Source organism: Gossypium raimondii, chromosome 2, assembly GCF_025698545.1.
Source record: "Gossypium raimondii isolate GPD5lz chromosome 2, ASM2569854v1, whole genome shotgun sequence".
NCBI lineage: Eukaryota > Viridiplantae > Streptophyta > Magnoliopsida > Malvales > Malvaceae > Gossypium > Gossypium raimondii.
In genome coordinates this window covers 23,662,859-23,734,947 of record NC_068566.1, presented here as the reverse complement: position 1 = coordinate 23,734,947, position 72,089 = coordinate 23,662,859, and the positions used below count along the sequence as shown (strand labels likewise).

The 72,089-nt window shown below is 33.5% G+C and overlaps 1 protein-coding gene and 2 non-coding genes across 3 annotated transcripts; 1 reads left to right on the top strand and 2 right to left on the bottom strand.

The window, feature by feature from the left end:
* Positions 1–19,448: 19,448 nt before the first annotated feature.
* LOC128039335 (small nucleolar RNA R71) lies at positions 19,449–19,552 on the bottom strand. Its single transcript, XR_008193839.1, has one exon. It is a non-coding gene; the product is annotated as a small nucleolar RNA R71 (small nucleolar RNA).
* Positions 19,553–32,389: 12,837 nt separating this feature from the next.
* On the bottom strand, positions 32,390–37,275 carry LOC105788327 (phosphatidylinositol 4-phosphate 5-kinase 4). Its single transcript, XM_012615174.2, has 8 exons — positions 36,095–37,275; positions 34,719–34,886; positions 34,308–34,473; positions 34,099–34,215; positions 33,719–33,912; positions 33,356–33,486; positions 33,182–33,242; positions 32,390–32,857 (listed from the first exon to the last, which is right to left on the bottom strand). Exons 1-8 carry the CDS (start codon positions 37,273–37,275, stop codon positions 32,569–32,571), a joined length of 2,307 nt encoding a protein of 768 aa, XP_012470628.1. The 3' UTR covers positions 32,390–32,568.
* Positions 37,276–68,496: 31,221 nt separating this feature from the next.
* Positions 68,497–68,603, top strand: LOC128039304 (small nucleolar RNA R71). Its single transcript, XR_008193808.1, has one exon. It is a non-coding gene; the product is annotated as a small nucleolar RNA R71 (small nucleolar RNA).
* Positions 68,604–72,089: the final 3,486 nt, after the last annotated feature.

Sequence of the window (72,089 nt, the reverse complement as noted above, 5' to 3'; positions counted from 1 at the left end):
TCAGCCCAATTCTACTTGTACCAGAAAAATCTGCCTAAAAAAAAAGGAGAAGATATAGTCGGCTATTAGAGCTATTCTAGGAAGAAAAAAACCTATAAAAAGCTGAAGGAGGAAGCCCTAGGGGAGAGGAGATCTAGAGGCAACAATTGAAGGTAGCGACTGAGTAGAGACGAAAAGGGGAGACCGAAGGTAGTCCCTCTTAGCCATCACAGGACACGTGCTGCTGGATTGAGGACTGATTTGGTGATAGCCATCTTCCTAAGTCCTTCCATTATTTCTTATTCTGTTCTCCATGAATTAATTCTATCAAAACGATGTTGGGTGTTATTTTAAACTTGAATCTTAATCATTGACCCAAGAGCTAAATCTCATAGGGTTGGGATTACATGATGAACACTTTTATTTTCTTTAATATTTAAAACATATATTTGATTTAATCTATCATTTCATTCAATTGTTTTATTTCCTAAGTGTATGCATACATTCTCTAGACATAGATGAACATGCAATATGCCCATAAAACTTAATCTAATTTTGAAAAGTTGAATTAGGTGGACCGTAATTAAGTGATATGAGTAAGTACTCAATAAATACTTGTAGCAGACTCTAAAAGTAGAGTAGCATTTGTATAGAATGAAGACAACACAAAGCAGGGTACCATGCTAAGGCCTATATACATAGGCCAGGTAACTTCTAAGCAATAGATTTAGTATGATTTTGTTGAGGCATTACTGAAAGTAAGGGTAGATTCTTAGTAATCCCAACCTTCCAATCAACATCGTAGACCTTCAATCCATTGTCGTAACATCTTTGTCACAACATTCTTTGTTATTTATTTATTCGTTCTAATTTTATTCACATAATTACTCTCATAATTGCCACTGCATTTTTACTCTTTCTTTGTGTTAGTATTTTCCAATATTAGTTAGTATATATTTCACACTCATCTTATTGTTTTAATTTATCAGTGTGTACTTAACTTAGCTTTGCCATAACATTAATCCTTATCATAACTTGACCATTTCTATACCTAATCTAATCCTTGTGGAGACGATCTCACTTATCACTTTATTACTTGATTCAACGTGTATACTTGCACAATTTGCATAACATATTCATACGTGACAGTTATGCATCTATGATGCCTCTAGTGTGGTGTAGTTACTTAGTTCATCGAGGTAAAATTTAATGGAATGTATGGTTGACCTATGAATTACTTGTTTAGATATGAGCATATCTATGTCAATGATACGTGGATTATGGAATTGGTAAGTTATTTGTGATAAGGGTTATTATGTTGTTTATTGATATGAGATCATGAGCTAATGTGAATGTGTATTTGGCTATTAGGAAATTGTATGTTATCTATTTATATTTTGATGTCAGATAAGGTTAGTTTAGTTTGATGTTTTAAACTATGAACTTACAAAGATTCTTAAGCTTACTTGTTTCATTTATGTTATTTTGTAGTTGTCTAAGTTGCAGACTAATTGGACGGATTAGAAGAAAGCTCACACTATCCAGCTATTTGGTAGCTTTTATATTTCGTTTTGGGATGTGGCATGTATATATATAGGTGTTTCGTTACAAATATGTAAATGTTATTCTATAAAAGTTATGAAGTGAAATGTTTCGTTCTTCTCAGTAACACTTCATGACTCTAATTTGGTAACGGAGACAGGTTAGGGGTGTTACAGGTTTTGGGTGAAGTTGTTCACGGATTGGCAATACTAATTTTTGGTTAATTCCGACCTTGATGACTTCCTGGGGTTGCCAGGCTTAGGGTTTTTTTCACGTTCTTCCTTTCTCAAACAATTGATCAGTTGAGTAACCCTACAAAATAGTTAATAGATCATACCTCCACTCACTAATCCCCTATAGGAGTATTAGTTCCTCATGGATTTCATAAACAATATGAAGCTGATGTAAAGAGAAAACATGATAAATGTAAAGTTTAAGAAAATGCCTGATTTGTATTAAAGATGGAAAACAAATCTACAGAGTTTAATGATCTCCACAAAATAGATTTCTTGACAAAAAAAATTGAAAATAAACTCTAAAAGCCTAAGAAAGAAAGAAAACTAAACTAAGTTTAAAAGAGAGAATCTAGGCTAAGTGAATGATGTCTATAATATATGCCAAATGAGCTTATTTAAAGAGTTCAGGTAGTCATCATCCTCAACCCTAGGAAGTTCTCGAGCTTTAAGTTTGATTGTGTAGACCAAAATGCCCCTATTTTGTACTTGATTTCCAACCAAGAGCCGATGTCGCAACACACCACAACATGTGTCATGACATAGCATTCAATGTACTTCTCTTAGGATATATTCAGGGCTATATCGCGGCATCCTTAGGCTATGTTACGACATTGAAGGAAGTCTTGAGGTTTCTCCATTCTACTCCCTATGTTGCATCATTAGTCCTCCCATGTTGCGATGTAGTGACCAGTGTCAGTTTAATATGCCTTTTAAAGGTAACCTGTACACTCACAAAGTATGTTTAGCTCACTTTCTGCCTCATTCGCCCTCTAAGTTAATAAAAGACTAAATTTTGCACGTTTTATTTAACTTATTAAAAATTGAGAAAACATAATTAAAATCTACTTAAAATGCTTGTTTTCAAGCTCATACTGTGCGATAATTAGTTTATTTTGCTGCACTGAATTACGGTAGATCAAACTCCCCTAGACTTAAGTTATTGCTTGTCCTTAAGTAACATAAACATAAGTGATAAATAAAAGTGACGAACCTTGAGCAAATAGGATACAAGTATTGACTTTGGAGCACATGTACATGAATTGATAGATTACAGTTTAGTACACCTCGTGTGTACTACCCGCGTATCCACGATATTCTAAATGGTTCAACGGGCATTGTTCTGTTACGAGATTACATGAGTTCGATACGAACTACCACAAGTATTTACATGAGATATATGAAAATGATTTGTACATGATATATAGATATATGATTTGAAAATTATATGTACATGGAAATTTGATTATTGTTGAGCTCATACATGCTTCTGGATTTTTATATGAATTATATGTCTAACATGGTTGATGATTATGTGTTAGGCTCTTGGCCAAATTGAGTTGAGATATTCTTTAGTTTACTTACCTTAAATGGGATTAAAATGGTAAGTTAAATTCTCTATTATATGAGCTTACTAAGCTTAAAAGCTTACTCTGTTTTATTTTCCATGTTTTATAGTCATTCGGAAGCTCGTTCGAGTTGAAAGCTTGTCGAAGCTATATCACACAATCCATCGGCTCTTTTGGTACTTTCGATTATTTAATTTTGGTTATAATGACATGTTTAGGTTAATTTGGCCAATGTTGGCATATAAGTGTTTTGTTGAGATTAGCAACTTATATGGCTTGTGTTTGGTATATTTTGATGTGTATATATATGTGGTCTTATCATATTCGATGTGTGTTTGATATGGTAGAATTATGGAAAGTAAAATGTGGTTTGAATATGTATATAAGATATGTTATATACCTTAGAGTGATTTTGTGCTTTGTTATGGAAAACTTTTAGGTATATTGATGTTACTTAGAATGGTATATTTGGTACCATTTGGAAATATTAGTATGTTTTGGTAAGTAAGTTAAATGACATGAAATGATGCAAAATTATTTACCTTGTGAATTGGTATTTTGGATACCAACTAGGTGAGCTTGATAAGTGACCTACATGATATGTTTTGGTACAATTATGCATATATGTATTTGGTCACTTAGCTAAATTTGGATACATGGTTGACATGAGCTAAATTTGGATACATGGTTGACATGTTTGCATATTGTCATTTGAGGTGCCTAAGGGCATATTAGTTGTATGTAATGATTTTACATGTAAAAGGTTTGATTTTTGCTTGTGTTGGATGCCTAATTATGACTTGTGTATATGCCTATTTTCATCCACACGGGCAGAGACACGGGCGTATGTCTCAATCGTGTGTGACACACGGCCGTGTGTCCACTGTATCTTTTAAAAAGTACAAGTTAGTATGCTCACACGACTTAGCACACAGGGGTATGGCTTAGTCTTGTCACACAAGTTAGTGATTTACATGGGCACAGACACTAGCTGGGACATGGCCGTGTGTCCCTATTTTGAATGCCCTCACGACCTAAGACACGGGCGTGTCTCTTGGCCATGCGAGTCACATGGCCTGGCGACACGGCCGTTTTGACCCTTGCAGTTATGAAAATTTTATAAGTTTTCGAAAAATTCTCTAAATTTTTTATTTAGTCTCAATTTGTTTCTAATGTGTATTTTGGGCCTCGAGGGCTTGTTTTAAGGGCAATATGTATGATTGTGATTGGTTTCTGACATGAATGTTATATGTTATGAAATGTTTGAATTTTTTATCTATTTAAACTGTAAACTTCAGTAATACTCCCTAACCCTATTCCAGCGACGGATTCGGGTTAGGGCTGTTACATTTATTAGTATCAGAGCTATGGTTTAGTAGAGAGTAACGCTCAAGCCTCTGTTCATGGAGTAGCTTCGAGTGGTACGGGGGCCATATCTAAGGGATGTGAGGAGAGGCTAAGGAAGCCTTCTTCCAGATAATGAATGAATGGTTCACCGAGTTTGTATGGATGAACCCGGCTGCTCGACAAACTCTACCTCTCTTGTTCCCCAATCGGTTCCCGTTATTCCTCAAGGTACAAAACCAATCCGAGTTACTAAGCCTCTTGTTCATAAGATTCGTAAGTACATGGCTGAAAGATTCCAAGCTATTGCTGAAGATGATCCTGAGAGAGATAAATTCTGGTTAGAGAATACCATCAAGGTCTTTGACAAGTTATCCTCCTCACCGATTGAATGTGTGAAGTGTGCAGTATCTCTACTAAAAGATTCAGCTTACCATTTGTGGAATACATTGATTTCTGTAGTGCCGAGAGAGAGGATCACTTGGGAATTCTTTCAAACTCAATTCTGCAAGAAATACATTAGTCGGAGGTTTCTCGATCAGAAACGTGAAGAATTTTTAGAGCTCAACCAGGGTCATATGTCAGAGTCTGAATATGAATGGCAATTTTTTCGATTGAGCAAATATGCTCGAGAGTGTATTCCGACTGTGACTGCAATGTGCAATCTGTTTGAAGATGGATTAAACTAGGATATGAAGCTTTTAGTTAGGATCCTTGAGTTGAAAGAGTTTGTTGTACTAGTTGATCAGGCACATAAAGCTGAAGAGCTGAGCAAAGAGAAAAGACACATTGAATTTGAAGCTAGAGATTCGAGAAAGAGATTGACAAGAAAGTCATATCAGTTAGCATCGAAGAAATCTAAAGAACATCACTACCATTCTACTGCTTCTGTGGGATACTTCAGTAGAGATAGAGGTACTCGATGCTCCAGTCCTAAATCGTAGGCTACATCTGCAGCGAGTGTGGGTAGTGATAGAAACACCAGACCGGAGTGCAACAACTGTAATAGGCCATATTATGGTGAGTGTTGACTTAAGAGAGGAGCGTGTTTCAAATGTGGTTCTTTTGATCACTATCTTAGAGATTGCCTAGAGAAATCCAAGAAAGAGAAAGCTCAGACCACGAGGTCAAGCAATACTACCGCGAGAGGTAGACCACCTCGTAATCTTGGAAATGTAAGTGGTAGTTGTGGTGTAACGAAAGACTATGTTGTGAGATCTGAGGCACAAGCACAAGCTAGGGCTTATGCTATTCGCACACGCGAAGATGCTTTTGCGCCAGATGTTATTATCGGTACTTTCTCTCTTTATGATACTAATGTAATTGCTTTAATTGATCCCGAATTGACCCATTCATATGTTGGCACGAATTTAGTGTCTAGTAAGAATTTACTTGTTGAGTCCATTGAATTCGTGGTTAAAGTATCAAACCCCCTAGGCTAGTATGTGCTGGTAGATAAGGTTTTCAAGAACTATTTGTTGATGACTCAGGGTTACAGTTTTCTGACTAATTTGATGCTATTACCGTTCGATGAATTCAATGTGATTTTGGGCATGGATTGGCTAACTCTACATGATGTTGTGGTAAATTGTAGACAAAAGCTTATCATATTTAAATGTCAGAATGGTGAGATGTTTCGTATTGAATCAGATAATTTAAACGGGTTGCCTATTGTGATATTAGCTACGTCAGCACAAAAATATGTGAGAAAATGTTGTAATGCTTACCTTTCTTATATATTGGATACTAAAGTGTCTGAGTTGAAGTTTGAATAAGTACCAGTGGTTTGCGAGCATCTCGATATATTTCTAGAGGAGTTACTTCGATTATCACAGAATAGACAGGTCGAGTTTGCTATAGACCTTGCACCGAGAACATCACTGACATCGATAACACCTTAGAGAATGGCTCCTATAGAGTTAAAAGAGTTGAAAGCACAGTTGCAAGAATTGACAGACATGGGTTTTCCTAGACCCAGTTTTTCACCTTGGGGTGCACTGGTTCTGTATATTAAGAAAACGGATGGATCGATGAGATTATGCATTGATTAACCTCAGCATCAAAAAGTTACAATCAAGAAAAAATATCCACTACCTCGAATTTATGATTTGTTTGACCAGCTGAAAGGTGCCACAGTGTTCTCGAAGATTGATCTTTATTCTGGCAAATATCAATTACGAGTGAAAGATTTGGATGTGCCGAAAACTACATTTAGAAACAGGTACGGACACTATGAATTTCTTGCGATCCTGTTTGGTTTAACTAATGCACATCCAGTATTTACGGATTTGCTGAACAGAATCTTCAGACCGTATTTAGACAGATTTGTTGTGGTATTTATTGATGATATTTTGATATATTCTTGAGATGAGACTGAACAATGCTCGATTTGGATGTGCTTAAAACTACATTTAGAACCAGGTACGGACACTATGAATTTCTAGTGATGCTGTTTGGTTTAACTAATGCACCTCCAGTATTTATGGATTTGATGAACAGAATCTTCAGACCGTATTTAGATAGATTTTTTGTGGTATTTATTGATGATATTTTTATATATTCTTGAGATTAGACTAAACATGCCGAGCATTTGAGAATTGTTCTACAAACCTTGCCGGATAAACAATTATTAGCAAAATTTAGCAAATTTGAGTATTGGCTTTGAGAAGTTGGTTTTCTAGGACACATAGTATCGGCTGAAGGCATCAGAGTTGATCTGAGTAAAATTTCAGTGGCTGTTGACTAGAAACCACCATGAAACATATCTGAAGTCAGAAGTTTTCTAGGATTAGCTACTTATTACCAGAGATTTGTAAAAAGTTCTTGATGATAGCTACACTTATGACGCAATTATTACAGAAAGATGTGAAGTTTGAATAGTCTGATAAATGTCAGCAAAGTTTTAACCAGTTGAAAGCTTTGTTGATTGAAGCACCAGTTCTGGTTTAGCCTGAATCAGGTAAAGAATTTTTGATTTTTAGGGATGCATCATTGAATGGGTTAGATTGTGTTTTAATAGAAGAAGGAAAAGCGATAGCTTATGCTTCCAGAAGTTTGAATAAGTACCAGTGGTTTGCGAGTATCTCGATAAATTTCTAGAGGAGTTACTTGGATTATCGTCGAATAGACAGGTCGAGTTTGCTATAGAACTTGTACCGAGAACATCACTGACATCGATAACACCTTAGAGAATGGTTCCTATAGAGTTAAAAGAGTTGAAAGCACAGTTGCAAGAATTGACAGACATGGGTTTTGCTCGACCCAGTCTTTCACCTTGGGGTGCACTGATTCTGTCTATTAAGAAGACGGACGGATCAATGAGATTATGCATTGATTACCCTCAGCTTCAAAAAGTTACAATCAAGAATAAATATCCACTACCTCGAATTTACAATTTGTTTGACCAGCTAAAAGGTGCCACAGTGTTCTCGAAGATTGATCTTTATTCTGACTATTATCAATTACGAGTGAAATATTTGGATCTTGTGAAAACTACATTTAGAACCAGGTACGGACACTATGAATTTCTTGTGATCCTGTTTGGTTTAACTAATGCACCTCCAGTATTTATGGATTTGATGAACAGAATCTTCAGACCGTATTTAGACAGATTTGTTGTGGTATTTATTGATAATATTTTCATATATTCTTGAGATGAGACTGAACAATGCTCGATTTGGATGTGCTTAAAACTACATTTAGAATCAGGTATGGACACTATGAATTTCTTGAGATGCTATTTGGTTTAACTAATGCACCTCCAGTATTTATGGATTTGATGAACAGAATCTTCAGACCGTATTTAGACAGATTTTTTGTGGTATTTATTGATGATATTTTTATATATTCTTGAGATGAGACTGAACATGCCGAGCATTTGAGAATTGTTCTGCAAACCTTGCCGGATAAACAATTATTAGATAATTTAGCAAATATGAGTATTGGCTTCGAGAAGTTGGTTTTATAGGACACATAGTATCGGCTGAAGGCATCAGAGTTGATCTTAGTAAAATTTCAGTGGCTGTTGACAAGAAACCACCGTGAAACATATCTGAAGTCGAAGTTTTCTAGGATTAATGGTTATTACCGAGATTTGTAAAAGGTTCTCGATGATAGCTACATCGATGACGCAATTATTACGTAAAGATGTGAAGTTTGAATGGTCCGATAAATGTCGGAAAGTTTTAACTAGTTGAAAGCATTGTTGATTGAAGCACCAATCTCGGTTTAGCTTTGAATCGTAAAGAATTTGTAATTTTTAGGGATGCATCATTAAATGGGTTAGACTGTGTTTTAATGCAAGAAGGAAAAGCGATAGCTTATGCTTCTAGAAGTTTGAACAAGTACTAGTGGTTTGTGAGTATCTCGATACATTTCTAGAGGAGTTACTTGGATTATCGCTGAATAGACAGGTAGAGTTTGCTATAGAACTTGTACCGAGAACATCACTGACATCGATAACACCTTAGAGAATGGCTCCTATAGAGTTAAAAGAGTTGAAAGCACAGTTGCAAGAATTGACAGACATGGGTTTTGCTCGACCTAGTGTTTCACATTGGGGTGCACTGGTTCTGTCTATTAAGAAAACAGACGGATCAATGAGATTATGCATTGATTACCCTCAGCTTCAAAAAGTTACAATCAACAACAAATATCCACAACCTCGAATTTACGATTTGTTTTACCAGCTGAAAGGTGCCACAGTGTTCTTGAAGATTGATCTTTATTCTGGCTATTATCAACTACGATTGAAAGATTTGGATGTGCCGAAAACTACATTTAGAACCAGGTACGGACACTATGAATTTCTTGTGATCTTGTTTGGTTTAACTAATGCACTTCCAGTATTTAAGGATTTGATGAACAGAGTCTTCAGACCGTATTTAGACAGATTTGTTGTGGTATTTATTGATGATATTTTGATATATTCTTGAGATGAGACTGAACATGCTCGATTTGGATGTGCTTAAAACTACATTTAGAACCGTGTACGGACACTATGAATTTCTTGTGATCTCTGTTTGGTTTAACTAATACACCACCAAGATTTATGGATTTAATGAATGAATCTTGAATCAGTATTTAGATGATTTTTGTGGTATTTATTGATGATATTTATATATATTCTTGATTTGAGAATTGTTCTGCAAACCTTGTCGGATAAACAATTATTAGATAATTTAGCAAATATGAGTATTGGCTTCGAGAAGTTGGTTTTCTAGGACACATAGTATCGGCTGAAGGCATCAGAGTTGATCTTAGTAAAATTTCAGTGGCTGTTGACTAGAAACCATCGTGAAACATATCTGAAGTTAGAAGTTTTCTAGGATTAGCTGGTTATTACCAGATATTTGTAAAAAGGTTCTCGATGATAGCTACACTGATGACGCAATTATTACAGAAAGATGTGAAGTTTGAATGGTCTGATAAATGTCAGGAAAGTTTTAACTAGTTGAAAGCATTGTTGATTGAAGCACCAGTTCTGGTTTAGCCTGAATCAGGTAAAGAATTTGTGATTTTTAGGGATGCATCATTGAATGGGTTAGACTGTGTTTTAATGCAAGAAGGAAAAGCGATAGCTTATGCTTCCAGAAGTTTGAATAAGTACTAGTGGTTTGTGAGTATCTCGATACATTTCTAGAGGAGTTAGTTGGATTATCGCCGAATAGACAGGTCGAGTTTGCTATAGAACTTGTACCGAGAACATCACTAACATCGATAACACCTTAGAGAATGGCTCTTATAGAGTTAAAAGAGTTGAAAGCACAGTTGCAAGAATTGACAGACATGGGTTTTGCTCGACCCAGTCTTTCACCTTGGGGTGCACTGATTCTGTCTATTAAGAAGACGGACGGATCAATGAGATTATGCATTGATTACCCTCAGCTTCAAAAAGTTACAATCAAGAACAAATATCCACTACCTCGAATTTACGATTTGTTTGACCAGCTAAAAGGTGCCACAGTGTTCTCGAAGATTGATCTTTATTCTGACTATTATCAATTACGAGTGAAATATTTGGATCTTGTGAAAACTACATTTAGAACCAGGTACGGACACTATGAATTTCTTGTGATCCTGTTTGGTTTAACTAATGCACCTCCAGTATTTATGGATTTGATGAACAGAATCTTCAGACCGTATTTAGACAGATTTGTTATGGTATTTATTGATAATATTTTCATATATTCTTGAGATGAGACTGAACAATGCTCGATTTGGATGTGCTTAAAACTACATTTAGAATCAGGTATGGACACTATGAATTTCTTGAGATGCTATTTGGTTTAACTAATGCACCACCAGTATTTATGGATTTGATGAACAGAATCTTCAGACCGTATTTAGACAGATTTTTTGTGGTATTTATTGATGATATTTTTATATATTCTTGAGATGAGACTGAACATGCCGAGCATTTGAGAATTGTTCTGCAAACCTTGCAGGATAAACAATTATTAGAAAATTTAGCAAATATGAGTATTGGCTTCGAGAAGTTGGTTTTCTAGGACACATAGTATCGGCTGAAGGCATCAGAGTTGATCTTAGTAAAATTTCAGTGGCTGTTGACTAGAAACCACCATGAAACATATCTGAAGTCAGAAGTTTTCTAGGATTAGCTGGTTATTACCAGAGATTTGTAAAAAGGTTCTCTATTATAGCTACACTGATAACGCAATTATTACAGAAAGATGTGAAGTTTGAATGGTCTGATAAATGTCAGGAAAGTTTTAACTAGTTGAAAGCATTGTTGATTGAAGCACCAATTCTGGTTTAGCCTGAATCAGGTAAAGAATTTGTGATTTTTAGGGATGCATCATTGAATGGGTTAGACTGTGTTTTAATGCAAGAAGGAAAAGTGATAGCTTATGCTTCTAGAAGTTTGAATAAGTACTATTGGTTTGTGAGTATCTCGATACATTTCTAGAGGAGTTACTTGGATTATCGCCGAATAGACAGGTCGAGGTTGCTATAGAACTTGTACCGAGAACATCACTGACATCGATAACACCTTAGAGAATGGCTCCTATAGAGTTAAAAGAGTTGAAAGCACAGTTGCAAGAATTAACAGACATGAGTTTTTCTCGACCCAGTTTTTCACCTTGGGGTGTACTAGTTCTGTCTATTAAGAAAACGGACGGATCGATGAGATTATGCATGGATTACCCTCAGCTTCAAAAAGTTACAATCAAGAACAAATATCCACAACCTCGAATTTACGATTTGTTTGACCAGCTGAAAGGTGCCACAGTGTTCTCGAAGATTGATCTTTATTCTGGCTATTATCAACTACGAGTGAAAGATTTGGATGTGCCGAAAACTACATTTAGAACCAGGTACGGACACTATGAATTTCTTGTGATGCTGTTTGGTTTAACTAATGCACCTCCAGTATTTATGGATTTGCTGATCAAAGTCTTCAGATCGTATTTAGACAGATTTGTTGTGGTATTTATTGATGATATTTTGATATATTCTTGAGATGAGACTGAAAATGCTCGATTTGGATGTGCTTAAAACTACATTTAGAACCAGGTACGGACACTATGAATTTCTTGTGATGCTGTTTGGTTTAACTAATACACCACCAGTATTTATGGATTTAATGAACAGAATCTTCAGACCGTATTTAGACAGATTTTTTGTGGTATTTATTGATGATATTTATATATATTCTTGATTTGAGAATTGTTCTGCAAACCTTGCCGGATAAACAATTATTAGATAATTTAGCAAATATGAGTATTGGCTTCGAGAAGTTGGTTTTATAGGACACATAGTATCGGCTGAAGGCATCAGAGTTGATCTTAGTAAAATTTCAGTGGCTGTTGACAAGAAACCACCGTGAAACATATCTGAAGTCAGAAGTTTTCTAGGATTAGCTGGTTATTACCAGAGATTTGTAAAAAGGTTCTCGATGATAGCTACACTGATGACGCAATTATTACAGAAAGATGTGAAGTTTGAATGGTCTGATAAATGTCAGGAAAGTTTTAACTAGTTGAAAGCATTGTTGATTGAAGCACCAATCCTGGTTTAGCCTAAATCAGGTAAAGAATTTGTAATTTTTAGGGATGCATCATTGAATGGGTTAGACTGTGTTTTAATGCAAGAAGGAAAAGCGATAGCTTATGCTTCTAGAAGTTTGAACAAGTACTAGTGGTTTGTGAGTATCTCGATACATTTCTAGAGGAGTTACTTGGATTATCGCCGAATAGACAGGTAGAGTTTGCTATAGAACTTGTACCGAGAACATCACTGACATCGATAACACCTTAGAGAATGGCTCCTATAGAGTTAAAAGAGTTGAAAGCACAGTTACAAGAATTGACAGACATGGGTTTTGCTCGACCCAGTGTTTCACATTGGGGTGCACTGGTTCTGTCTATTAAGAAAACGGACGGATCAATGAGATTATGCATTGATTACCCTCAGCTTCAAAAAGTTACAATCAACAACAAATATCCACAACCTCGAATTTACGATTTGTTTGACCAGCTGAAAGGTGCCACAGTGTTCTTGAAGATTGATCTTTATTCTGGCTATTATCAACTACGATTGAAAGATTTGGATGTGCCGAAAACTACATTTAGAACCAGGTACGGACACTATGAATTTCTTGTGATCTTGTTTGGTTTAACTAATGCACTTCCAGTATTTAAGGATTTGATGAACAGAGTCTTCAGACCGTATTTAGACAGATTTGTTGTGGTATTTATTGATGATATTTTGATATATTCTTGAGATGAGACTGAACATGCTCGATTTGGATGTGCTTAAAACTACATTTAGAACCAGGTACGGACACTATGAATTTCTTGTGATGCTGTTTGGTTTAACTAATACACCACCAATATTTATGGATTTAATGAACAGAATCTTCAGACCGTATTTAGACAGATTTTTTGTGGTATTTATTGATGATATTTATATATATTCTTGATTTGAGAATTGTTCTGTAAACCTTGCCGGATAAACAATTATTAGATAATTTAGCAAATATGAGTATTGGCTTCGAGAAGTTGGTTTTCTAGGACACATAGTATCGGCTGAAGGCATCAGAGTTGATCTTAGTAAAATTTTAGTGGCTGTTGACTAGAAACCATCGTGAAACATATCTGAAGTTAGAAGTTTTCTAGGATTAGCTGGTTATTACCAGATATTTGTAAAAAGGTTCTCGATGATAGCTACACTGATGACGCAATTATTACAGAAAGATGTGAAGTTTGAATGGTCTGATAAATGTCAGGAAAGTTTTAACTAGTTGAAAGCATTGTTGATTGAAGCACCAATTCTGGTTTAGCCTGAATCAGGTAAAGAATTTGTGATTTTTAGGGATGCATCATTGAATGGGTTAGACTGTGTTTTAATGCAAGAAGGAAAAGCGATAGCTTATGCTTCTAGAAGTTTGAATAAATACTAGTGGTTTGTGAGTATCTCGATACATTTCTAGAGGAGTTAGTTGGACTATCGCCGAATAGACAGGTCGAGTTTGCTATAGAACTTGTACCGAGAACATCACTAACATCGATAACACATTAGAGAATGGCTCTTATAGAGTTAAAAGAGTTGAAAGCACAGTTGCAAGAATTGACAGACATGGGTTTTGCTCGACCCAGTGTTTCACCTTGGGGTGCACTGGTTCTATCTATTAAGAAAACGGACGGATCAATGAGATTATGCATTGATTACCCTCAGCTTCAAAAAGTTACAATCAAGAACAAGTATCCACTACCTCGAATTTATGATTTGTTTGACCAGCTGAAAGGTGCCACAGTGTTCTCGAAGATTGATCTTTATTCTGGCTATTATCAATTACGAGTGAAAGATTTGGATCTGCCGAAAACTACATTTAGAAACCGGTACGGACACTATGAGTTTCTTGTGATCCAGTTTGGTTTAACTAATGCACCTCCAGTATTTATGGATTTGATGAGCAGAATCTTCAGACCGTATTTAGACAGATTTGTTGTGGTATTTATTGATGATATTTTCATATATTCTTGAGATGAGACTGAACAATGCTCGATTTGGATGTGCTGAAAACTACATTTAGAACCAAGTACGGACACTATGAATTTCTTGTGATGCTGTTTGGTTTAACTAATGCACCTCCAGGATTTATGGATTTGATGAACTGAATCTTCAGTCCGTACTTAGACAGATTTTTTGTGGTATTTATTGATAATATTTTTATATATTCTTGAGATGAGACTGAACATGCCGAGCATTTGAGAATTGTTCTGCAACCCTTGCAGGATAAACAATTATTAGCTAAATTTAGCAAATATGAGTATTGGCTTCGAAAAGTTGGTTTTCTAGGATACATAGTATCGGCTGAAGGAATCAGAGTTGATCTGAGTAAAATTTTAGTGGCTGTTGACTAGAAACCACCGAGAAACATATCTGAAGTCAGAAGTTTTCTAGGATTAGCTGGTTATTACCAGAGATTTGTAAAAAGGTTCTCGATGATAGCTACACTGATGACGCAGCTATTACAGAAAGATGTGAAGTTTGAATGGTCTGATAAATGTCAGGAAAGTTTTAACCAGTTGAAAGCATTGTTGATTGAAGCACCAGTTCTGGTTTAGCCTGAATCAGGTAAAGAATTTGTGATTTTTAGGGATGCATCATTGAATGTGTTAGATTGTGTTTTATTGCAAGAAGGAAAAGTGATAGCTTATGCTTTCAGACAGTTAAAGCTGCACGAGAAAAACTATCTGACACATGACTTAGAGTTGGCAGTTATTGTGTTTGTGTTGAAAATTTAGCGACACAATTCGTTCAGTGAAAAATGTCACATATTTACTGATCATAAGATTTTAAAGTATTTGCTCAAACTGAGTTATTGATTATCATCCGGGAAAAGAAAACGTAGTTGCAGATGCACTAAGTAAACAATCTTTTTATGCTTTGTGAGCGATGAATACCCGATTTTCATTGTCTGATGATGGCTTGATCTTAGCTGAGTTAAAAGCTAAACCGATGTTCTTACAACAAATTTGTAAAGATTAGAAATGTGATAGTAAATTGTTAGATAAGCGGGTACAGCGTGAGTCAACTTCTAATTCAGAATTTAAGATAAGACCCGATGATTGTTTGTTGTTCAGAGGTAGAGTTTGTGTGCTGAAGAATCCATAGATTATATACAAAATTTTGCAGGAAACTCATAGTGGTAGCTTGTCTATTCATCCGGGGAGCAATAAAATGTACAGTAATTTGAGACAGATGTACTGGTGGCCGGGAATGAAATGTGAGATTTCTGACTTTATATCCGGATGTTTGATATGTCAATTAATTAAAGCCATCATGTACCTTTAGGACTGTTACAGCTAGTGATGATAATGGAGTGGAAATGGGATAAAGTTACTATGGATTTCATATAGAGGTTACACCTATCTCCGAAAAAGAAAGATGCCATTTGGGTTATTGTTGATCGTTTGACGAACTCTGCACATTTTATTCTGGTACGTACAGATTTCTCACTTAACAGATTAGCTGAATTTTATGTTTCTAAGATTGTTAGATTACACGGAGTGCCAATCTCCATTATTTCGAATAGAGATTCGCAGTTTACATCGCAATTCTGGAGAAAGTAACATAAAGCTCTAGGTACGCAGTTGTATTTTAGCAATGCATTTCACTCTCAGACTGATTGTCAGTCCGAGAGAGTGATTTAGATTCTCGAAGATATGTTTTGTTGCTATCGAAGGCAACTGGGAGAAGTATTTACCGTTGGTCGAATTCGCGTATAATAATAGTTTCCAGTCGATAATAAAAATGGCACCGTATGAATCTCTGTATGGTCGTCGAACTCTGTTATACTGGACTGATCTCAGTGAGAAAAAGATACACGGGGTTGACTTGATTCACGAAACTGTGGAAAAAGTGAAAGTGATCCGAGATAGCTTAGGAAAAAGTGAAACTGAGGAAAAAGCAGCTTCAGATCGTTAGAAATCTTATGCGAATCTTAAACTTAAAGATATAGTGTTTCAAGTCGGTGATAGAGTATTTTTGAAAGTTTCACCTAGAAGAAAATTCTTCGATTAGGTTGTAAAGGAAAACTGAGTCCGCAATTTATCGGGCCGTATCAGATTATTGAGAGAATCGGACATGTTGCATACCAATTAGCTTTACCGTCAGAACTTGAAAAATTCCACAATGTCTTTTACGTGTCTATGTTACGAAGGTACCGATCTAACCCTTCACATGTTATCTCCCCAACGGATGTTGAGATTCAGCCTGATATGACACACAGTGAAGAACGGATCAGAATTCTAGCACGAGGTAAAAGAGTTGAGAAATAAAAACATAGCTTTAGTAAAAGTTCTCTGGCAATGACACAGAATAAAAGAAACTACTTGTGAACCCGAGGAAGCTATGAGAAACCAATCTTTGAACCTCTTTTTTGGTAAGACATTCGGGGACGAAAATCTCTTTAAGGGGGGAGAGTTGTAACTGTGGAAACACGAAAATATACACACTTTTTGATGCCTTTTTTAACTCAAATTGATGCAATTTCGGTAAAATTCTTGTCGAAAAATATATAATAATTAAATTGCACTCAAATTACGAAAATGTGGAATTTTAATTAATTTTATATCAAATTTTGATTAATTTTGATTATTTTCGACAAATTTTCACAAAGGGCAAAAAATGGCTCGACAGATACTACTAGAAACATAAAACCGAGAAGCAATTTTGAAGCATCAAGGCAAATTAATTTTTCAGATGAAGATAGTCCAAATTATGTGTATTAATTCATAATATAATTAATTTTAATTTTAAACCAATTTAATTTGGATTAAATAAATTATTATTAATTAATTATGAAAAGTAGCCTAGTTAAGTTGAACCGAGAAAACCAATCCAACTGAGCACTGGGCAGCCCACAACCGTACCACATGCTTACTGAATCAGCTTGTTTGGCTGATTATTTGGCTTGCAAAATGACCCTTGAAAACTCCTTCAATTTGCATTCAAACCCCTCCACTATTCATGCCTTTTAAGATTTGCCCATACCTAAAAATAGCATATTTGAAATCTTCAAACCTGCCACATGTGTGGCCGGCCATAGGGAGAGTCTTTGGCTGCTAATTTTGGCTATTTTTAGCAGTCTTCTCAACCTATAAATACCCCATTGGCTGCTCACTTCAAACACATCTCAAAACCATTCATTCTTCACTTCTCTCTCACTTTACTCTCTTCATTGTTCTTCACTTTCTTCCCCATTCTCTTGCTGATTTCACCTCTTGAAAAAGAGTCATTCAACAACCATTTGGAGCAGCATTCAAGTGTTTATGGAAGCCTTGGTTCCACAAGAACAAGCGGAGAAGGAGAAGCGGAGCAAACTAGTCAAGCCTCCGAGAAACACTGGATTTGATTCTTGTTCCTTATGCTTTTAATTTTATTGTTGTTGTTATGAACATGTTTATGAATATTTGTGATGTTGATATTTTTAATTTAATTAATATGACTTAAATTTAATTCGTATTAGGTTCATTGCATTTCGTCTACTTGAGTTATTAAAATTGTGTTTGTGTTGTTATAGGCCTCAGTAAGATGTTTGATTAAGTAAAACCATGACTAAGTTATTCTTGCATTACAATTGTAAGGTAACTAATGAATTAATTATTTAAATGGATTGAAATTGTAATTAATTGGCACGTTACTTTATCAGTGCATGTTTAATCATCTAAGGTAGCTAAGGGTTAACTTAGCAACGGTATCTAATGATACATTAACCTTGCATAACTTGCAATATTATTGTGATTAAACTGTTTCAATGTAGAAATACATTGTTACCTCGCGTAATCTTTTATGTGCTTATGAGATTGAATTAATTGTTTGAATTGGCATAGAGATATGTACAAGAGATTTTCTTAATTTCATAAGTATGTATGTGCATTAACACATTTGCTTATTAAAATTTGTTTAAGCGGTTGAATTGACATAGAGATATAGTCAAGAGATAAATGGATTTTGGTAGGTAAGTATGTTCATAAGTTAGCAAATTACCGAGTTGCCGCCGTGAATTTATTTGTAACAACATAAACATGAGTTTAATAATTCTAAGTTAAGAAATGTAATTAACCTAACACAATTATGTCATCTTGATTAAAATCATCTTTTGAAATCGTGCATTGAAGCTTTTATTTTATTTTTATTTATTTTACTTAGTTAAAGTTCTAGTTTTTAATCACCTTCTAAAATCAAAATATTTTTCTTCACCAAAGTGTTTTGAAATTGCATTCATAAATAATTCTTTTCACAGTCACTATGGGTACGATCACTTGACATTTACTTGTCACTTTATTACTTGTTGCGATTGTGTACACTTGCACATTTCCGTCGTTCCAAATTTTTGGCGTCATTGTCGGGGACTGTTTTAAAAGACATTATTTGTGAAATTGTTAATTTTTCATTTTCGTCTATTTTTTTCTGTTAAATTTTAATTCCATTTTTTTGTTTGTTTGTTTCAAGTGTTTATGAGTATTGATCAAATTATTGACTTACTCCCCGTAGACCCTGAAATTGAAAGAACTTTCTGACAAAAGAAAAGACAAGCGAACCAAAGAAGGACCAAAGATATGAATTTCGAAACTCTAAACCAAAATCTAGAAGGAACATTCACTTATAATACTCACAATCCGATCATTGTTGATAATGATAGATGTTGTGCCATTCAACAATATGTCATTCCTCTATTCAACATGCTCAATCTGAGTATTAAGATACCCAAAATCGAGACACAATAATTCAAGCTGAAGCCAATCATGTTTCAAATGTTGCAAAATATGGGTCAATTTAGTGGGATTCCTATTGAAGATCCACATCTTCATCTTTGACTATCATGGAAGTGATTGACTCATTTAAACTAGGCGGGGTGACTGAGGACGCCTTGAGGCTGAGATTATATCCATACTCCTTAAGAGATAGAGCACAAGCGTGGTTGAACTCCCTACCGTCTAGTTCCATAACTACATGGCAATAGTTGGTTGAACAAATTGAAATCACTTCATTTCGGCAACTTGATGAAGAATCTTTATATGAGGCATGAGAGCTATTCAAGGAGTTATTACAAAAATGCCCTCATCGTAGCATTTCTTGTTGCGTTCAAATAGAAACTTTCTATATTGGTCCCAATATTCATACTAGAATGACGGTGGATGATTCGATAAATGGAGCCAATCTTTCTAATTCTTATAATGATGCTTACGAGATTATTGAAAGAATTTTTCAGAATAACTATCAGTGGTCAACCAACAAAGTAACCTCAGAAAGACGAGCAACAAGAGTACATGAAGCGGACACACTTGCTTCTTTGGCAGCCCAGGTATCCTCTATGTCTTCTATGCTTAAGAACATAATTGTTAATGGTTTCAATGGTAATCTAACGGGTCAGTAATTGAACCAGTTCGAGGACATTTCTTGTGAATACTGTGGAGATGGCTATTTCTTTAAAAAATTTCCATCGAATCAATAGTCGAAATATTACATAGGAAATCAAAATTAGAATGGTCCACATTCAAATTCTTACAACTCTTCATGGCATAATCATCCAATTTCTCCATTGAGTAATCAACGGGCAGACCATAGCGACTCTTTTATGTCATTTCGACCAAATTATCTGCCAGAATATTCTCAACAAGTGCAACAACCCACACCAAATGAATCTTCAAGTAATCTTGAGAATTTGCTGAAGGAGTACATAGCGAAGAATGATGAACTAATCCAAACCCAAGCAGCAACATTGAAGAATTTAGGAAACCAAGTGAAACAGCTAGCCAATGTGCTTAAAAGCAGACCCTAAGGTATTTGGCCGAGTGATACAGAAAATCTGAGAAGCACAGGCAAAGAGTATTGCAAAACTGTCACTTTACAAATTGAGAAGACATGGGATCCCAAAGCTGTCGAGGTTGAAGATAAGCCTATTGTAGCTCAAGGAAAAGAGGAAGTTCAAATGAGTGTTGAAACTCTTGTTCCACAAAGGTCAGATACGGTAGTCCTTGATGAGGTAAACTCTAAACCAGTTAGTTCTGATTACCTAACACTCTTGTCGGATACAGAAAAATTTCCACAGAAGAGTTGTCCGGTTAAAGCTAAGATTCCACTACTGCCATATCCTCAACGATTCCAAAAGTAGAAAAATGATATTCAGTTGAAAGAAATCTTTGATGACGAGGTGACTTTTAATGACTTCGATGCTGCTAAATGCGCAGATATAGTTGAAGACTGCTCTGCTATTTCCAAGATGGAATCGCTGGCTTCTACAGGATTGAAGCTCAATTCTTTAGACGATCCGCTAGAACATATTCTACAGGAGGATTCACCAAGTGATGATGAAAACAATGAATGTTTGGCTTGGTTAGAAGCTATTTGAAGGAATTCACTCAAGAAGTTCCACTCGAATCATTAGAGTTATCATTTCAGGAGTATACACAACCAAAGCTATTGATTGAAGAGCAAGCTAAATTGGAACTGAAGATTTTGTCTCCTCATTTTAAATATGACTATTTGGGTTTGTCTTTGACTTTACCTGTCATTATTTTAGTTGAGTTCACCAAAGATCATGAAGAAGAGACACTTGTGATTTTTGAAAGGCACAAGAAAGGTACTGGATGGATTATTTCACATATTCGAGTCACAGGTTTGAGGATTTGTAAGAATTATAGGAAGTTAAACAAGGCCACCAGGAAAGATCATTACAGGTTTTCTTTCCCTAATAAGATGTTGGACAAATTTGACGGGAAAGAATATGATTACTTCCTGATGGTTATGGTTGGTATGACAAATGGTCATTTGACACCACCATGGTCAATGACGATACTGAATAAAATGGAGGGAGTTCTCTTCACTTTCTCTATCGTTATTTTATATTTTTAGTTTTTTTTCTCATTTGAATAAAATGGTAGACTTAGATAAAATTTTCTTTGGTTCATTACATTAATTAAAACTCTGTCCAGGAGATTGGGACTTAAGCGGGACCATCTGTGACCCCTCTAGTCTTTCCTGGGAGTTTAATTTAATGTAATTTTTTGAAAAATATTCTTCTTAGTAGGCCAAAGTATTTAAGCATTTTTTTTGTTAAATAAAGGGTCAACTTTTAAGCCAAGCACTAATTTCATTGAGTGTTTTTTAATTTACTTTTAGTACAGTAGCTTAGGATCCAAACAGGAGCTGCCATTTGCGTAAGGCACTGCTAGGAAGGGAAATATTCAACCATTTTCCGCACAAACCTATAGCCCTTATCTTGCTCCACCTCTACTCCCAAGTAGCCCAATAGTGCATCTCACTTAACCCCTTAATGTTGCAGCCCTTAACTCCCATAATCACCACCCCAAACACCTTCATTCGAAGTCACCAACTACCGCACCTAAACTATCCTTAAAACTACCACCCTCTTCAACTCTAAACCTTACCCTCAGCTACTCACTCACCTGCTCAAAACTGAAACCACCCTTAACAGATTTCCTAAGTTCGACACTGAAAGTCCCTTTATCTAGCACCATTCCACGAAGTGAACAGTTTGGTATAATGGCTATGCTACAACACATGTAGTTGCAGGAACAAGATTACTAGAGAGACTAAAAAATATGGGATGACTCAATCAGAGATGCATTTAAAATATATATTCCATAACCCGTTTGTTTTTGTGCCTGAATTTCTAGACTCTATACTCGAACCATGGACTCCAATGTAGAAGAAGGAAAAATATGAGTTAGATTCTGAGGGATCTGCAAATAAATAAAAAAGGGGATCTTTACTCTATTTCATTTTCTTTCCTAGGTTATTTAATGTTTTAGGATTAGGTTCTATTAGGATTTTTATTTTTCGCATAATAAAACAAGACGTGGAAATCATAAATAAAAATGAACAAGTTGCAAAGTACAAAGTGTGGCAATATATATATAAATGTCTAGGATTGGATCCAGAGAGAGCTTGGTACTTAAGCAATCAAATTGACTCACCTCCTCTTTTCTAGAATTCTACCTGGTGTATAGTATCTATTCACTTTTAACAATAAAGACATTGCTCATCTTAAGTAGGGGGGACCAAAAATTTGAAATTATTTCCTCTCAGAATAAAGTTTTCTTTTAATTATGATTAGGATATATTTTGTTCAAAAAAATTTTAAATTTTGTTAAGTATGCTAAATTTCAGTATAAATAAAGTTTGATTATTTCAATAATTATTATGTTAGCTTAATAATGACATAAATGTATTTTTAATAAAGCATGCAAATCATACCATAAAATTTTTAGTTCCTTAGGAAAGTTAGGCATGCATGAAAGTTTAAGTCTCTAGAATTGACTTAGTAGTTTCTTGAGACGAAATCCTAGGAAGCATGGAATGTTGAAAATGATTTAGGCAACTTTTGTTTGGACTGTTTGAGCCTTTCAAGCCAACCATGATGAATTTTTATCTCTTCTAACCCAACTTTGAGACTATATGGCCTAATTTTATTTGAACCCCTGCAATATTTAGCCTTCACTTTTCTCTTAATTATCTTTAAATTGTCCTAAACACTAGACTTGGTACTATTCAGAACATTCTTCAAAACTAAGTTTAGGGGAGTTGAAAAGAAGTATCAAATGCTCAAAAAAATTTTTGTAGTACATACAACAAAATGCTCATGAAAAAAGAGAGAGAGAAGAACATACATACTTGAAAGAAAATAGATGTACAAAAGAGCATGTGAAAGCAAAGTAAGTTGGTCTATTGAAGGTAAATATTTTGAAGGTCCGATTGAAGCTGATTTTAGGGTTTTTGGCCTAAATTTATGTATCCTTTACCTACCTCTAGCCTAGCCACATTACAACCTTTTTAAAGACCTATTGATTCAAGTTTCTATGCTACCTACATTAGTGGAGAGAAATTGCTATGTTCAACTTATAATGCATAATTTAAACTTAATGATTGCAGCTTAATCTTGAATAAGGGAATAAAATCAAATTGATAGGGATTTAACATGTCTTTATTAGGAAGCATTTAGTCTATTTTTGCTATCATAAGAATAATTGCGGTTAATTTGAATGATATGTATACTTAAGTAGCATAAATCTCAAAATTCTTGTTCTTGAGCATAAGTATACCAAATTCATAATTTTAGGAAGAATGTTGTTCTGAAGGAATTTTTCAACGGTCTTTCCGAGAAATTCTTTTCAAATTTGTGCATTACTCAGGACGACTAATGAAATAAGTTTGAGGGTGTGGATTACTCAGGACGAGTAATGAAATAATTTTGGGGGTGTGGAAACACGAAAATATACACACTTTTTCACTCACTTTTTAACTCAAATTCATGCAGTTTCAGTAAAATTCTTGTTGAAAAATATATAAAAATTATAAAACAATTAAATTGCACTAAAATTATGAAAATTTTTAATTTTAATTAATTTTATATCAAATTTTTATTAATTTTAATTATTCTTGACAGGTTTGCAAAAAGGGCGAAAAACGACTCGGCAGACACTGCTAGAAGCGCAAAACCAAGAAGCAATTTTGAAGCATCAAGGCGAATTAATTTTTTAGCCTAAGACAGTGCAAATTATGTGTATTAATTCATAATATAATTAATTTTAATTTTAATCCAATTTAATTTGGGTTAAATAAATTGTTATTAATTAATTATGAAAAGTAGCCCAGTTGAGCTGAATTGAGAAAACTGATCCAACTGAGCCCTGGCCAGCCCAAAATCGTCCCACATGCTAATCCAATCAGCTTGTTTGGTTGATTATTTGGCTTGCAAAATGGCCCTTTAAGACTCCTTCAATTTGCATTCAAGCCCCTCCACTATTCATGCCTTTCAAGATTTGCCCCTAACTTAAAATAGCATGTTTGAAATATTCAAGCATGCCACATGTGTGGCTAGCCATAGGGGGGAGTCTTTGGCTACTGATTTTGGCTACTTTTAGCAGCCTTCTCAACCTATAAATACCCCATTGGCTGCTCACTTCAAACACATCTCAAAACCATTCATTCTTCACTTCTCTCTCACTTTTTTCTCTTCATTATTCTTCAATTTCTTCCCCATTCCCTTGCCGATTTTACCTATTGAAACAGAGTCATTAAACCACCATTTGGAGCAGCATTCAAGTGCTCATGGAAGCCTCAGTTCAACAAGAACAAGCTAGAAGGAGAAGCGGAGCAAACTAGTCAAGCCTCGGAGAAACACTAGATTTAATTCTTGTTCCTTATGCTTTTAATTTTGTTGTTGTTGTTATGAACACGCCTATGAATATTTGTGATGTTGATATGTTTAATTTAATTAATATGGCTTAAGTTTAATTCGTGTTAGGTTGATTACAATTTTATTAAAATTGTGTTTGTGTTGTTATAGGTCTCAGTAAGATGTTTGATTAAGGAAAACCATGGCTAAGTTATTTTTGCATTACAATTGTAAGGTAGCTAATGAATTAATTATTTAAACGAATAGAAATTGTAATTAATTGACACGATACTTAATTAGCGCATGTTTAATCATCTAAGGTAGCTGAGGGTTAAATTAGCAATTGTATCTAATGATACATTAGCCTTGCATAACTTGCAATATTATTGTGATTAAATTGTTTCAATGTAGAAATACATTGTTACCTTGCCTATTCTTTTATGTGTTTATGAGATTCAATTAATTGTTTGAATTGACATAGAGATTTATACAAGAGATTATTTTAATTTCATAAGTATGTATGTACATTAACACATTTGCTTATTAAAATTTGTTTAATCGGTTGAATTGACATAGAGATATAGTCAAAAGATAAATGGATTTCAGAGGTAAGTATGTTCATAAGTTAGTAAATTACCAAGTTGCCGTGAATTTATTTGTAACACATAAACATGAGTTTAATAATTCTAAGTTAAGAAACGTAATTAATCTAACACAATTATGACATCTTGATTAAAATCATCTTTTGAAATCGTGCATTGGAACTTTTATCTTATTTTTATTTATTTTACTTAAAATTCTAGTTTTTAATCACCTTCTGAAATCAAAATATTTTTCTTCACCAAAGTATTTGGAAATTACATTCATAAATAAATCTTCTCACAGTCCCTGTGGGTAACATAACTCGACATTTACTTGTCAGTTTATTACTTGTTGCGATTGTGTACACTTACACATTTCTGTCGTTCCAAACAACCCATTTTTCAGTGGAATCGGAATAGTAGTTTTGGGACCAGAAATCCGAAGTTAGAAAATTGATTGTATTATTATTTTTGGTCTACAGCGTGATAGTATTACCGTAGAAAAATTTCGTTAAGAAATTTTGCTGTTTACATGTTCAATTTGATAAAAAGGACTAAATTGCGTCAAGTGCAAAAGTTGAGTTCTATTAGCTAAAGGTATTAAATAGCTATAGAACTTTAAAGTAGAGCTCCCTATATGGTAATTAGCCCATTAATGAGTTTGTGGTTGATAATGGCTTGGTATTTTGTGTAATTATTAAATGTTTTAAAGGTTAATTTTGGAAATTACTAAATAAAGGTTAATTAAAATAAAACAAAAAGTTTCATCATCTTCCATTATCTATTTTGCAACGAAAAATTCAAGGGAGGAAGCCATTTTTGAACGCTTCATTCAGCCGTCTCCATTTCTTCATTTAGGTATGAAATTTTAATTAGTTTTTAATGATTTTTATGTTTATGGGATCGTTGTAGCTTAATCTAGCTAGCTCGGGGACTAATTTGTGAAACTTTTAAAGTATTTGAGTTTTGCCATTGATGAACATGTTAGGGTTTTGAAGTTTAATGGTAGAAAATGAATGGTTGTTGTTAGATAAACAACTTTTGTAAAGGAATTTTTTATGAAATTATCAATTAGGAATTAAATTGAAAAACGTGATAAATTCTGTGGTAAAATTGTGAATTTGTGAAAGATGTGGGCTGTTGTAAGCATCTCTATTATTCGCCTATGATGGGTTGTAATGAAATTGTGCAAATTTCCATTTTTATGAGATAAGGGCTAAATTGTAAAGAAATTAAAAGTACAAGGGAAAAATGGTAATTTTTCCAGAATTATTTGTTGGACTAAATTCAATATGAATTATATTGAAGAGAGTTAAATTCATTCGTATAGATCCAGTTAAACCTCGTATAGAGTTAGGTCGAGGCAAAGGGAAAATCTCAGATTAGTCATCTTCGTATCTACAAACACTCGTCGAGGTAAGTTCGTGTAATTAAATTGTGTAATTATATGTTTTATTTGAATTAGATGTATGTTATTTGAATTATCATCATATATGAATATTGATCGCATATTCGACAACGTACGATGATTACCGAGCCCTGTTTGAACCTTAGGAATCCGTAGGATACAAATGACATGTCATTAGGGTTACTGATTTCAGCTCTTATGAGCTTACCTTTATTCAGCTCGTATGAGCTTACTATAATTCATCTTGGAGGAGCTTACCGCTATTCAGCTTGTACGAGCTTATCGTTATTCAGCTTAGAGGAGCTTACCGTTTACAGCTCGTATGAGCACACATATACATGAATTGACGGATTATAGTTCAGTATACCTCGTGTGTACTACCCTTGTATCCAATGATATTCTAAATGGTTCAACGGGTATTGTTCTGTTACAAGATTACATGAGTTCGATACGAATTACCATAGGTATTTACATGAGATATATGAAAATGATTTGTACATGATATATAGATACATGATTTGGAAATTATATGTACATGGAAATTTGATTATTGTTGAGCTTATACATGTTTCTGGATTTTTATATGAATTATATGGCTAACATGGTTGATGATTATGTGTTAGGCTCTTGGCCAAACTGAGTTGAGATATGCTTTAGTTTACTTACCTTTAAATGTGATTAAAATGGTAAGTTAAATTCTCTATTGTACGAACTTACTAATCTTAAAAGTTTACTCTGTGTTATTTTTCGTGTTTTATAGTAATTCGGAAGCCCGTTCGAGTTGGAAGCTTGTGGGAGCTATACCTCACTATCCATCAGCTCTTTTGGTACTTTTGATTATTTAATTTCGGTTATAATGGCATGTATAGGTTAATTTGACCAATGTTGGCATATAAGTGTTTTGTTGAGATTAGCCACCCATATGGCTTGTGTTTGGTATATTTTGATGTGTATATATATGTGGCCTTATCATTTTGATGTGTGTTTGATATGGAAGAATGATGGAAAGTACAATATGGTTTGAATATGCATATAAGATATGTTATATACCTTGGAGTGATTTAGTGCTTTGTTATGGAAAACTTTTAGGTATATTGATGTTACTTAGAATGGTATATTTGGTACCATTTGGAAATATTTACATGTTTTGGTAAGTAAGTTAAGTGATATGAAATGATGCAAAATGATTTAACTTGTGAATTGGTATTTTAGGTACCAAATGGGTGAGCTTGATAAGGGAACTTCATGATAGGTTTTGGTACAATTATGTATATATGTATTTGGTCACTTAGGTAAATTTGGATAAATGGTTCATTTGAGGTGCCTAAGGGCATATTGGTTGTTTGTGATGATTTTACATGTTTAAGGCTTGATTTTGGCTTGTTTTGGATGCCTAATTATGACTTGTGTATATGCAAAATGTTGAGTGTAGGTGGATGCCAATTTGGGTGAGAAATGCGGCTTGTAAAATGGCCTATTTTCGTCCACATGGGCAAAGACACAAGTGTGTTTCTCAGCCATGTGTGACACACGGCCAATTGACATGACCGTGTGTCCCCTGTATCTTTTAAAGAGCGCAAGTAAGTATGTCCACACGACCTAGCACACGGGCGTGTGGCTTAGCCATGTGGCACAAGTTAGTGAGTTACACGGGCATGGACACGAGATGGGACATGGCCGTGTGTCCCTATTTCGAATGCCCACACGGCCTAAGACACAAACGTGTCTCTTAACCATGTGAGTCACACGGCCATGTGACCCCTATACTTTTGAAAATTTTATAAGTTTCCGAAAAAATCTCTCAATTTTTTATTTAGCCCCAATTTGTTTCTAATGTGTATTTTGGGCCTCGAGGGCTCATATTAGGGGAAATATGCATGATTATGGTTGGTTTCTGACATGAATGTTATATGTTATGAAATGTTTGAATTTTCTGTCTGTTTAAATTGTAAAATTTGATAATACTTCGTAACCCTATTTTGGCAACAAATTCAGGTTAGGGGTGTTACAGGTGCTACCATGGATTAAATGTGGTCAAAGTGGTGGAAAAAAAGTGAAAGGTGGTGGCACAAGTGGAAGAGGAGAGGAGAGGAAAATGAAAGAAAAAGTAAAATAATTGTTTCCTTTGGTTACTAGGGACAACAAGGGTAATTCAAAATGAGAGGAAAATGGAAAATAGTGAAACAAGGAAAATAAAAGGAATGAGAGTGAACATAAGGAGTGAAAAAGGGAGTAAAGAAGGAAAGATAGGGAAGAAAAGGGAGGAAAGAATCCCATAAACAAGGCAAGAGTTTTGGACGGCAAAGGGAGTTGACCAAGGGGCTATCAACATTAAAAATAAAATGCAAGAGTGGGGACTTCAACTAGGGTCACTAGGGCAACTTCACTTGTTATTAACCATGAAGCTAACACTCGAACTTGTTCACAAACTAACAATAACTAAATAAAAATGGGGCGTGACACTTTGGACTCTTCTGATGTATGTAAATATATTGAACTCAGGTTCTTTTATGTTCCATTTTATAAGTTCTGCTGGACCTAACGCAATGTGGGGTATATGCGGGACAGTCCGCCATTTAGGTGTTCGTAGGAAATTACAAATGAGATGTTCACCTAACTTTCCGTAATAATTGGGTCCACAGTTTAGCCATTTGCAAACCCATTTCGTAGTTGGACGACCCGTAGGATCTGTCCGCTATATTTTAGTTCGTGGTACGATTTGCCATGTATGTATGAATTAGGTGTATGTTATGTGAGCCTCGTGTGGTAACATCTTGTAGCTCAAGTCCGGCGATCAGACCGGGCAAAGGTGTTACATGTTGCTTGCAGGGCAAGTAAATGATTCTGATGCATGAATCTAGGATAAATAAATATGTGCTTGGGATTATGTATTAATAGGTGTTTAATATGTTGAGAATGATGAATTTGCATTTGTGTTATTGCATATAATGTAATGAGTTGAGCTTTTGGGTCATTTAGACCAAATGGGATAAAAGCTTGGTAGTATTGTAAAAAAATTTGTAAATTTTGAGCAGACTGACCCCCATGGTCATGATTCTCCCCTATTGAGTTTGCGACATCAAGTCCCTGCCATCCAACTCGCAACATTCCCCTACTAAAGTAGCAAAATTAAGCTCTCTGCCTTCACTGTTACAACATCGAGCTACTACCCTCAATGTCGCAACACTTATTTTTTGATGTCGTAATAACACCCCTATATGAGTTGTTTTTACATTTTAGTCCCTCATTTGTTACCAAAGTTTCATAAGAGCTTTCGTAAGCCTACTTATAACCAAGTTTTGAACAATTAATATTAATAGAAGATATAAAAGCTTAATCATTTGCATGTTTTTTCTTTTAAATATTCAAATGAAATTGTAGTTACTCTAGCAACGAATGTGACATCTCATATCTCAGATTTGGCGGTTGGGTCAGATGTGAGGTTTTACATTTTGTAACTTAAGTTAATCACGTGTGATGTACATGTTTGAATGTTTATGTATATGTGTTGATTTGGTTGATGAATGAACTAGATATAAGATGTGTATGACTAGGTTGTTAGATGGCTTCGTTGATGATTAAGCTAGCATGATGGTTTGATTTCTATATTGTTGTGGCTTGTTTATGTCTAGCATTTTGAAAGTGTTTTGGTATGCAGTTTAGGTTTTCCGAACTTGGTTTTTATGCCCTATAGGTGTAAATTAACATCAAGCACATGTATGTGTCAAAAGAAGGTAATTACAAGGCTAATTTTCAAATGCAAGGACCCAAGGTCTGATACCTTTTCTCTAGGTATCGATGCCTAGCTTGCCAGAATGAAAATTTCTATAATAATAGGGCTAGGTACCAAAACCTAAGGCCACGGGTACTGATACTTAGGTCTTTGACAAGGTCCTTGCACTATTTTAGTGCTTTTGAATCCTTTGAGACCCATACTTGGTCCCAAAAACCTTTGGACACTTAGAAATTGATTATAATTAAGTTCAATATAATTTTAAAGTCTTAAAAATAAATTTATCTACTTTCTATAATTCTTCAAAAACATTTTAGAACTTAATTCATTTACTTGATTAATGAACGAAGAAAGTCTGAGTTGCTTTGACAATGAGTGTGATAGCTTGCATTCAAATCCAATGACCGAGTCGGTTGTGGGATGGCACATTATCAAAGAGCCCTACTTGTGTTGCAACCACAGTGCTTGCCCAATGCCACTGCAATGTTTTAAGTTGTTTTCACTTTTCAAGGTCCGTTCTGGATCTCGGACACCTTCAAATCACTTCAAAGTAAATTTAAATTCTTTCTGAAGTCTTTTGATTTTCCTAAAATTGGATCGGTGATTTTATAAAAATATTTTTAAGTCTAAATCTTAAATTATTTCAAAAAATTTTGTTTACTCATGCTTTGGTAGCGTCTCTCATCCGCATTAGTTGTTGGATTGAGTGAAGGGTGTTATAACAATCCTAATTTTGTGTATACTAGTGATGTTACAACTAGTTAAGTAAGTTAAACTTAAATCACTTCTTGCACTATTTATTAATTGTCGATTACACTCTAGACAAATACTTCAAAGACATGGGAAATGTTTTCAAATTACATAACCAATTCTTGTGTCCATCTTTATCTTTATTTTAATTCTTTTTATGTGTCTGATGAGCCTATTAACTTTTTACTTAATACAAATTTTTAGACAAAAAGTATTGAATAAGACCTACTTACCACTTAATATTGAAAATGTCAAGTTGGTTTTATTTTTAAAAGAATTTATATTTGAAATAGATGATCAATTTTTCATGAAAAGAGTGAAGTATTCAAATTATTATATTTAATTTTTTATCCAAAATTATAGAAAATAAAATACTATATCAATAAAAATAAGTTTAAGAAATGCATAATTTATAAATAAATTTTATTTTATAAAACAACATAATTATATTCGATACTTAATTTGATTAATTTATCAAAAAATTTAATATAAATTTAATATTTTAAATTTTAGTAAAAAACCAACACTTAAATTTTTATTTTTAATTTAATTTTTCATACAACAGCTAACAACAAATACGAAACTCGACGTTTACAATACTGTTGCAAATTAACATAATGCTAAAAGAGTATTAACAAATACTCCCTAAAATTTTGAAAATATTTATCATTTCTTATTTTAAGAATTTTAATTGTCCTCCATTCAATTATAAATTGCAATTTAAAGCATGAGTTGTTTATGCATCACATGCATTAATTCTATACTATCAAACTAAATCTATGCTTTGAAAAATTTTAATTGGTGAATAAAGCAACTATAAGGATGAATTATGGTACTTCATTAGTCAATTCTTTCTTATTGCTCAACTTCTTTTGTTCAAAAATTAAATCCAAACATGAAATTCGCTTTATTAATTGTTAAAAGGATATAAGCTTAAATATATAATTGTTACTTAAATTATATATATATTTTTAGGTACTAAATTTTTTATCAAAATAGTATCTAAACTATAATTTTATTTCATTTTATCCAAAATTATTATCTCATCCAATAAGAACACAATATGTGTTATGCTTTTATCAGATGTCGTACACCTTTTGAAATTGATAAATTAAATACTAATTTTATCAAAAGAAGTTAAATAATTAAATGAGAAAAAATATAGTTTGGAGCCAATTTTATAATTAAGCCAAATGTATATAGTACAACAAATATAGATTTATATTTGCAAATTTAAACCTTTTCTTTTTCTACTATATACTCTACAAGTTCACGTAAAAACGTGACATTGTCTTAATTGAATCCAATAAATAAATGAAGGCTGGAAAAATAATTCAAACACCAATAATTGGTGCTAAATTTAGTTACAAGACACGTTGTTGATAACAATGGCTACAACAAAAATTGCGTTAATTGGGGCTTCCCATAAATCATTAAATCTAGCTCCATCCACACACTTAGGGAATATATAAATTTTTAAGTATCTTCACAAAAAACTTTAAATATAAAATCTCGAAATCGTTTAGAATACTGCTTCGGATCCACAGCTGATATAGAAGTAGGGTCATATTGAATGGATTTATATGCATGCTCAAGCCTCTTGGTAATATCATAATCTTGTAGTATGTCAATTATGCCAAAAAACATTATGACTTCATAACACTCCCCTGTTTGTTCTCCTACAAGGTGAAATACCGATTTGGGTTTTCTTATAGTTCTTTCTACTTTTGCTGGCATGTTAGCACCCAACTTTATGGTACCCCACCTGCAAGTTCATTTGGTTCTTAATATACAAATGCAAATTAAATCTTCCTCTCTTCGAATGATACTAAGTACGAAGTAGAAAGTAGTTTCTCTGAAATTCCCCTTTGTTGTTAAATATGTGATGCTTGAAATGATTTCTATTTGTTTTCATAGTAATGAATGATTAATATAATATCTTTATCTTTGGTAAAACTTTCGTTTACTATAATCATGTACATGCTAATGGATAACTTTTTAAAACTAAATTAGCTATGAAGAACTATGGCATGATTCAGACAAGAAAACTGGAATATAAGAGAGAGAGAGTGAGAGAGATATTATTTACCTTTTAGGATCTAGAAAATGTTCCTCCATATCTGGTGGAGTTGATTCATTCTCATAATTTCCTACAATAGAGAAATGAAACATATAAATCAAAAGAAAAAGTTACGAGTGGAGAAGTATGCACTTAATTAACCTAAAAGGAAAAAAAAATGAGTATTATAAAATAAAAGATAACCAGATGAACTTCGCCTTCCGCAAGGAACGAATTCTCCATTGGCTGATATTTCCTTAAAATGAATGCCCACCAGAAGACTGTAGTCCATGGTCCTCTCCTGTTCAAGAAACTCACAATCCCTATCTATTTGCCTGTTAGTAAAAACAAAAAAAAAAATTAATGCAGTTGGTGAAGGAGGAAAACTTTAAAGCAATACTAAATTAGTTTTTTATTCATGGATGATAGGAGTATGAAGTAAAATTAAAGAAAAAAAATGATAACAAGAATTAGGTGCTACATAATTACTCAATATGCTTCGTTACTTTAGCCTCGAGCTACTGGAATAAATCAGTTTGAAAACAAAAAGAAGAAATTGTACTTTACCAGCAAAACTCTTCAAACCAAGCTTTTTCGAGTTTGAATATGAAATTCAAATCAAGGTCCTTAAGTATTGTAGTACTGTCGATCTCAGACTCAGACTTATCTGTTATGCGTCCTAGAGAAGATCCTTTTAAATCAAAGCGTCTATGAATTGTATACTCGGAACGTAAAAGGTTTCCCATAATAATGAATCGTACCTGGATTGTCAAGCCTATCAATTGCATCCTTTAAAAGATTGTTATAGTTTATTAAAAATGATTTCTTACAACAGTTACAACATCAATTTATGCAACTTTCTTTACTAAAATAAGTTCATTAAAAGTTTATTACTTATTTTTTCTTTGTCAATACACTTTAACAAAATAAATTTTAATTGTACTGACCTTTCTTTGAATCGGCCCAGTTAACTTTACGCAGTGCAACCCATAATATTTAATGACCAAAGTGTTTTCAAAGGATCGAACATGATTATAATATGCAAAAAGCATCCTTATAAACACCTATAGAACAAAGCAAGTGTAGTTATTAACTTGGATCGGCAATAATCAACATTACTTTCAAACTATAATAGATGTGAAAGTACATAACTTACTTTCACTTCTGACTTCTTCATTGTTTTTATCATATATCGATCATCCTCTGTCAAGTAAAAAAAGCTCCCACTTTTACCGGGGGAAGATAGTTCTCTTAGTGCACCATTTCCACATATAGATATCATGTAATCTGCAGGGTCCACCTTGAACAACTTCCTCAAAGCCCTTTATACATACGGTGATATGCAGTCATTTAGCACGCATGATCTTAAGGAATTTTAGATGAGAATCTGAAAATCTCCAACTACTATTGACATCAAGAAAGGTACACTAAAAAAGACAAAACTTTGATTTTGGTATTTATTGTAAAAGATCATAATTTATAATAATTTTGTTCACTTCTTTTTAAAAATTACTTGCCAAATATGCATGCATTAAAAAGAATATCAATAATGTATATAATGCCTTACCTAAAAACTACCGGACAATAATCCTTCCATTTAAATTCACAAGATTGATGCGGTGGAGTGTACTTGCTGCCTTCTGTAGGAAATCTTGTCCAAATTTTCTCTTTGGGATCAAAAGCTGCCGCCTTTAGATCAAGAGACGTTGCTGGAGCAGGTCTTCCAACAGAATGCCTGTGTCATCTCTCCCGACAATGTTAATGTGACAAATTCGCATATGATTACTAGATGATCTAATTTTGATATAATTAGGAAAGAAAATATTGATAATAAAGCATAAAGTAATTTCATGTAAAATTAGTAGAAAAGGAGAATAAGGATGTTCTTCATATTGGTTTATCAAGATTTATGTTAGAAATAGTAAAAAAATTTTGCCAAAAACAAAAAGGAATATTTACATATCTAGTAAAAAATAAATAGATAGATTACAGAGTATAAAATGTTTTTAAATCATTTGTTCTTTAGTATAATTTTATTATCTGTAATTCTCATTAAAGTAAAGGTATGACACAAATTTATGGAATATATGGTCAATCAAATCATTAGACTTCCAATCTCTGATCCAACTTTTGAATCAATTGATTCAATAATATTAAATAAAATATGCATGTGAGTAAATCATATGATTTTTTTTTTATGTAATAAAAAGAGTAGAGCAATACAAAAGCAGCATTTAGTAAAATGATATTGTACTTCTAATATATGTGGCACCTATTGGATGTGAAATCTCTTAAGTCAAAAACCTAAATGGACTAACATAGAATAACTAACAGCCCTAAATGCTTTAGCTAACTAAATTATATACACCGGATCATTTTTTAATTTTCATGTTTTCAAAATTTTCACTTTTAATAAGAAACAAGGTTTCCAACAAGGGTGGGTAGAAGAGCCATGGGACTGTCCCTCCAAAATATGGAAAATTATCATTAAATTCTTCAATTGTTTTAAAATTTTATTTAAATCTCTTCAAAAAATTTTGAAATTTTAATTAAACTTTAAAATTTTCAGAAATCCGCAAGTCCTCAAAAGTTTTAATTTATTTTTGAAAATTCTCATCAAATAAAATTTGAAGGATCAACTGCTCAAACCCTCCGCACTTTTGCAGAGCAATTTTTAGCATGATTAAGTATTATTGTTTCATTCCATCATACTCAGTTAGAATTCATGTAAATAGTTATTTACAAGTATATGTACCATAAAAGTTGTTCTATAGTCTTCCAGAAGAACTTGAAAGACATACCGATTTACAAGTATATTTTGTTGCCTTGTTAGGTACAATTTGGTTAAAGTGGTTAGAAAATTATTTAAACATCTATAATATTGTTGGATACGATAAAAAGATCAAATTTAAAATAGAAAAATATAAAGATAGAGAATGGCACCTGATTCCCAATTGTAGATTGAGCATAAGTTCATAGTTCTTGTGCCCTCTAGATATTGTTTCACCTGGTCTTTTTCCCAGTTTTGGCACTTTCAATGGTAATTCGAGGTTAAACTTAGGATTTGTATCATCATGTTGATGTTGAACTTGAACACATAATAACTCAGAATCCAAATCTCTCCTCACTTCCGTTAAATCAGTACTATCATCATCACTCTCCCACATATGCATTTTATCTGGCCTTTCTATGCCTACGCTTACCCTCCCATCAATCGACAACCTCCTTGGATTATCATCAGTCTTTGCTGAATACCATGCCAATACTTTTTGGGATGGCATAATCGAAACATTTTCGCTTGGGCAAATCTTACAATCAGCCAACTCAATATAGACAGTTTGAGGATCCCATTCAAGATTTGCAGCCTGGGAGGACTCTGAAGGATAGTATGTCCCATTTTGCTCATCCGGATCCTTACTCCAATTACCCACATAAAAGCTTCCATCTGACCAATAATAAGTTCCATTTCCTTTTGGCATACCATCTTCCCACTGACCGTCATATTTATTCTCATTGCTCCATACAAAAGTACCGGTTCCACAAATCATACCATTCTTCCACTCTCCTATATAATGGTTTTCATTTTGCCATTGATATTTCCCAAGCCCTTCTTGCAAACCACGACGCCATTCCCCATCATACCAATCTCCATTCGGATAGAACCTTATGCCATGACCATGCTTAAAGTTCATCACCCATTGCCCCTTATATGTATCGCCGCTAGGTCCAGTATATATACCAATCCCATCAATATATCCACTTTTGAACTCCCCTTCATAAGTAGCACCGGATGGCCAACTAAACCTTCCTTTGCCCATAGTTTTGCCCCTATGCCACTCTCCTAAGTACATGCAACCATCGGTCCATAAATATTTCCCTTGTCCCTCGGGAAAATTATCATACCACTGCCCGGTATAATAATCCCCGTTTGGTAGAATTTTCTCTACTAAGTATGGCTCCCCGGATATATTATCACTTTTATCATTATTATTTTCAAGATCATCATCCGTTGCATTTGCCATAGTTATTGTCCCGAAAATGCTGTTTGCGCGCTTTTTGGCAGCATGTGTTTTGCGCACGGTGGCCTCCCATGCCTTCAGAACACCACTTTGCTCTTTGTTCATTGTGTGCAACCGTTTGCATACGTTACAGTCAACAAGATGCTTTTACACTGATAATTTGAGCCTTATTATGATTGTATGCAAGAAAAGCATGACTACCCTGAAAGAAAATTGTCATACCAAAATGGCTTAATGACGCAGAGAACTAACTATAAAAAAAAATGATGCAGAGAACAATGTAATAAGCAAATTGTATGAACCTTACAATGTTCTTCCCTTCTTTCTTGTTTCAATGAAGGAATCAAAGAGTGATTGAACCAATGAATTATTTTCTTCTTAATCCCAACAGAATAATTTCCAAATTTTGTGTCAAAATCATTTTCTTTTGAAATTTTTATGGGATAAATTTTGTGGTTAGATTACTGAGAGTCACAAGTAGACCGTACAATCAGCGTAAATGTCTTTTTTAACAAATAATGTGATGATGTGGCTATAGATCTTTGCATTACAATGTTTATAATAGACTACATGTTAAAATCCACGAAATACTCCTGTAAATTGACAACATCTTGACTCTGTATTTTGATATCTTGCCTAAAAAAAGTCAGAGCGGGAACCATAATTCTCTCCTTTATGATTCAAAGGATGACTTGTTCGTCCCCTACAACCCCTAAAAGCCCTGACATCTGGAGGGACAAACGATACAACGATGCAAGTTTTTCTTCTTTTATTTTTTTTTTCTATTTTTGGAGTTACCTTACGTTCATGCAAATCATAGTATATATCTTAAGTTTCTCACTGAGGTCAACAGTCTAACTTTTTAATTTATTGACATATGAAATTTAATCTTTTAACAAAAAATAATTTTAAATATTGGTAAAGCAATAGATAGAATTTCAAAACCAAACATTTAATCAAAGTTAAATCCTGAGAAAAAAAAGTAAGTATTAATTTTATGTTATAAACTAAAAGACATAAAGAGAATGGGAGAGCAAAGAGAGAGTGTATTTTATTGATCAATGAAAATATTTATAAAGTTTCTCCAAAGTCTCTATTTATAGGCATAAGAAGTATAAATGAAGTAGAGATCTACTTCTAATGACCATTAGAATTTAAAGCATATCAAAACTTATCTTGATCTTGATGGACATCCACTTAATAAGATATTCATAACACTCCCCCTTGGATATCCATTAGTAGATAATATGTCTCGTTAAAACTTACTAAGATAAAAACCCTGTGGGAAAAAAAAATTCCTAATGAAGGAAAAAGAGTACACATATCTATGATACGCATAATATGTTGCCTCATTAAAACCTTACAAAAAAAACTCAATGGAACAAAACCTCGGTTAAAGGAAAAGGAGTACAGTGCGTATTTACTCTCCCTCATGAAAACATCACATAATATCTCATATTCTATGTATTCAATCTTGAATACTAGCATTTCAAATGACCATTTGAATGTATTTGCTAAGCATTTATATCAACATTTTTTTGAAAGTCATGAGTGAGGGAAAATTTTGAGGGAAATATATTTTGATCTCTTCAAGAGTTTCAATAATAATAATCATAACAAACATTAATCATGATCCCACTATAAAAATACAAATAGGAATTTTGGATCATTTTATAATCATCTTTCAACTAATATTGACTACGTCAAATTACAACATATGTTCAATTATTTCAATTCATATAAATGAAGATTTTCTCGATAATTTTAATACGCTTTTGGCATTCTAAATCCTTCAAGGATTTTAATATAAACTTTACTATATAGTGATTCATAAAAGGTTGTAACAACAATCATTAGACAAGTTAAATCTTCGTAAATTTTAGTTTAATAATATATCTAAAGGTTATTGCATCCACCACAAAAGAATATTATACCTTTTCAAAATTATTGTCGGGACTTAGCAAAATTTAATATTTTATTTAGCAAAATTTAATATTTTATTCTATTTTGCAAAACTACTTCATTTGCACCCTTATCGGCTTTATACATTTAGATATTTGGACTACTAGTCCAAAACTCCACAAATTTAATTGTAATTGACTTGCGTCTTTCTATTTTGACCAATTTATTCCATATCTATATTTCTCAATAGATATATTCAAGACCATCATTTTATTTCATTATTTCAACAATAATATTGCATGCAAAACCATTGTCAACCACTTTTATTATTGGTTCGACATTTTCTTAAATTGACATAACTTATCAATATATCTTATTTTCACTATTTTAATCTTCAGTTTCAGGTACCTGAATCCTTCTGGAATTTTACTTATTAGTTATGTCTTGGGTCTCTTTTAGGGCACCCGCCTTCAATATATGACCATCTAGATTTATTATTTTCTTTTATGAGAATTTTCACATTTGGAACTTGTAATGAGTTATTGTCGCGTATGAATATGATATGAGAATTGTGCAAGAATAAACATCGAATCAAGTAATAAAGTGATAAGTGAGATCATCTCCACAAGGGTCGGGTTAGGTATAGAAATGGTCAAGTTATGATAATGATAAATGTTATGGCAAAACCGAGTTAAGTATGCAGTGATAAATTGAAATAATAAGGATAAGTTCAAAATGTATACTGACTAATATTGGAAAATGCTAAGGCAAATCAAGAATAAAAATGCAATGGCAATTACGAGAATAATCAAGTGAACAAATAAATAACTAAGAATGATATGGCAAAGATGCTGCGACAATGAGTTGAAGGTCTATGATGTTGATTTGGAAGGTTGGGACTACTAAGAATCTATCCTTACTTTCAGTAATGTCTCAGCATAATTGTACTTAATCTAGTGCTTAGAAGAAACCTAAAGTGATATGCTTTTTTCGAGAGCAAGGTCTCAAGTTACCTGGTATATGTCTACAAGCCTTATCATGGTACCCTGCACTGTTTTTTCTTCATTCTATACAAACGCTACTCTATGTCTAAAGTCTGCTATGAGTATTCGGTCGAATACTCACTTGTATCATTCAATTTTGATCCAATTAATCTAACTTTTTTAGAATTCGATTTAGTTTATGAGCACACTACAGATTCATCTATGTCTAGATAATATACGCATACATTTAGAAAATAAAAACAATTCAATGAAACGGTAGATTAAATAAAATATATGCTTCAACCATTATAGAAAAAAAAAGTTTCATCATGTAATCCCAACCCTATGAAATTTAGCTCATGGATTGGTGATTAAAATTCAAGTTTGAAATAACATCCAACACCGGTTTGATCAAATTAATTCATAAAAGAACAGATTAAGAAATAAAGTAAGAACTTCAGAAGGTGGTTGTCGCCAAATCAATCTGCTCTCTAGCAGCACAGTGTTCTGTGGTGGCTGAGAAAGACTGTATTCGGGTTCCTCTTTCCTGTCTCTACTCAACCAATACCCTCTATTGTTGCGTTTGGCTCTCTCTCTCCTTCCCTTAGGGCTTCCTCCTTTAGCTTTTTATAAGCATTTCATCCTAAGGCAACTCCAGCAGCGCACAACACCCTCTTTTTTTTTTAGGCAAATTTTTCTGGTACAAGTAGAGTTGGGCTGAGATTGATATGCGTTGAATGTTGACTCGGTCATCCTCTTGAATTGCCATGGCATTCAAGGTGACAAACTGTCAAACCTTTTTCCCCGACAAACCTTTACTCCTTTATTTCTTTCTCCCTAGCTTGTACTTGCCAAACCACCAAACACAACCCTTTTACATGCAATGAAAAGTATCTAACATGTAAACACAATCCAAGTTCCTAGTGCAAATGATAAAAGTACTAATAAAATGTCCTAAAATATAACTCTTTTCAAGAGTTATCACACCCTAAAACCTAAGTTATTTCTTGTCCTCAAGCAAAATGTGCATAAATGTGTGTATGCAATAGTATTGCCAGTGCATGTACCTATCTTGTACTTTTAATCTATTCGAAGACCAATGTATGCATCAGTTCTCAGCCATCTTCTCTCACTAAAAACCTGTTCGAGTTTCAAAGGTTTGATTTAATAAAGGTAGTGTAGAAAATTGCTCCCTAAAAATAAGATTTTCTAAGTTTCATATATGTTCTGGCCATTGCAAATATCTCCTAACTTACTCAGTTCATTTGTTACCCAAACTCAGGTCACTTCTGCTCTAAGCATACTTGTACAAGCTCACTTTTTTTAAATAAAATATATGTATATTAGGGGATTTAGCATGTCACAAAATTCTTTAACTTGATAATCACAATGGAGCATACACCAAATTACCTAGTACTCATTCATGTCACAATTTAGAAAGAAATCACTCTTGAAGCTAAGGCTTTTGACTTAAAAGATGGATGGAGCAAACAACTACCTCCTTAGCTACTCAGCCCATTTTTATAGCGGAGTGTCCCTAATTTATTTACTTTTTATTACACACTCTTACTTAAACTCACCTTTCTAATCAACAACACGAGGGAGCAAACAAAGTGGTGTTGACCTATTCTGCAATTCTAAGCATTGGAGTGCCTACTATCCTTTAGTTAATAATGTCAAGGTAAAATGGCTGAATTTGGTTTCAAAAGACCTTAAGTTCATTAGAAGATACTCACTACAACCTGAAAAAAACTGAGTATAGAACATCTAAGTTTTAGGAATTAATTTTCCAAGCAACCAATCGTAAGCTAAATTCACCTAATCCACTATCACTTGTTCAAGGTGTATTGAAAAATCTAAGTTCATCATTAAGCATCATAAGTACAAAATTGTACTCCTCATAGACAAATAATACATAATAGTTACATTTTTGTGGCAAAACAGATTCAATTGAACTAAAACGATTGTACTAAAGTGGTTATACATACTAAATATAAAATGCAACCTAAATGCACAACACACCTCCAAACCTAAGGGATGCATTGCCTTCAATGTATGACAAATATATAAGAGAACAACTAAAAAGAGAAATGTATGCAACAAATGCCATGACACAAGGAAATGAGATGCAAGATGCATGAAAGAGAGAAAAAACTTAGCTGGCTTAGACTAGCATGTAGATACCTCATTCTGCCAGACGAGTGAATTTTTGGGTACTGACCTTGTACCGCTGTTTCCTATTTTTAGGGGTCATTTCTTTCCCCTCATTGTCAATCTCCATTAACTCATCGATCAGACAATTAATGTCACAGTCCTATGCAGATACGAGAGCTGGTGACGAAGGTGGAACAAGGTCTTTTCCTTTGGTGGTGGCACTGGTGGCAGTATCATCCTTTTCTCATTCTTTCTCCTTTTCAACATTTAGGGATGCCGTCTTTTTGGGCTCTTAAGTAGCAGTTTGAGTAGGTGCCTCGGTAGCAGGTTGAGTGAGTGCTTTAGTAGCAACTTGAGTGGGCTCCTTAGCAACATTAGTAAATAGGAGCAAGGTGACTGGGAAGAGAGGAAATTTTGGCATTGGCTTCATAAAATTATTTTGAAGAGATTTCCTTAGATCCAAATCCCTACTCTTCAAATAAGCCCAATATTCAACTTACTGTTGTTTGGCCTGTGCCATCTCCTCAGTCAGGTGAAACTATTAGATTTCAAAAAGGGACATCTCTGCTCTAAATGCTTCAAGAAGTTCAATATTCATTGTTCAAGAGAGCTACAAGAAACTGGAGGTACTATCGTGGGAGTATGCACAAAAGAGGAGGTGGTGGCATGGCTATGCTGAGTTGCCCTGGTAGCATATGTGCCTTGGATCTTGGCAAATATGGTCCTATTCAGTCCATCTTTGTTAGGGGTAATATCCTCCTCATTGAGATGGACTTGGGCAATTCGACATAGGGCAGTAATAAGTGAGGGAAAATTTAACCTACCCACGTTCTTCTCAGCACACCTTTGTTCTTCTTGAAAAATGATCCTCCCGATATTAATCTTTCTCCCTTTTATAATGGAGTGCAGCAAAAGCATTCGTTCTTTCAAAACAATGGTATTATGTGTAGACGGCATAAGTCAACTTCTCAAAAAATGATACCAAATCTTCCCAATGGGCTTCAACAAAGCCCTCTGGACAATATAACATTCCTAGCTGGAAACAGTCCATCGTGTGCCCTCAATACATAAATCCTCTAATATATGGTTTAACCCCTCAATAGTAATACTTTCAGAAAACGACGTGTGTTCGTCCTGTATACTTGTAATACCAAACTGTGCATTAATATGGTCTTCATCAAAAGGAACAGACGTACCTCTTACATAGATAAAAGGGGAATCTAGAGAGTTATCATATGCTTAAAACTCTCAAACAAATTTTCCTAAAACATCTTCAAGGTGCAACCAAAAAAAATTCCACTCATGTTTTTCTAGTATTAAAGATACAAATTCATCGTATCTCACATATGGTTCATCTTTAAACAAGAACCCTTGCTCAAAACAAAAAGGCCGCTTTACGATATTGGTATTGTATCTTATGGCTGCGATAACGTTAAAGAATGTCTTTGGCTGAGTAGCACGAACCCTTGAAGACCCGGTAGTTTTGACGTGAGCTATTGAAGAAGAATGAAAGAAATCATAGAGAATGTGGGCAGTTGAGGAGAGAAAAATAAGGGGATAGTGATGATAGTTCAACAAAATTGAAACGTACTAGAAAGGTTGTGTGATGTGGAGGAGGAAAGAAGAAAACTAAGAGGATTTTGGGGGGAAATGTAAAGTTCCCTAATCCCAAAAAGTTTAACTTCCCTTCTATAGGCTCGCCCAATAACAAAATTGGCCAAACTAAAAAAAATCTCCCCTTGGACTTATTTGCCTGGTTAACCTCACGTTGTCCACTACCCATTTTGTCGCAATGCTACAGCAAACTACTCCGAATATCGCAACTGCTTAGTTCACATTTTTATTCTGCCTCTCAAAAGCGTAGAAAATTTTTCAAAAATTAAAACATAAATGAAAAAAATAGTAAATAAGTACTAAAAATAAAATTAAGTAAAACAATTGAAGAAAAGAAAGATAAAAGAAATTGCTCGCTCAAACATCTCCGAGATCAATGGAGTGTTTGTCTCGATCCACATGGGCACCCCAGTAGTGCTTTAAGCGTTGCCCATTAACTTTAAATATGACTCATTTTCAAGTCCTTGATATTAACAACTCCATAAGGATACACTTAGGCTACTTCAAAAGGACTAGACCAACGAAGACTTTAATTGACCTGGAAACAATTTGAGCCTAGAGTTAAATAACAACACCTGTTGTCCAGGTTTAAATTGTCGCAACATGATCAACGCTTGGTATTTTCCTTGTACAACTTAGCATTCTCATATGCTTGTGCTCGGAACTCCTCTATTTCATTCAATTCTAACAACCTTTTATGGCCAGCAGTGACCCAATCCATGTTCAACTTCTTAATATCCCAAAATGCTTTGTGCCCAAGTTCAACAGGAAGGTGACATGGCTTGCCATAGACAAGCTTAAAAGGTGACATCCCCAACGGAGTTTTGTATCTAGTATGATACGCCTATAAAGCTTTATCCAACTTAGTAGACCAGTCATTACGAGTAGGATTCACCATATTTTCTAAAAAAAACTAATTTCTTTTCTTTGAAATTTTAGCTTGTTTGTTTGTTTGGGGGTGATATGTCGTGGCAATGTTATGTTTCACCCCATACCGATACAAAGCATTAAAATGAGACCCCTCATCACTAATAATGGCTCTAGGCGTACTAAATCTTGTAAAAATGTTCTTGTGTAAAAACTTAATTATTGACCTTGCATCATTGGTAGGAAGAGCAACAACCTTGACCCACTTAGACACATAGTTCACTGCTAATAGTATGTATACCTTGCCCACTGAGGTGGAAATGGACCCATAAATTCTATTCCGTATACATCAAACAACTCAATCTCCAATATACTTTGCAATGGCATTTCGTGTCTGATCTTAGATAGATTCCCTGTTCTCTGACAACGGTCACAAGACTAATAGAATTCATTAGCATCCTCGAAGAAACTTAGCCAATAAAATCCTAACTAAATTACTTTGGCTGCAATCCTCATCCCTCCAAAATTTCTTCTATATGGAGTTGAATGACAATGTTTTAGAATGCTATGTATTTCATTATCAGGGACACATTTCCTAATTATTTGATTAGCACAATGTTTAAAGAAGAAAAGTTCATCCCAATAACAGTGCTTGGCATCATGAAGGAATTTTTGTCTTCTTTCATTTTTCAGATCGGATGGCAACACACCACTTACTAAATAGTTCACTATGTCAACATACCAAGGTAATGATGTGGCAACTAACAGATGTTCATTTGGGAATTCTTCTTTAATAAGTGTATCGTGACTACCTTCACTTGATTCTCAGTCTCTTTTGTATCTCTAATTTCCAAGTCAAACCAATGAAGCAAAAATATCCACCTAATCTGTCGAAACCACTTTTTGAAAACAAAAATTGAGTCGACTTTTATTTTGAAAATAAAAAACGGGAGTCACCACCGACATTTTTTTAAGGTTTGATCGGATCACCTTGCAATTCAATTGTTTTGATAAAACGTTTTGATTTTATTAAAACTATAATTTTGGTCTACGAAATTTAAGAAAAACGGGTTCGGGAGTCAGTTACATGCAATGAAGGATTAGCACCCTTGTCATGCCCAAAATTGGTACCTAATCAATTAATTATTTCTTAATGTCGAAAAAATTGAAAATTCAGAAAAAAATTTAAAAAATATGATCCTTTTAAAATCACTGAAAAATTTAAGGAAGGGTGCTCTTCTCATTAATCGAGAAAAAAATTACGAAGGTAAGAACCTTCTCCTTTTTCTTTTATTATTTTCGCATATATAAAGAAAAAAAGTAGCAAATCAAAGAAAAAAATGAGAACAAAAAAAAATCAGAGAATCACATCTTTGAAAAACTAATGTGTATTTTTTAATGCTTTTTTGTTTGTATTCAGTATGTGTTCCCCCTTTACAAATTTTGATCAGCTCTTTTTATAGCCGAAACAAAAAAAAATGAAAATACCGAAATTCCTATTTTTTTTTACATTTTCTTCCTATTTACTGTCAATCTGTTATACATTGTTGCTCCTTTCTTTGCTGTTGTTATTTATGTTTTGCTGCTTGCTTGTTTGTCTTTTGTAGGTGCATGGAGACACGATGACGTGGAGGTGCAACATGTGCGGAGGCCTAGTTCCCAGCTGCGGTGCAGACTGTTCCAGAAACCCTAGGGGTTTCTAGAGATTTCAAATTGGGCCATTTCGATTTGGGCTAGGGTTTAATTGGGTCTAGGATAGTATTGGGTTTAGGATTGTGTTAGATTTTGGGTTTAGGTTATTAGGCTTTGGATTTTGAGCCATACGACCTATTGTAACTGGACTATTATGTTTATTGGACTTTTTATTTGTTTTTTCATTTGATTTATATTTTTTTGTTTGTGCGGGCCTGGGCAGAATTTGGGTTTTATATAATCAACCTTGGCTTAGCATCTTTCTTGCTTATTAAATACTTAATAGTAAAGTGATTTGTGTAGAGTATGACCTTTATACCAACTAGATATGGATGAAACTTATCGAATGCAAACACCACAACCAATAACTCTTTTTTCATGGTAGTGTAGTTAAGCTACGCTTCCGATAAAGTTCTGCTAGCATAGTATATTGCTCGCAGTAATTTTTCTTTCCTATGCCCCAATATGGCTCCCACAGCATAATCGTTGGTGTCACACATGGGTTCAAAAGGTAGTATCCAATCCGGAGCTACTACAATTGGTGCTGTTATGAGTTTTTTCTTTAACTCTTCAAAGGCTACCAAAAATTGCTCATCAAAATTGAAAGGTTTATTTTGCTCCAAAAAAGTACACAAGGGTTTAGATATTTTTGAAAAATTCTTAATGAATCTTTTATAAAAACCTGCATGACCTAAAAAACTTCTAATACCCTTGACATTGGTGGAAGGAGGCAATTTTTCTATCACTTAAATTTTTACTTTGTCCATTTCAATTCTTCTCTGTGATATCCTATGCCCAGGACAATTCCTTCATGAACCATGAAGTAACATTTCTCCCAATTTAAAACAAGATTCGTTTCTTCACAACAACCCAAAACCAATTCCAAATTTTTTAAGCAATACTCAAAATCATTCCCAAACACAAAAAAGTCATCCATAAAGACTTCAAGAAAGTTTTCCACCATGTCAGAGAATATGACCATCATACAACGTTGAAAAGCTACCGGGGCATTACATAACCTGAACGACATCCGTCTAAACGTGAAAGTACCATATGGACATGTGAAAGTTGTCTTCCCTTGGTTATTAGGGGCTATGGCAATCTGATTATATCTTGAATAACCATCCAAAAAACAGTAAAAAGCTTTCCCAGCTAACCTATCCAACATTTGATCAATGAATGGTAGGGGGAAATGACCCTTTCTCGTTGCCTTGTTAACCTTGTGGTAATCCATACATACTCTCCATCTCGTGACAATGTGAGTTGGTATGAGCTCATTGCTATCATTATTTGCCACTGTGACACCTCCTTTCTTTGGTACACATTACACAGGACTCACCCATGAGCTGTCTGAAATCAGTAAGTGATGCCAACGTCAAGCCACTTAATAATCTTTTTCTTGATAACTTCTTTAATGATCAGATTCAGTCTTCGCTACTGTTCAATGGAATTGCTAGGGAAATCCTCCAACAAAATCTTATGCATGCAGAATGCAGGGCTAATTCCCTTTATATCAGCCAGGGTCCATCTCAATGCCCTTTTAAATCCCTGAAGAACTTTTTATATTAGCTAGGGTCCATCCCAATGCCCTCTTAAATTGCCGAAGAACTTCTAACAACCTTGCCTCTTGCTCGGGTGTCAGCTCTGAAGAAATTACTACTGAAAAAGTACTATTGTCGCCCAGATATGCATACTTCAAATCCTGCGACAAATGTTTTAACTCCAATGTAGGAGGTTCCTCTATAGAAAGTTTAGGTGGGTCGAAAGGTCGATTTGATAAATCCAACGGTTTAAACTTCTTCCCTGGTCTATCCACCATCTTCTTGGCAGCCATAAATTCACCGAACTCCTCAAAACTTACTGTATCACCCTGCTCAAGCAAGTCTTCTTCACTATCAGAATTGTTGTGGTAATATCTGGTGAATTCCTCCATTATTTTTTCTATTAACCCAATGGTGTGACATTCATCATTAACATCAGCACGTCTCAAAGCATCAAATACATTGAAGGTAACTTGCTGATCACTTACCTTCATGGTCAGCTCACCATTCTGTACATCAATTAAAGTTCTGCCTATAGTAAGAAAAGGTCTTCCAAGAATAATTGACATATCTTGGTCAGCTTCACATTCTAAAATAAGAAAATCTACAGGAAAGATGAATTTATCTACTCTTACCAGCACATCTTCAATTTTACCTTCTGGATGCGCGTAGGATCGGTCAGCTAGTTGCAACGTAACCGTAGTAGGTCTCGCTTTTCCAATTCCTAGCTTTCTGAAAATAACATATAGGCATTAGATTTATACTCGCCCTAGATCACATAATGTTTTACCAACATAATAATTTCCAATTGAACATGGGATAGTGAAACTCCCTAGGTCCTTCAACTTTGGAGGTAATTTATTTGTCAATATTGATGTGCATCCTTTAGTGAGAGCAACAGTCTCAAATTCTCTCAATTTGCGCTTCTTCGACAATATATCTTTCATAAATTTTGACATAATTTGTAATGACCCGATAGTCAGGGGTGTCAAAAAGTGCATTGCCAAAATTCTGTTCTCGTAAATCGGACTTGTAAATATTTTTAATAAATATTTATAAAGCTAGTTGTGTAGTTAATTAGGTTTCGGTTAAGTGAATTTACTTGAATTAAAAGTAATTAGGTATAAGGACTAAATTGTGTATAGGGTTAAAGTTGAATTATAGATTAAAAATTAATTAAAGGGCCAATGTAGTAATTATACCTATGTTATAAAAAATGTTATAATATTAAGAAACCTTAATAATTAAGTAAATGTATATATATGTATTATATTATAATAATAAATTAAAGTATAATAAAAAATAAAGAAAGAGAACATACAAATTAGAAAGAAAAGAAAGAAAAAGAAAAAGAGAAAGTAGAAAGGAGAAAGACGCACAACATAGGGACTTTTAGGGTTCAAAGTTCAATTGATTAGTCAATTTAGACCCTTTTTTATAATTTTTATGTTTTTGGGATCTCGATATCTAGGGCAACCCAACCCATGTCAAAATTTTAGCAATTATTAAGATTTTAAATGTTGCTATTGTTGAATAGTTTAAGTCTTAGGGATTAAATTGGTAGATTTTTAAGCTAGAAATGAAAAAATGATTAAATTGTAAAATAAATTGTAAATTTTGAGTAATAGAGACTAAATTGTGAAAAATTTTAAATTTAGGGGTTTAATTTAAAATAGGGAGCTAAATTTAGGTGAGTCTACCCCAACATTTTTATGGTTGTTTTAGGTTGCCTTAGATGAGTCTACCCCAACCTTTTTTAGGTTTCCTTAGACGGTTCTACCCTAACATCTTTTCGGTCGAGTTTGATTGTGTCTAATACAACCTTTATAAATCTCGCGTAGGCATGGCCTAACCTGACTATTTTTCAGTCACCTTTAACTGGGCATGAGCCAACTCTTTATAAGTCAGCATATGAATGCTTTATTCTGACCTTTTTTAGGTCATTTATTTCCTCTTATCCCAACCTTTTTTAAAGGTCGGCCTTGACTAGGTCTTTGTCAACCCATCAATAAAGGTTGACTTATGTTGACTTATGCCAACGTTTTTTCAAAAGTGTTGCGACACCTATGACAAATGTACTAAAAACGACCTTTCCGAAAACGTCGGGAGAAGCGTCCAACACCTATGTCAACCTTTTTTGCGTCGTCTTAAGTCGAAAAAAGTGTTGTGGTAGGCCTATTTTTTTGTATTGTATATAGTATTTATCTTACCATTTTCTTTATTTAAATTTAATTTACTTTTTTTTAGTGAAAAAATTAAAATTAAAATTAAAATTAAAATTAAAATAACTAGATATATATAAATTTATTAATTTTTAAAAACGCTAAAAGAAATCTATATAAATGATCATAGGTATAAAATCGTTTTCAATATAGTATCTCAATTTTATCTTTTCTTAACATAGTTTTTTCTTTATTCTTATTTTCATTTTTAAGAAAATTATTTTTATTTCTTTATCTTAATATAGTACCTTATATTTACTTTTGACTTCCATTTTTTCACTATAGGAATATTTTATATAATATAACATACAACTATATTCTACGGAAACAATTTATAATTATTTAAATTTTTATTTGTTTTAACTAATATGTTTATATATTTTGTTTATGTTTTTCTTGATTTTCACTAATATTATTTATATTTTATAGAATACTGAAGTTTTTTATGGAATTGTCACCAACACTTTTAATTTTTTAGAATTAAATTAAATATATAATATTAGGTTAATATAATTTTTCTTTACAGGTTTGTCTTAAATAATTATTAATTATTATTTTATTTAATAAATAATGCTCATAATGTTAATGAAAATATTCAAATTAAAGGTGCTTAATTATATTAAATATATATGATTTTTATGAAACTATTTTAAAATACCATACTATTTAATAATTAAAATACAATTATTTTTTACCAAATTATCTAAACAATATTAAAAATCATGTTTGGTAAATATTTTAAAACAAAGGGTTTTAACACTAATTGTTACCTTATTTGAAAATTAGTTTTTAAAACAGTAATTATGTTTTAAAATACTATTAATTATTTTACAAAACTATTCAATTTTTAAATTACTATTATTTTTACCATACTATTTTTAAAAATTTAAATAGTTTTATTTAAAAAAGGTTAATGTGAAACTTCATCATCATACTATAAATAAATATTGAAATTCCCCACTATTATTTATTTTATTGGTATTTTCTTTTTCTTTTTCAAAATAAGAATAAATTTTACACTCAGTTTTTATGTTATTTATTTTTTCACCAACTTTGATTTTTTAATTAAATCCTATCACTCAATATTAATTTGGATGATTTGAAACTAAATTTATCTTTTCTCTCTCTATATATAATGTGGTACATAAGCCCATATTGTGACAAGTGACACATCCTTATTTTCTTTTATAATTTATATTTTTATCTATTAAAAATTTTAAGTAATTTAAGAAAAAGTTCAAAATTTTAACCAATTCATTTTTATTTTTAAATATAATATATTTACACAAAATACAATTTTGAAACTAAAATAATAATAAATGAGAACTAAAATATTGATTAAAACCATTAATTGATTCTAATAATTGAAAATTAAATAATTAATAAATAAAAATAAATAAAATTATTAAAACTTGATATTTTTCAATTTTAAATTAAAATTTCATGATGAATCTCTAATATTTTAATTATTTATAATAGGATTTTAAATAATATATTAACCTTCCTATAATTAAAAATATTTAAATATCACAGTAAAAAATACTAAAATACTAATATCTCAACTTTCCTATAATTAATATTTTATTTAAATCATTAATATATAATTATAAATTTATTGAAATAATTTTAAATAATTATTTTCTCCATTAGGATCGAAATAATATATCAGTTTAAATATTATTTAAATAATTAAATCATTTTAAATATAATTAAAATCATTAATCTGAATTACATGCACCCATTAACATTTTAACTGTAAATTTTTTAATAGGATTTTAAATTTGCATCCCAATAATTAAATTTGTAACGTGGATTGTAATTAAAAATAATATATTTTAGTATTTTGAAAATTATAATAAAATATTATTTTAAAATATTTAAATAAACTAGATAAATCATAAATTTCAAAATATATTAAAAAATTCAAGTTTTCTTCATATTTCTCATTTAATGATCATCCATATATATTAAAAATATTTAAAATAGATCATAATCCACTAATTTCTCATTTGATTTTGATATTTTAATTTAGAATATAAATACAACAAATATAGAAATTTAAAAATTAAAAATATTGACGATAATTTAAGTTTTCTATGGATTATATTGAGATGTATTAATTTAAAAATTCAAAAATATGTTGATGATAATTATCCATATAAAATTTATAACACCCCACAATATATAGGGTTAGATTTAATAATTAACTAAAAATGATTTAGTCTCAATAGTTATGAGCTTAGTATATTCTCTAGAGATCCTTGGTTTTATGCACTCCTCCATTTTGTTTTCACTTTATTTTTAGCAAACTAGAATGAAAATCAAGCTTAAATAAATATTAAATAGTGTAAAATATATTAAGTGTATGCAATAGCCTAATAATTAAGTATTTTCCCTTGCATCTTAGGTTCAACTCATGCCAAACTTTTCTCTATGTTTATTTTTTTAATTTCGGCAAGAAGGGCTAATTACCCAATCAACCCTTAAAATTTTGAAAACCCTAGCTATTTAAACAATTTTCCTAATTAGACTAGGATTTTGCTTCTTTTTCCAATTCTCTTAGAATTCTTTCTCCATATTTTCTACTTCTTCCCCCTTTCTTTTCTTTCCTTTTCTTTTCATCAAAATTTTGTTCCATTGTTGAAAATCATTCTTGATTACCCCAAATTGAAATCTATTCTTGATATCAACTCATTTTTCAATCGAATTCATAATCGCAAATCGAAACATCCTTCAAGCGTTGCCAAGAAACGACAACTTTAAAATTCTAATATTTAGATCTTAAAATCCTATAGAATTTTTTTCACGTTAATTTTTAAGATTGATTACACGATCTTTTACAAACTTTGCTTAAAACCTTGATAATCTCGATAAATCTTGAAAGTCGTTATTAATTCTTATGTAAATCCCATTTGAAGGACCCATTTTAGGTTCCCTAAATCAGATTCGAATGTGAGGATCGCCACTCAAAACATCGATAACAAATGTGTGTTCTTTTACAAGCGAATCGGGGCAAAATCGTGCCTAGGATAGTGCTACACGGCCTGAACCTCTCCACAAGGTCTGCCACACAGTTGTGTCTCCCTTGCATCTTGATTTTACAAATTCCACATGGCCTAAGTCTGTTACACGGCTTGGCCACACTATCGTGTACCACCTCCACATAGCCCAAGGCTTTTCACATGGTCTGGTCACACGGTCGTCCCCTAATTCTCAAACTTTATAGTTTTAGCCTAGAATTTTATGTTTTGTTCAATATAGTCCTTGATTGATTCCCAAATTGTTTTAATGCTTAACATTGTTCAATTAAGTCCCTAATAGTATGATTTATGTTAGAATCCATGATTGACTGAATTAATTTGGTAATTATACAAATACTTGCATGAATCATGAACAATATATATATGACCATTGCATCTATATTTGCGATCGAACATACAACATGCCTTATATTATTGTTAATCCGAACACATGAAAGCATGATTGTTGTTACTAAATTGATTTGTCTCAAATATATTAATTGCTACAGAATCAAGCTATTGTGAGCATACTAACTGCTACTATATTGTTGTGTCAAAAGCATATCAAATTCTATTGTATTGATCTGTTAGAACTTGCCATATTGCAATGCATAGGGTGAGATGTTATGAATGGAGGAAGTACTGATAGTATATTTGTATTTAATTTTTGCTGTGTACCCACAACCATAGGTAGATTCCATTTGCGACATTTTGTTGTGCATTCACAACCCTTTGACAACTATTATCTGCAAGCATGTTGTGCATCCATGACCATTGGCAGATTTTACTTGTAATATCTTGTTGTGTACTCACAGCTATATGCAGATTCCATCTGCGGCGTTTTGCTATGTGTCCATAGCCATTGGCAATAAAACTGCAAACTATTTATGGTCAATCTACATTCTAGTGTGTTGGAATTGATACTTTATGGCATCTATGAAAGCATGTGCATAAAAACTTGGAATTTCTAATAGTATATATATGCACCTACATATTTGAATGAGTTATCTATGAAATTTATATTTTGATATTGCTATTGTGATTTCTTGATGCTAATAATGCCCAAATTAAGAACTGATATTCTGAATTGCTACTTTGTTGTGAATATTTTATGCATTATTGTAACACCCTAAACGTGGCCAAGTTGGTTTGACCCGTATTTGGCGAGCTACATTAGCCACTGAAGTGACTCTCCATTTACTCTGAATTTAACCACCAACACACCACATATATACAACATAAAATGTGTTAAGTTATAACACAGCAGCGGAATAAAAATATACATAGAATGTAAAACATGTGAGCTTATCAAACAAATAGAGAAAAAGGTTCACATAACAAAGTAACACATGACTTCACATAACAACATAAAGCATGAGTTTGCACAAAAACATGGGTTATCACAACTAAGGGTTCGCATGCATAATGGGGTCGCAAACATATAAGGGTCGCAATAGAACTAGCTTGTATGAGGGTAAAAGGCATACTTATACAATATGACACACATGTAAGGAGAAATAAGGAAACATCAAACTTTGTTTATACTAAAAAGATGAAATTAACATGGGTTTAATTCATGATTGCACAAAATAAAATAAATCAAGCTTAAGAAAATTTGTTCTAGTAATAGTAGCAACTATAATAAAACTAAGCCCACACAATTAATCTCATCGCCTTTATCCTTGAGTTTGCTAGGGTTTATTTTACATTCTTCCTTTCCAAATAGTTGATCTATTCAGTATCCCTACAAAATAGTTAACAGATCATACCTCCACTTGCTAATCCCCCATAGAGGGATTAGTTCCCCATGGCCTCTATAGACAATATAAAATCGATATAAAGAGAAAACATGCTAAACAAATCGATAATATAGAGTTTAGGAAAGAGCCTGATTGTATTAAGATTGATTGTGAATCCATAAGGTTTAATTGTCTCCACAATACAAATCTCTCAAAATAGAACAAGAACGAATGAAAATAATCTAACCTAAGAAAAGAGAAAACTAAACTGAAATTAAAATACTAATTCTAGGCTAAGTGAATGGTGTCCATAATATGTGACAAAGAAGCCTATTTATAGATTTCAGGTGGTTGTCGTCCTTAACCCTAGGTCAGTTGCCATTCCAGAACTTTAAATTTGATTATGCGGACCAAAAAGCCCTTCGCTCGTGTTTAATTCCCATCCAGAGTCACTGTCGCGACACACTAGGCCCTGTGTTATGACATAGTAGTCAGTGTACTCCTCTTGGGATATTTTCAGGGGTATGTCACAACACCTTTAGGCTGTGTCACGACATTGAAGGTAGTTTTTTGATTTCTCCATTCAACTCCCTATGTTGTGGCATCAACATTTTGTGTGGCGACATAGCGACCAGTATCGATTTATTACGCCTTCTAATGATCTCTTGCTCACCCTTTGATCGAATATTGTAATAAAATAAAGAGTTATGAGGCAATATCCGTAAGTAGATGGGTCAAGTTGTAATATAGATTTCATAACAAAGTAGGTGAGTACTCTGAGGATCATACCCTAGGGAGGCGAGTACTAAATCAAACTAAACCTAAATAATTAAAGATCTAATTAATACTGTAAGTTAGTTAGAGAAAAAGAGTAAAAGAAGAAATATGTTTTGGTTTTAGAAAATAATAAAATAAAATAACATAAAAAAGAATTACAATTGCAAGGAAATATGTTTTGGTTTTAGAAAATAATAAAATAAAATAACATAAAAATATTACAATTGAAGAGATATAGATAGATAAAGTGAATCAAATCTGAGGATAGGTATCAGCTCGCTTTGGCAATCCCAATTAACTGTCGTCTCAGGTTCCTCGTCAACCAACTAGTCACTACCCCAGAAGATCTTCCGGTCTTCTACTAACAGAACGAGTCAGTAAGAACTACTTATCTTTGGACCTTACAGTCTAGACTGATTTGGGGTAAAGGTATTCACGAATAGGCAGTATCAATTTTGGGTTAATTCCTACCTTGATAACTCCCAGGATTGTCAGACCTAAGGTTTGTTTCATGTTCTTCCTTTTCCAAATAGTTGATCCATTAAGTACCCCCTACAAAACAATTAAGAGATCATGCTCTTGAATAAAGGTATACGACTTTAATTGTTGCAGGTATTTGTCCACATTGCCTTTTTGGAATTTAATGGCTGGGCTTGAAGCACTTGCACTAAAACTTGCCAAAGATAATCTGTCTTTTATTATTCCTGGACCTTAATCTTTGTTAATAGCGAAATAAAGTAAATTGCGATTTAGTCTTTTGATAATATAATAGAGTGTCTATGTGCCTTATTTATAGTTTAAAAGGGGAGGATAATGTATTCAAGAGTTATAGTCTTGATCTATTAAATAAACAGTCAAAGAATTAGAGTCATAATATAATTAGGCTACAAAAAAATGTTAGTGGTTAGATTAATTTAGAAAACAGAGTTTACGTAGTGTTGTCGCGAAATTCTTAGAAGATGTCGTGACGTCGAAGACAGGATATAGAGGAAAAAAATTTTCTTTGTCGCGACATGGAAACCAGATTTCTTGGTTCCTTTAGGAGCTAACGCCTTGTTCACATTTTTCAACATCGCTCTATTCAATTATTGATTTCCCCTGAATTCCTGATATGTTTCATAGCGCCTTACACTGTAAAGTTTGTTCATCGATAACTGAGTTGGTTGTCCCTCCAAAATAGTGTTTCACTCTTTGACCATTTACAAGGAAATGCTACCCCTCTTTTTTGGTCAACTCTATTGCTCCATGAGGGGCTACCTGATGTATTGTATATGGACATGTCCACCTCGATTTCAATTTCCCAAGAAATAATTTCAATCGAGAGTTGAACATTAAAACTTTCTGTCCAAGTACAAATTCTCGCTTTCTAATCTATGCATTGTGATGAAGCCTACTCATTTCTTTATACATTTCAGTGTTTTCATAAGCCATGAAACAGAGTCCCTCTAATTCTTAGAGTAGAAATAATATTTCTTTCTTAGCTAATTCTGGATCTAAATTTAACTCCTTAATTACCCAATATGCTTTCCTTTCTAATTCAATTGGTAAATGACAATTCTTACCATACACTAGCTTGTGTGGAGACATTCCTAACGGATTTTATTTGCTATGCTATAAGCCCATAATGCTTCATCTAGTTTAGTCGCCCAATCTTTTCAATTTAGATTTTCTATTTTCTCTAGAATCTATTTTATTTCTCGATTGGATACCTCTGCTTGTCCATTTGCCTAAAGATGATATGTTGTGGTCATTTTGTGTCTTATGTTGTATTTAGCCAAATCTGATTTGAATTGCTTGCTACAAAAGTGAGATCCTTCGTCGCTGACCAACACTCGTGGTCTACCAAACCTAGTAAATATGTTTTTTTCTAAAGAATCTCACAACTGATTTTGTATCATTAGTAGGCAGTGCAACAACTTCGACCCATTTGGAAAAGTAGTTAACAACCAAGAGGATATACTAGTTTCCAAAAGAGCTTGGAAAAGATCCCATGAAATCAATCCCACAAACATCAAACACATCTACTTCAATTATCCCCGTTTTTGCCATTTCATCTCTTTTAGATATGTTCTCAATTCTCTAACATCTATCACATCCTTGTACAAATTCATAAGCATCTTTGTTCATAGTGGGCCAGTAAAATCCTAATTGTAATATTTTCTGGGCTGTTATTCCCCCCCAAAATGTCCTCCATAGGGAGATGTGTGGCATCCTTGTAAAATATCATTTATCTCTTCCATGCTACACATCATCAAACTAATTGATCTGCATATTGACGAAACACGTATGGTACCTCCCACACATAATTTTTGGATTCGTAAATTAACCATTTTTTCTGTTGCCAAGATGCTTGAGTCGGGAAGACCCCTCATGCAATATAGTTTACGTAGTCCACATACCATGGTGTTCTATGCTTACCATGTCTTGGTTGATTGATATCTACCCTAAATAGTTGCTCATCTGTGAAATTCTCCTTAATCTTTTCCATCTCTTCTACCTGTATATTGCCCTTAATTCTGGATAAATGATTTGCAATTTGATTTTTGGTTCCTTTTCTGTCCATAACCCATAAATCAAAATCTTGAAGTAACAAAACCCATCTCATTAATCTACATTTTGTTTCTTTTTTCTTCATAACATATTTTAGGGTAGAGTGATCAGTATACACATAGACTCGGTTTGCCATTAAATAAGGTTAAAATTTTTCACAAGCGAACACCACAACCAACATCTCTTTTTTAGTTGTAATATAATTACACTGTGTTGGATTTAGCGTTTTGTTGGCATAATGAATGGCTCCAAATAAATTATTTTATTTTTATCCCAAAACTGCGCCTACTGTATAATCATTAGTATCACACATAATAATAAAGGGTTCTGCTCAATTTGGAGTGACTATTATAGAGGTAGGTATGAGTTTGGCTTTTATTACCTAAAAGTATTCAATGCAACTTTGGTTGAAGACGAAAGGTGTTTCCTTCTGCAGAAGTTGATTTAAAGGTTTAGAAATATGAGCAAAGTCTTTGATAAATCTTGAGTAGAAATCCAACATGGCCTAGAAAATTTCGAACACCTTTTACATTAGTAGGATGTGGAAGATGTTTAATCACCTCAATTTTTGCTTTGTCTACTTCCATACCCTTTCTTGATATTTGGTGCCCTAGGACCAGTCCCTTTTTTACCATAAAATGACATTTCTCCCAATTGAGCACTGGGTAAGTTTCCTCGCACTATTTCAGCACTTTCTCAAGATTACCTAAACATTCTTGAAACAAGTTTCCATAGACCGGGAAATAATCCATGAAAATTTCCAAACCTTTTTCCAACATGTCAACAAAGATAGTAGCCATGCATCTCATGACAGTTGCTGGAGTGTTGCATAATTCGAAGGGCATTCTTTTAAAGGCATATGTGTCGTAAGGACACGTTAAATTAGTTTTATATTGGTCATCGGGGTGAATTGGAATTTAATGGTGCCCTGAATACCCATCAAGGAAACAATAATAGTCTTTTCATGCTAACCAATCTAGTATTTGATCAATGAAGGGAAATGGAAAGTGGTCTTTTTTTTGTTGCATCGTTCAATTTCCTATAATCAATACATGCCCTCCAACCAGTAATGGTTCGCGTTGGAATTAATTCATTCTTACCATTCTCAACTATAGTTAGACCTTCCTTCTTTGGAACACATTGAGTCAACCTAACCTATTCACTATCAAAGATAGCATACACAATACCTGCATCTAACCATTTGATCAATTCCTTTTTTACCAATTCCTTCATGGCTGGATTAAGTCTCTGTTGAGTATCTACTACAGGTTTTTTTCTTCCTCTAATTTGATCTTATATTGGCAGAATGCAAGATTGATTCCTTTGATATTGGCAATGGTCCATCCTATAACTTTTTTATGCATCCTCTGAACATTCAATAAGGCTTCTTCCTATTTTTCATATAAGCACATAGCAATAATTACTAGTAACGTATTTTGTTCTCCTAGATATCCATACTTTAGATACTTGGGTAATGGATTTAATTCCAACTCAGGGGGTTTGATGATAGATGGAACCATTTTATCAAATTTGGTGTAATTTGCTCTACCTGTTCCTTACTTTGTCTCCACCAATCCAGTTCGATGACCATATGATTATTCTCTTATTCTGCAGTATCCCTTTCTTCCTCAGTTTCATAGTCTGTTAATTTTTGCATGTTGGACTCTAGTTGGTTACATTCTTGCTTTTTACTTCCTACAGCTTCCACTTCTAGGTTATCTGTTCCACGACACTCCTTCCAAGCAAATTCATTTGTTCTGGATTTTTCCAAAATTTCCATTACCTCTTCATTTTTTTGTCCAAATACTTCCCCCAGTCATAACATAATATTTTTGTTTATTTTGACTATCCAAACCGTAATAGAAATGCTGAATTTGAATCACAAAATGTATGCATCCGCCTAGTATAGATCTAAGGATTGTTTTTAATCTATCTAATGCTTGCCTTAAGATTTTAGTAATACCTTGTTGAAAATAAAATAATTGTATATAACTACTTAATACCTTATTCATTGGCAATGCCTGAAGAAGGAATAGTTGTTCAAAATCGGCCCAGGTAGTAATAGTCTCTAAAGGGAATGTTTCCAGCCACAATTTTTCCTTCCCCTCTAGCTCAAACGGAATCAACAACAATTTGATAGTCTCTGGTGGAATTCCGACATAGCTAACAGTGCTGCATGTAAGATCAAATTTCCTCAAGAATGATATAGGATCTTTATAAGTATAATCGACAAATCTGACATTACAAGTGATCCAAGTTAATAAAGCCAGATCTAATTCAAAATCGGTATTGTGAATAGCAGGTCGATATATGCTAGGTTGCAACCAAGTTATGTCGAATAACGTCCCTAAAACTTGAATAATTTTAATGTGACGCACTGTTACAACAAACTGTATCTACAACTTAAAATTTTCCCTATTAATCTTTAAAATCCAAAAATTAAAATTAACTTAGGGATGTTACCTCCCCGATAACAGCACCAACAATTTGACTACCTACGGACGTACTAACGTCCAGAGTGTGAATACTACAAAAGAATAGAGTTATGAGGTGGTATCCGCAAGTATACGGGTCGAGTTGTGCTATAGATTTTACAACGAAGTAGGTGAGTACTCCGAGGATCGTACCCTAGGGAGGTGAGTACTAAATCAATCTTAACCTAAACAAGTAAAGATCTAATTAATACGTTAAGTTAGTTATAGGACGACAGTAAAATAAGAAATATGTTTAGGGTTTGTAAAATAATAGAATAAAATAACATAAAATAAAAAGAATAAAAGTTTCAAGAGATAGAGATAGATAAAGTGAATCCAATCTGAGGATGGGTGATCAGCTTGCTTCGACAATCACAATTAACTGTCGTCTCGGGTTCCTCGTCAACCAACTAGTTGCTACCCTAGCAGGATCTTCCGGCCTTCTACTAACATAATGAGTCAGCAATAACTACTTATCTTTCAACCTCATAGTCCAAACTGGATTGCGGTAAAGGGGTTCACAAATGGGAAATACCAATATTGGGGTAATTCCCACATTGAAAACTTCTCAGGGTTGTCAGGCCTAGGGTTTGTTTCACGTTCTTCCTTTTCCAAACAGTTGATCCATTGAGTACCCCTAGAAAATACTTAAGAGATCATGCCTCCACTCACTAATCCCACATAGAAGGACTAGTTTTTCATGGAAACAACATGAAAAGAATGGAAGAATTAATCTTAGGGAATGAATTGAAATAGAGAGTTTAAGAAAGTCTTATTGATATTGATGAATAGAGCGAATCCACATAAATTGATCTCTTTTACAATCAGATCTCTTGAAGGAAACAAATAAACTGAAATTATAAAATCCTAAGAAAGCAAGAGAACAAATCTAAACTTAAAGAAAGAATCTAAGCTAATCAAATGGTGTCTATAATGTGTGCTAGAAAGGTATATTTATAGCTTTCAAGTAGTCGTCGTCCATATCCCTCGGGTACCTGACATTCCCGAGCTTTAGGTTTGATTGTGCAAACCAAAACACCCATGATTCATGTTTTAATCTCATCATAGAGTCGATGTTGTGACACACCAAAACCTATGTCACGACGTAGCAACCAGCATGTCCCTCTGTAGTCATCTTCAAGGGTATGTCCTGACACTATTAGCCTGTATCATGACATTGAAGGTAGTTTCTCACTTTCTCTATTCATCTCTCTACGTTGCAACATCGGATTCCCCATGTTGCGACATAACATCTAGTACACTCACTTTCTCTAATGGTCTCCTGCACACTCACAAGGTACGTTATCTCTCCTTTAGGCCTCATTCGGCCTTTAAGGTTAATAAAAGACTCGATGTGCACATTTCATTGAATGTAAATAAAGCTAAAGAAACTAAATTAAAACATAATGAAAATGCTTGTATTCAAGCTCCTTAAATGTGAAAACTAGTTTAATCTGCTACACCGAGTTACAATAGATCAACACAAAAGACTCAATTTTCACATTTTATTAACTTAACAAAAACTTACAAAAACATAATTAATACCTAACGAAAATGTTTGCTTTCAAGCTTCTAAAGTGCAGAAATTAGTTTAATCTGCTACACTGAATTACGGGAAATCAAACTCCCCCACACTTAAGTCATTGCTTATCCGCAAGCAACATAAACAAAAACAAGAAATAGAAAAGACAACCCTTGAGCAAATATCATACTAGTATTGACTTTGGAGCACATGGCTAAGTATTTCATATTCACAAATAACTTTGACATGATAAATAATTGACTTACCACTTTTGACCGCAACATCTAGGTTTAGTATATTACAATGTATACAAACATTAAGGGTCTCACCTGTAGGGATCCATCAATAAATCATACAAGTATTTTGATTATCCATCAATATAATGTACATTCATGCATGAGGATATTTAGGTCACATAGGACTTTTCGGCTTGTAACATTCTAAGGCTTAGGACAGGTATGGAGATAAAAAACAGTAACCATCAAGAGCGTTACAAACACGAAGATGGTTTGGCACATCATATCAATCCTTATTCTTCCCCCCTTAGTGGCCCTTACCCACTCACTGCCTTATTTCTCAATCTCTGACCTTCCTTGTTTCTCCTCATAGGAAATCATAGCATAACATAGTAATTATGGCTTGCCTACGAGCTTCTATGCATTAATGAACGATTTTTTCTTATGCATGTGACTTTTTCACTTTTATATTTTTCAATGCATCTCACTCATGAATGCCTTTTCACTGTTTCAAGAATTTTTCTACTCGTACTACTTTTTCTTTTTGAAATTTTCTTTTGTTTTGCACTTTCAAGCTGATCTATAGTTCCCATATAACACCAGTATTTCCTATTTCACTATGTTTTTACAAACTCCACTGTGATGTATCTATCCTCAATACATATGGCCAAATGTCTATAGTCATTTTTAGGCTCGAGATTTGTAATGAGGTTCATCAAGACGCGTTAACAAGATCAAAAATTGGTACTAAAGTTCAATATGAATAGGTCAAATTTGTAGCCCTGGATGTGTTCCAAATAATGCCTTAGGCCATCCCTTAATATCTCAAGATACATAAATTTAATCAACCAAACAAACTCAAATTCAGCCATTTACAATCCATACTAGCATGCTTGTTTCCTTGTATTTTCTATATCCTTTGGTACAGTTGATTGCTTAATGCCTATTTATAGTATAGAATATAGAACTTAGTAGTCTAATAATAAAAAATTTTAAATCACCTATCATCATGCCAAATTTATTTGCAAACACAAACAACCTATGTACATGCTTCTAACCAATCACTTGAATTTCAACAAGCTCAAGCACACCAAAGACAAGAAAAATCAAAGAAAAATGTAGAAATTGAAAAAAATAGAAAAAATTTCTATGTTACCCCCTACACACACTTTAGTTGACACATTGTCCTCAATGTACAGCCCATAAAAATATGAGGAAATAAGTTACCTGATTTATCACGGTCACTACACACACTTTAGTTGACACATTGTCCTCAATGTGTAGCTCTTTGATCGTGTAAAGCTCAAATTGTTTGTGTCTCCTTCGTGTCAGGATTCTACATAGAAAACAATATGCAATATAACTAAAAATCTACTATTAATCCCACTACTACAGAGTCTAAATCAAAATTATCCAAAAATTAATACATGTATTTTCTAAAAACAAAATTTAAAATTGTTCAATCTCCCACCTCAAAATCCATTTCCTCGCTTCTTTCGTCCTCTTTATCCTCTCCTCTCTCTTCGCTTTCATGTACCTCTTCTTCTCATTCCAGATTTGTTGGCCCAAACATGTCAGGTGTATAATTGGGGACCCAGATGTTGTTCTGCTTAGCAAATTCGTGGAAAATTGGCCTCGATTCTTGCACCCATTGTATCATCCAATCTTACTTTGGATGACTACTTTCACCAATTTCTTGATGAGCTTGTGTCAACCTCTATGTTGAAACTGGTGTAGCCTTCATGTCTTTTTATTGCTTGTTCCAATCTTTTATTTATTTGGCTCGTAGCTCAATGTACTTTTCAAACAAGGTGTCCCCGATAATACTTCGGGAAGGTTTGAGTGACTTCTCAGTGGTTGTCATAGATACACCCACCTTTATCATTAGATGGGGGAAGAAAACTCCCACCTTTTGGCCCCTAATGCATCTCTTCATCTCTTCATGCATACAGTAAAACTGCTCCAAAGGTATTAACATTAGAAACATTTAAAGTAGGTACTATTCATGTGCACACAAATTGAATCCATATTTTAGCCTCTAAAAACATAATAGCTTGATGAAAGGACGCGAGAATACTGGTACCTGAGCGATATCTCCATTCACCCCTCCCTTCAGTTAAAAAGTTTATAATGTAATCCATATATATGTCGTGGAAATATTCTAAATCAGTTTCATCAATAAAATCATTTTCATAGTATGGAGCATTATAAAAGTAGCAAATAACTCGAGGGGCTAGGCGCACCACTTTCACTCGTACAAGTACTATATACCATCTTATAATGATTTGTAACGTGTTTACACAAGTGTACGTAGTCGTTCAAGTAATAAGTAAGTAAAAATGAGTTACCTTCTCCAGAAGGACTTTATAAGCTTAATCAATTCAATTGCAAAATTATAATTAACAATTTGATTTAAAAAAACTCAATAAATTTTGATGGTGATGACTTAATTAAATTAAATGCAAAGAGTGATCATTATGCAGTTTCTAATCTAAATGCAATTTTACCTAAATGTATGAATGAGGGTTTTAGCAATAAAAAATAATCAACTTTAAATGAGCTAGGATAATTATATTAATTAATTCAATTACTTTCATCATGCTAACATGTTCGGAATTACTTTCATGGCAACTCGATCTCTTATGGGTTTGGTAACAAAATTAAGTCCTCTTGGATCTTTTACATAGTTAAATATGCATTTTACTAATCTTATTAGACTAAGGGTTTCTTAGCATTTATGCAAGGTCACAGGGACAGTTACATTTGCAACATTTTAATTATATAAATCTAAAAACCATGCAAGATAATAGAGCCAACTAAAGATATTATGAACCTTAACTTAGTGGGTTTAATGACCGAAATTAAGCATTGCACTATTCAATTATGCATCTACTAGCTGTCGTCTGGTTAGGATCACTCAGCTAATTTGAGTGCACCCAATCACGTATGAATGAAATGCAATATGATATTAATTGAAAACATAGTCGACTGAGGTACAAAACATGTTAACATGAATTAAATAAATCTCATTAACTTTATATAATTATCCCAACAAATAGGATTTCAAACTCCATAGTTGATGTCAAAAGCATAAAACTCAAAGCAAACATGTTTAAAATAAATAACAAGAGGAAATAGTAAACTTTATTCAGTTTAGCGGCCTTTGGGATCTATTCTGATTGACTAAGTTCAGCAGCCTTTCGGATCTATTCTGACTGAAGCGCTCCTCTGTTCTAATTGAAGCTTCTTTTGCTAAGGGTTTAGAAGATAGCCGGCTAAGGAGTGCTTTTGACAAAGCTTTTGTGGCTAAAGATGGAGAGGGGATGGACAACTATGCAAGGGAAAAAGGAAGAGGGGTTGGAGAGAACTAAAGTGAGAGAGAAATGTAGAGAAAATGAGGAATGAGGGATTAGGGATGAGTTAAAAATGAGGGATGGCAAGATATTTATTGGTGAGGAGTAGGGTATGAGTTTACTAAAAATATTTCAAAATTACCTTCCTTCGCTCTCGCATGTGGTCGGCCATATAACAAGGAAAAGGGATGACCAAGTCTTCCATTTTGAATTTGAATTTCAAGCTAAAGATAGCTATGTAGTGGACGATTTTAACAGGTAAGTTGTTGGGCTGAATTTTTATTGTTTTCCAACTACAAGGACCTTTATTTAAATATCCCAAAAACACTTTTTGGGTAACCAATATCAGGTTCCGAAACTGGCCTTTTAACTCCCATTGTTGGATAGTTCTTCAATCCAAAATGTAGCAGACATGTCCATCTTTTTATCACCTTTCTTTATTGGCTCAAGTAGTCAATCCCTATTCCCAAATTGCATTGTCTTGCATCTAACCATTTAATTACCTCTTTCTGAACCACTTCTTTCATGATAGGGTTAAGTCTCCTTTTCCCATCAATTTTACCTATTTCACATTCCTCTAAAATAATTTTATGCATGCAGAAGGAAGGACTTCTACCTCGTATGTCAGCTATGGTCCAACAAATTGCCTTCTTAAATTTCTTTAAGATAGTAATCAATTGCCCCTCTTGATGTTCTCTCAGTTTCGCTAAAATAATCACAAGCAAAATAGAACTATTACCGAGATAAACATATTTTAAGTGAGACAAAAGTATCTTTAGTTTGAGTTTAGACAGTTTCTTGATTAATGACTTGGGTTGTATAATTTTCTGCACTTTCAAATCTAGCGGTTTGAATCGTAGTGGTTGAATATAACTCAACGGATTGGCTTCCATCAAAGCCAAACCTTCATTACCTTTTCATCTTCAAATGGTTCAGCCCTAAAGTGTTCTCCAACGAGTCTTCTTCAAAATTTCTTTCCGTAGAAACTAAGGTTTCTAATTCTTCCATTATTGAACACTCTTCTATTGAATCGAGAAACTTCATCACTTTTAAAACATTAAATGTTACCTTATCGTCTTGAAATCGCATCATGATTTTTCTTTTTTGCACGTCTATCAACGTTCTTCTCGTGGCTAGGAAAGGTCTCCCCAGAATGATTAGAACTTCCTTGTTTGCTTCAAAATCCAAAACAACAAAATCAGAAGGAAAAATGAATTTATCAACTCTTACCAAAACACCCTTGATCTTTCCTTCGGGATATTCTAATGATTGATCCGCAAGTTGAAGTGATATAGTAGTGGGTCTTACTTCTCCTATTCCCAACAGCTTGAAAATAGATTTGGGCATCAACTTAATGCTTGCTCCTAACTCACACAAAGCTTTACTGCAATATGATTCTGCAATGTTGCAAGGTATTGTAAAGCTTCTAGGATCCTTCAGTTTTGGAGGTAGTTTGTCCTGTAAGAATGCACTACACTCCTTCGTCAAAACGACAATCTCATACTCATTCAGTTGTTTCTTTTTGGACAAGATATCCTTCAAAAACTTCACATAATTGGGCATTTGTTCTAAACCCTCTACCAATGGAATGTTGATATGTAGCTGCTTTAGAACATCCAAGAACTTCTTGAATTCTACCTCTTGTTTTTGCTTGTTCTATTGAAGTCTTTGAGGATATGAAACTCTAGGTTGATATGGATAACTTTTCTAAGGAGGTAAATCTGCAAAATTAGGTGTTAGCTTTTCTATAGTCACTAGTTTAGGGATTACCCCGTCAGATTTTTCAGCATCTGATTTTTTTATTGTAGGAACTTCAACTATCAGTTGACTTTCCTCCTTTTTAGCAGGCTCATTTTCAACCATAACCTTCTTAGGTTCTAAAATCTTACCATTTCGTAACTCAACCACCTTGCAATGCTCTTTACCCAAATTTCTCAAATTTTTTGTGTCCTCGGCATGGCTCATTATGGTCTACTACGAAGCTTAGTAACTAACTGACCTATCGGTTTTCTAGATTTTTTAGCGTTGTTACTTGACTTTGGATCAATGCATAATTTTTCACCATGTACGCCTTCAACAAGTCCTCAAAACTGTTTGATGATTTAGCTTGAAGTGGTTTTGGGACTTGTTGGTTAAACCCTTGGGTTTGGTTGGGTTTATGCTGTATTTGATTATTGTTCGATCCATTTCATTGATTACTCTAGGAAAAGTTCAGATAGTTCCCCATGATGGATTGTAGAAATTGGATTGCAGTCCTTGTCCATTTCTATTTAGATACTAGTTCCTTACATAGTACACTGTTTTGGGATTTGAGGGGCAATTCTCAAAAGAATGATCATCCCCACAATATGCACAAGAAACTACTTCATATTCACTTAGTGATTGAGCTACAAAATTATTCAAACCATTAGGGGTAAACTATTTTAACATAGCAAAAATAGAAGATACCTGAGCAAAGACTGAGGTCAGTGTGTCCACTTCATGCACTCTAGCTACTCGTCTTCCTGAAACTGCTTGATTTCTCGGCCATTGGTAGTTATTGCTTGCAATCCTTTCAATGATCTCATAAGCCTCATTATAAGACTTAGAAAAAATCGCACCATTCGCAGAAGCATCCATAAGTAATCTTGTATGTGCATTGAGACCATTATAAAACGTCTCCAATTGGACACATTGAGGAATCCCATGATGAGGACACTTACGAAATAATTCCTTGAATCTTTCCCACGCTTCATAGAAAGATTCGTCATCCAATTGTTGGAAAGTAGTTATTTGATTTCGCAACTTTGCGTTTTTGCTTGGTGGAAAGTACTTTACCAAAAACCTTTCTGCTAATCCTTGCCAAGTAGATATTGGACTTGGTGGCAATGAATTTAGCCATGCTCGTACTCAATCTCATAACGAGTACGAAAATAGTTTTAACCTCAGTGCATCTTCCATCACACCAACAATCTTGAATAAATTACTTACTTTCATGAATAATCGAAAATGTAACTGTGGATCTTCCGTGGGCATACCATTGAACTGGCCCATCGTTTGGAGCATTTGAAACATCACTGGTTTCACTTTGAATAAGGGTGCCTTAATATTCGACTTTCTAATTTCCAGATTTAACTCACTGAAGAGTGGCACAACGTATTGTCTAATGGCACAATTCCTATCATCAGCAATAAGGATTGGGTTGTGCACTTGATTGACTCCATTACCTTGTCCATCGTTTTGATTTCCAAGGTCCATCTCGGCTTGCCTTTTAGCAAATCTCTCGTATCTTCTTTTTTTAAAAGTTCACTCGACTTCAGGGTCTACGAGTAATAGATCAATGATTCAATCTATGCTCATAAAACACCTGTGAATAAATCACAAAAATTAAAGAATAAAGAATAAATTAGTAAGGTAAATAATTAAATAAAAAATAAAATCCAAATTGTAAAAATAATTTAACAAAAAATGAATAAGGCAATAATTCTCGGACCCGACACCAAAAACTTGCAATGATTTGTAACATGTTTACGCAAGTGTATGTAACCGTTCAAGTAATAAGTAAGTAAAAATGAGTTATCGTCTCCACATGGACTGTATAAGCTTAATCAATTCAATAGCAAAATTATAATTAACAATTTGATTTTAAAAAAAAAACTCAATAAATTTGAATGGTGGTGATTTAATTAAATTAAATGCAAAGAGTGATCCTTATGCAATTTCTAATCTAAATGCAATTTTACCTAAATGTATGAATGGGGGATTTAGCAATAAAAAACAATCAACTTTAAAAGAGCTAGCATAATTATATTAATTAATTCAATTATTTTCATCATGCTAACATGTTTGGAATTAGTTTCATGGCAACTCGATCTCTTATAGGTTTAGAATCCAAATTAAGTCCTCTAGGTTCTTTTACTTAGTTAAATATGCATTTTACTAATCATATTAGACTAAGGGTTTTTTAGCATTTTTGTAAGATCAGAGGGACATTTACATTTGCAACAATTCAATTACAAAAATCTAAAAACCATGCAAGATAATAAAGCCAACTATAGATATTATGAACCTTAACTTAGTCGGGTTTAATGACTTAAATTAAGCATTGCACTTTTCAATTATACGCTTACTAGCCGTCGTCTGGTTAGGATCGCTCAGCTAATCTGAGTGCACCCAATCATGTATGAATGAAATGTAGCATGATATTAATTGAAAACATAATCGAATGAGGCACAAAACATGTTAACATGAATTAAATAAATCTCATTAACTTAATATAATTATCCCAGTAAACAGGATTCAAAACTCCATAGTTGATGTCAAAAGCATAAAACTCAAAGCAAACATGTTTAAAATAAATAACAAGAGGAAAGAGTAAACTCTATTCAATTCAGCAGCCTTTCGAATCTATTCTGATTGAAACAATCCTCAGTTCTGATTGAAGCTTCTTTTGCTAAGGGTTTAGAAGGTAGCCGGCTAAGGAGTGCTTTTGACAAAGATTTTGTGGCTAAAGATGGAGAGGGGATGGATGGCTATGCAAGGGAAAAAGAGAGAGGGATTTGAAAGAACTAAAATGAGAGAGAAATATAGTGAAAATAAGGAATGGGGGATGAGTTAGAAGTGAGGGATGACAAGGTATTTATAGGTAAGGAGTAAGGTTTGAGTTTACTAAAATAGTTTAAAATTACCTTCCTTCCCTCTCTCATGTGGCTGACCATGTATCAAGAAAAAGGAATGACTAAGTCTTCAATTTTGAATTTAAACTTCAAACTAAAGAAAGCTATGTAGTGGACGATTTCAATAGGTAAGATGTTGGGTTGAATTTTGATTGTTTTCCAACTTCAATGACCTTTATTTAAATATTGAAAAAACACTTTTTGGGCAACCAATATCAAGTGTCGAAATTGGGCTTTTAACACCCTTTGTTGGACAAATCTTCAATCCAAAACTTAATAGACAATCCTTATGCCGAAATTGCATGGTCTTGCCCTCCACATGGATAAATTGTGCATGGCCACCTTTTATTTATTTACATCATGTCTCCATAGCCTACCTATATAAGGAAAAATACACACATTAATAAATTAACATGAATTAATATAAAATACGCCTGAAAATCATGTAATTAAGCATAATTTCATATACTTTCTAATTTCATGTCTAAAATTACTAATTAACTAAGATTCACTTATTTCAATAATAATTACTCGAGAAAAACATAATAGTATAGTAAAAAGGTGGTAAAAACATATAGAAAAACCTTATATAATTTTGAGTTTACACATATACTGCCTTTACTGTTTCTAGGCTCTTGGTCTCGTAAAGACGCGTAAAATTCTTGAACAACTGAAACCATAGCATTTTCTTTCAGGATTGTCCAGAAATGTTCCCACCTATGATATCTAACTAAAGGCCATATTTCCTTACAAAGAACCATAGATGGTTAAAATCCCCTTTCTTGAATGAATTTCTTTCCTTGATGTTCTTTGAAATAGTTTTCAACATTGGGATTTGGAAAACTAGAGGGATTTTAAGTCATAGATGGTTTCGGCTCATTAGTTCACCTAATTTTTCTAGGAGGCATGATTACACTAAGAATTCAAGCAAAATATTAAGTAAAATTCAATGGAACAGTAATAATTTTGAGTTAGGAACCCTTAACCTCAAAAAAGTCCTCGAGTTCTTTATTGTACATGTTTGGTTACCATTCCTTTGATTGCTCCCCTCCTTTTCCACACTAAAGAAGTTTAACTGATAAAGTATTTCACACACCATAAAAAGAAGAGGATGAGATTTGGGATTTTAAGGTTTAAGGGAATTTAAAGGATTTAAGAAGATTAAGGGGTTAAGGGAGTTAAATAGGGTTAAGAATGAAGTGTTTTCAGTGTTAAGAGACGGGTAAAATAAGGTTTTATCTATTGGGTTGCGCTTGTCAGGTCGGGTTACCTACAGAAAAATTGCAGCGATTTCACAACACAGGGATTATGTATCTTGACATCCCTTGTAGTTTACAGTTGTCGTGACAAAAGGGTTTGCTGTTGTGACACACTCTAAATTTTTGGATATTTGAGTACACTAGTTGCGGTGTTTCCACACTTTAAAGTCCGTGTCACAACATCAAAAGAATTTTCTTGATTTAAAGGCTGCCCATGGTGTTGCGACATAGGAATCCTGTTTTACGGCATTGGCTCTATTCTTACTCAAAACTCTATTTTCTAGAGTGCTACGGTTCTTATAAAACTCAAAGTTAATAAAAATTAAAAATCTATACTAATTGTTTGCTAAATATACAAT

Bases quoted from the DNA above. Each gene is read 5' to 3' on its own strand.
- LOC105788327 (XM_012615174.2), bottom strand. From the start codon at position 37,275: ATGAACAAAGAGCAAAGTGGTGTTCTGAAGGCATGGGAGGCCACCGTG. The intron at 34,474-34,718 runs GTAAGGCATTAT...GTATGTATAAAG, and splicing joins TATTGTCCGGTAGTTTTTAG to GGCTTTGAGGAAGTTGTTCA. The intron at 34,216-34,307 runs GTAAGTTATGTA...TTTGTTCTATAG, and splicing joins TGAAGAAGTCAGAAGTGAAA to GTGTTTATAAGGATGCTTTT.